Source organism: Cetorhinus maximus, chromosome 9, assembly GCF_964194155.1.
Source record: "Cetorhinus maximus chromosome 9, sCetMax3.hap1.1, whole genome shotgun sequence".
NCBI classification, from domain to species: Eukaryota; Metazoa; Chordata; class Chondrichthyes; order Lamniformes; family Cetorhinidae; genus Cetorhinus; species Cetorhinus maximus.
In genome coordinates this window covers 138,064,632-138,136,720 of record NC_135887.1, presented here as the reverse complement: position 1 = coordinate 138,136,720, position 72,089 = coordinate 138,064,632, and positions in this window count along the sequence as shown.

Sequence of the window (72,089 nt, the reverse complement as noted above, 5' to 3'; positions counted from 1 at the left end):
TGACCATCTCTATCAATCAGAAATCTTACCTAACAATTATAGCTGCAGCTCACCCTCACACAATCAGTACAATTTCAAGTCTCACACCCATACCTCACAGCACGCACACACTGCCACCTATTCAAACATAATAGCAGTGTCACCCAAACTGATTGCACCACACTCAGGATGCACTTCCCCTCTCTTGCAGGGCAAGGTGGTGCATAACAAGAGGCAGCAGTGGTTTACTGGCAGGGGAAAGATATGGCTACATGTCCTCACTTGGATGGAGAATGAGTACCCCATTCCCCTCATTACAACCTTATCGTTGTCCCTTCCTCCTTTCAGATACCCAATAACTGAAACCTGGTCAGACAGAGGTAAAAGAGCGACAGAAAAACATCAAGAAAATGACAATGAAGAAACAGCCCTTTGATGTGACACTTGCAGCTACAAGATCAGATACTGACATTGCATGTCATTTAGAGGATAGTATAGCATCAATTTGCATACACAGGGATATTCAGGGATATACAGGATTGGATACAGAGAAAAGGAGAGGTTTATGGCAGATACCGAGGGCTCAAAACAGCGGAAGCCCTAGAGGAATATAGAATGTGTAGGAGGAAACTTAAAAAGGAAATTAGGAGAGCAAAAAGGGGCATGAAAAATGTTGGCAGGTAAAATAAAGGAAAATCCAAAGTTATTTTACAAGTACATTAAGAGTAAGAGGATAACTAAGGAAAGAGTAGAGCCCATTAAGGACCATAGTGGTAATTTGTGTGTTGAGCCGGAAGACGTAGGTAGGGTTCTAAATGAATACTTTGTGTTGGTGTTCACAAGTGAGAGCGATGATGTGGGTATGGAAATCAGGCAGGAGGACTGTGATATAATTAAAGAAAATAGCATAGAAAGGGTGGAGGTTCTAAGTGGCCTGGCAGGCTTAAAAGTAGATAGATCTCCAGGCCCGGGTGAAATGTATCCCAGGCTGTTGAGTGAGACAAGGGAGGAGATAGCAGGGGCGCTGGCAATAATTTTCAATATCTCTCTGGCCACAGGAGAGGTGCCAGAGGACTGGAGGACAGCCAATGTGGTACCGTTATTCAAGAAGGGAGGAAGGGATAAACCAGGGAATTACAGGCCAGTCAGTCTAGCCTCAGTGGTGGGGAAACTATTGGAAACAATTCTGAGAGACAGAATTAATCTGCATTTGGAGAGACAGGACTGTCAAGGACAGTCAGCATGGTTTCATTAAGGGGAGGTAATGTCTGACCAATTTGATTGAATTTTTCGAAGAGGTGACCAGGTGTGTAGATGAGAGCAATGCATTTGAAATAGTCTACTTAGACATTAGCAAGGGTTTTGATAAGGTCCTGCATGGAAGACTGATAACAAAGGTAAGAGCCCATGGGATCCAAGGCAGTTTGACAAATTGGAACCAGAATTGGCTGAGTGGCAGGAAGCAGAGGGTGATGGTCGAGGGGTGTTTTTGTGACTGGATGCCTGTGTCCAGTGGGGTTCCACAGGGATCAGTGTTGGGTCCCTTGCTGTTTGTGGTATATATAAACAATTTAGACTTGAAGGTAGGAGGGTTGACCAGTAAGTTCGCGGATGACACGAAAATTGGTGGGGTGGTAAATAGTCAGGAGGATAGCCTTAGATTACAGGAGGATATAGACAGGCTGATAAGATGGGCTGATCAGTGACAAAAGGAATTTAATCCAGATAAGCGTGAGGTGATGCACTTGGGCAGGACAAACAAGGCATGGGAATACACAATGAATGGTAGGACCCTGGGAAGTACCGAGGATCAGAGGGACCTTGGTGTGCATGTCCACCAGTCCCTTAAGGTAGCGGGACAGGTAGATAAGGTGGATAAGAAGGCATATGGGATACTTGCCTTTATTAGCTGAGGCATAGATTATAACAGCAGGGAGGTCATGCTGGAACTGTATAAAACGCTGGTTAGGCCACAGCTAGAGTATTACGTGCAGTTCTGGAATCCGCATTATCGGAAGGATGTGATTGCACTAGAGAGAGTGCAGGGGAAGTTTAGCAGGATGTTGCCTGGGCTGGAGAGTTTTAGTTATGAGGAGAGATTGGATAGACTGGGGTTATTTTCCCTGGGAGCAGAGGAGATTGAGGGGGGTCATGATTGTGGTGCATAAAATTATGAGGGGCATAGATAGGGTAGACAGGAAGGAACTTTTCCCCTTGGTGGAGAGTTCAATAACCAGAGGGCATAGATTTAAGGTAAGGGGCAGGAGGGTTAGAGGGGATGTGAGGGGGAATTTTTTCAGCCAGAGGGTGGTGGGAATCTGGAACTCACTGCCTGAATGGAAGGTAGAGGCAGAAACCCTCATAACATTTAAGAAGTGTTTGGATGTGCACTTGCGATGCCATGGCATACAAGGCAATGGGTCTGGTGCTGGAAAATGGGATTAGAATAGTTAGGAACTTGTTTGACCGGCACAGACTCGATGGGCTGATGGGCTTTTTTCTGTTCTGTAGACCTCTATGACTCTATAGTTAAATATTGGTCACAAGTGGCCTGCAGCCAAGACAAAGGACAAGAGTAGTGCAAGGGACAGCTCACTAGATTGGCAATGTCAGAATCAAGTACTGTCACAGAGGATTCAATTGATTCACTAATTCACCATCTGGTTCACTAATGTCCTTTAGGGAAGGAAATCTGCTGTCCTGACCTGGTCTGGCCTACATGTGACTCCAGACCCACAGCAATGTGTTGACTCTTAAAAAAAAATGCCCTCTGAACAAGAGCAATTAGGGGTGGGCAATAAATGCTGGCCTAGTCAGCGATGCCCACAGTCCATGAATGAATAAATAAAAAGACTTTGATGGGGCAGGTTACTGAAAGAGTCTAATGGGTATGAACAACAAATTGTCAGGCCTGCCAGGAATGTCAAGGAACACGGAGGAGTCCAGCAATAACCTTGCACAGGGCTTTGTGCAGATCTTGGAGCTCATCCTTTGCAGTGTGGAAGCTATGGCCAACACCATTAGCACAACGGTGGACCTACTGAGATGCAGTGTCGGATGCCCAATTTCTACAGCTTCCTTTGCAGCACAAGCAGAAACCACCCAGCATGTCTTCTGTCATGCACACTGTTATGATCCTGTTAGGAATTGTTAACATTTAAAGAGGAAATCCAAACACCTTACGATTAACCAGTAGGATTACACCGCAGGATTTCACGTTTTTAAGCAAAAACAAACATTATTGTATATCATAAAGAATTGAACAAAGTAAGCACTATTAACTTAATACTATAGTTTATAATTACTGATGCCATAATCGTTGTTCTACTTTTTACTTCCCATCCCCACACCCCAAGAGTTCCCTTATCTTATAAAATCTGATAAGTTCATTCACTTTTCTTGAGGCCAACCCAAAGGACTGCCACAGCCCTCTGGAATTTACTTCAATTCTCCTAAACATTCCAGTTATTCCTCGAGATACAAATTACATGGGAATCATTCCATTAGCTCCTGAATAAGCGATCCTTCAATTTTCCTTCACAGACCTTATGACTGTGGACTCTTCAGCTCCTTGTCCTGGCTTTGGACACACAGAGACTTTTTTTTTTCATTCTGGTCCCACAGCTTCTGTACAGCTCGTTACAAGCTCACTATTCAAATTGACTGCTTTCTGTCACAAGGCTTTGTGAGGACTACTGTAGATATCCTCCACTAGCCACAAGCTAAAGCTAATCTTCCAGCTGTTTTTCCCTCATGAAGCCAAAACTGAACTGCCTACTTCTGTCAGCAAACACACACAGATAAATTAAACAAAAGAAGCTTCTAACCAAGGCTCCACCCTGAATCACAATCTCTAAGACAATGTGTCATTCTTTGGAATGATTCAAACAGAAACGCAAATAAATTATTTTATCTTCAAAGCTACTCTTTCATTCTGCAACCCATATAGATCATTTATATTGCTAATGGAGTTTTATAACCCTCTCTGCCAACTCCCTGACTCCAGTAAAAGCATAGAGATGGATTATTCATTGTTCAAGTTTTTTTCACTATCAGCTCTGACCTTGCAAGATAAACACAGGCTACTTTTTTTTTAAGTGTAATAAACTCTGAGCTTTGTTGAATTGCATTTCCTCCAGAGTTCCTTATCAGCTTCTCAATCAGATGCCCCCATTTTTCTACAGTAAAAACTTTGATTCCTAAAGCTAAAAGTTATATTCTAAAACATAAAAAATTCTGAAAATAAAAAATTATGAACTAGATATTTATAACAAAGCTGAGCTTGCTGCCATGCAAACTCAATCTGTGACCTTCACTGTTGTAGATATCAGTGTTCAAGGAGATGCCAGAGCAGTCCAGCAATCAATTCTGCAAAGGGTAACTGAGGTGCCACCCCGGGGGGAATCTGATGTCTTCTCTCAGGATGACAACATTTGTCCTTCCTTCTCATCACCCAGCCTTACAGATGCCAATCAGTTAAAAAGCCCAGACCGATGCTGCCCAAGCTGAGGTGATGTAGACTGAAGCTGGGCCCGGTGCTGGTTGAGATCTTTTTCCAGGGCTATGTGCAGTCTCCTCCCTGAAAGTCAGCAGCCTTCAACCGGCCATGCTGCAACCACTGGGACAGCACTGTGTGGGAGCACTAGGACAGCCAAAGTCACAAGACAGACGCACACTAAGGGAATACAAAAGAGTGATTAGTTTGCAGTTGTATGTACTGATATGCTTATATTTGTGAATTTGGTTGGGAATGCTTATTTCGTGGCAGCTTTTATTTTTTGCACAGTGACCATGGGGCAGTGACAGAGGGAAAATCGGGTGTGAGAATATTGGTGAATTGTGTTTATTGGTATTGTACCAGCATGAGTTCTTCACAAGGCAACTTGTCTGAAAAGATGTTATCCATTTTTTTCCCTCCTTTTTCTCCCTCTTCCTCCTCCACCCTCTCCTCTTTCTGCTTCCTCACCTGCTCCTTGGCTGCTCTACATGTGGCCAATGGCAATGCCTGTGACCTTGTCATAGTGATGTTGCAGAGCATGAAGCAGACCACCAGAAACCTTGACATCTGCTCTCCCACGTGCTGCTGGGCTCCTACAAAGTGGCCCAAGCAGCAGAAGTGTTGCTTTAGCATGCCAATGGCCTGCTCTATCATATTTTGTGTGGCAACATGGCTTTCAATGTATACATGCTGCCCAAATGCTCGTGGAATGTGCATTAGAGTCAGTAGCCGTGTCATCAGAAGATAACCCATTTTGGCCAGTAACCACCCTTTGCTTTCCAGTGGAGGTTCAGATGCAGTTGGCACAGCAGACAGCTGTGAAAATGAAGGGAACATGATGGCTTGCAGTATTTTGTGGCAGCTGGGTATTAGCTGCATGATTCTTGGTGAATAGTCCCATAGCAGCAATGTATTGAGGCAGCTGAATCCCTTTTGATTGTGGCACATCTCAGAGTTAATGTGCGACTCTGGAAAAGTGAGGTGTGTGTAGTCACTGACACTCTACAACATGGGGAAATCTGTAATTCTAGCAAAGCCCATGTGTTCATTTTATCTGCTACTCTCTGACAAGGGAGGGTGAAATGGTGTCAGCTCACTTTGAATATGCAACATTGAACAGCAAATATTTTGAACGCTGCTATAAAAGTTCACATCTGTGGTCACCTTCACAGCCACTGGCGATATGGTCCTTGCCCTGCTCTGTGGTTACAGTTATGTCTGCAGCAGGTGGAAGAGGACATCTCTGAGTATCAGGTAGGAGAATCGCCACCTGGACATCCTGGGCAGGTATGGCCTTTGCCTGAGAGCCCTCCTCCCCTGTCTTCTAGCAGCTGGTCCTGCTCTGCATGGCCTCAGTTTAAGGGGGAATGCCTATTACTGCCACCCATTTGTGGGAGCAACTGGTTTGTGCAAAGCCTAAAGTCATAAGAAAGTCCTTCAGCAGCTGCCCTAATATTCCCTGTAGATTTTAGCAACGTTAAATAACTCTAGAAAGTATGAAATGCTTATACAGTTATAACAGCCTGCAAAGATCAATCAACAACTAACAACAATTAATCTGCAGGCAGTTGGTGATCAATTTTAATAAGGTAGCTTGAGAGGAAGGGGGGTCTTTTCAGCTGCTGATTAAGAGGACATTAGTTGGACCATGGATCTGCAAAATGTCAGTTCCTGCATCAAATCAGTGGTATATGTTGATTAACATCATTATCTGCCTAGCTGCATACTTTAGGCACATGTTGATTGTGCACAAAGCACCCTTCATCAATATGGCACCTGAAGTGACTGCAACAGAAGCATGCACACATGACACTGAACTCATTTTGAACCTCCAAGTGCTCCTGTAGAACCCAAAACATATCAGGCTTTCCTTAAATATATTTAAACCTTTGAAAGATAAGTGAGGAAGACTTTATGGAGGTTACAATGAGATTGGAAATGGGTTAGCAGTTACACAACAGGGTTAATAATGAGGTTCCAATGCAGAGGAGCAAGTGGCTGCACCACTGAACCACAATGAGGTTCTCCTCATTGATTCTTCCTTTTCCTGATCTACTCATGATCGTGGTTGACTTCATGAAATGTAAAGCTACGAATTTCACACAATTATCCTTTCTCCCTTATGCCGTAGCTCACATCTTCTCAATTTCTCTCATAAGCAACAGTGGCTCGATCTACATTATAACTGACTAGTCCTCTTTTCAACATCATCCTACATCCCATCTAGCACTTTATCAAAAGCAGTTTTCCCTCCTTTCACATAGCAAGAATTGGAAGCGAAAGCCACTCTTGAACATAAGATAATTCCTGAAAACTTCTTTCCCTTCATTTTCACCTGACTATCCTCCTTCCGCCATTGTGGTTCTGTGAGTAGCACTCTAACCCAGGTTCTGAGTTCAAGTCCCACTCCAAGACTTGAGTGCAAAAATCAAGGCTGACACTCCAGTGCAGTACTGAGGGAGTGCTGCACCATCAGAGGTGCTGTCTTTCAGATAGGACATGAAACAGAGTCTCCCTCTGCCCTCTCAGGTGGATGCAAAGATCCCATGGCACTATTCCAAATAAGACCAGGGAAGTTATCTCTTCTGTCCTGTCAATATTTGTCCCTCAATCAATATCATAGAAAGAGATGACTGATCATTATCACATTGCTGTTTGTGGGAGCTTACTGTATGCAAATTAGCAGAAGTATTTCCTGTTTTGCAATGGTAATATTGCAAGTCCCCAGGAGCTGATGGCCTACATTCTAGGGTCTTAAAGGAAGTGGCAGCAGAGATAGTGGAAGCATTGGCTGTAATATTTCAAAATTCCCTGGATTCTGGAAAGGTTCCAGTGGATTGGAAAAATGCTAATATAACACCCTTATTCAAAAAGCGGGGGGAGGCAGAAAGTAGGAAACTATAGACCAGTTAGTTTAACGTCTGTCATTGGGAACTGGTTGGAATCCATTATTAAGGAAGTAGTAATGGAGCATTTGGAAAGTCAAAATGCAATCCATCAGAGTCAGCATGGTTTTATGAAGAGTAAATCATTTTTGACTAATTTGCTAGAGTTCTTTGAAGATGTGACAAGCAAAGTGGATAATGGGTATCCTGTAGATGTAGTATATCTGGACTTCCAGAAGGCCTTTGATAAGGTGTCACACAAAAGATTAATACACAAGATAAGATCACACAGAGTTAGGGGTAATATATTAGCTTGGATAGAGGATTGGCTAACCAACAGAAAGCAGGGAGTCGGGATAAATGGGTCTTTTCTCTGGATGGCAAGCTGTAACTAGTGGGGTGCCACAGGGTTTGGTCCTTGGGCCCCAACTATTTACAATCTATATTAGTGACTTGGATTCAGGGATAGAAGGTACTATCGCTAAATTTGCAGATGACACCAAAATAGGTGAGAAAGTAAGTCACAATGAAGAAATAGGAAATTTACAAATAGATATGGACAGGTTAGGTGAATGGGCCAAAAGGGAGTTTAATGTGGATACGTGTGAGGTTATCCATTTCGGTCAGAAGAATAAAAGGCAACTTATTATTTAAATGGAGAGAAACTTCAGAATGCTTCAGTGCAGAGGGATCTGGGTGTCCTCGTGCATGAATCACTGAAAGCTAGTATGCAGGTACAGCAGGTAATAAGGAAGGCAAATGGAATTTTGGCATTTTTTGCTAAAGGAATAGAGTATAAAAATAGGAAAGTGTGGTTATAACTGTACAAGGCATTGGTGAGACTGCACCTAGAGTACTGTGCACAGTTTTGGTCCCCTTGAGGAAAGATGTAGTTGCATTGGAGGCGGTTCAGAGGAAGTTCACTAGATTGATTCCTGAGATGCGAGGCTTGTCTTATGCGGAGACATTGGGCAGTTTAGACCTATATTCACTAGAGTTTAGAAGGATGAGAGGAGAACTAATTGAGGTGTATAAGATGCTAAAGGGGATAGACAAAGTAGACGGGGAGCAGATGTTTCCCCTTGTGGGGCATTCTAGAATGAGAGGCCATAGTTTTAGGCTAAGGGGCAGTAGATTTAAATCAGAGATGAGGAGGAATTACTTTTCTCAAAGGGTCGTGAATCTGTGGGATTCACTACCTCAGAGTACAGTGGATGCCGGGGCGCTGAATAAATTCAAGGAGGAGATAGACAGATTTTTAATTAGTAATGGGTTGAAAGGTTATGGGGAGAGGGCGGGAAATTGGAGTTGAGGCCAAAATGAGATCAGCCATGATCGTAATGAATGGCAGGGTAGGCTCAAGGGGCTGAATTGCCTACTCCTGCTCCTAGTTCTTATGTTCTTATGTAATTACATTTCTAAAGTATCTTGTTGGCTGTAAAGTGCTTTGAGGTATCTGGTGGTCGTGAAAAGTGATACATAACTGCAAGTCTTCTATGATTTTTGCTCTTTGTCTAATTGTTACTGACAGGGTGAGAGAGGACTGATAAAATCCCTGTTTCGTCCCTAACTGTTCTCAATCAATAAGCTTTTGAGAGGAAGGTGTGTGTGCTTTTTAAATCCTGAGAATGAGGACAATTTGAATAATCAGCAGCAACCTTCCCATGGGCTTAAATGAAGAGGATTGTTTATTTACGCACCCATCCCTAAATGAAACGCTACAGCACTCACTCACCCAGTCACACGTGCATACAGGCATACTGAAGGAAAGTGCAGTTAAAGAGAATAGTGCACTTTTACAGGTAGGTAGCAAAAGAATAGTTCATAAGTCATGTGTTTGTCTTGTTCTGGAAAACATGCGTTGTAGACCTGATGAAGAATATGCCTTCACTCCCGAAGGGTAGTTTCGGTGAATTCAACAGCCAAATTCATGTGCCGACGTCCTTTCGGGATTTTCTGAAAGGGATGGGTCTTCTGCAGATCAGAAAGTTAGCTGCTTGTAGCCTCCTTACCAGGGAGTGAGTTTGCTGGACTGGTGGACCCAGAACGGGTCAGGCTTGGAGACCTTACGATGTTACAGTCTGGGTTCTTTTAAGGCATAGATTTTATTGCCCTTCCTGCTCCAGCTGTATTTAATGTTCTACAGTCAGCATTTAAAGATTGCAAAGGGGTAAACATGGCTGCCTTAATTACACGTGACCCCTCACAATTGCAGTCCCTTTTCCAAATATGGTGGTGGTCTTAGGTTGATTCGCTAGTTTATTGCTTCAAGACATTCATCTTGAGATGGGTTAAGACAATCACCTTCTTTGTTTCAAAAAAGGCTTTGTAGTGATTGAAGGTGTAGCTTTTCCTACTGCCTATTAGGGGGTCACATGATTGTTTTTGACGAATGAGCCCTAAGCGCAGGTAATCCTGGAAGTGGGGGCTTTCTTGTTGTGGACCTGGTTCCAGCATGTAGCGTCTAAAAGAGCTTTCTGTAATAAAGTTATCTGTTTCAAGTAGAAACCTGTCCGCTACGTCAGGCCATCACGTTTGCCGACGAGGGTAAAATAGCTCCGACACTGCACCTCGCCTTGTGAATGTGAGTACATCAGTTCTTAAGGAAAAGAAAAGAAGAGTATACTCACCAGTCGGGCCACTCTTCGGAAGGATCGACCCTTATGACGTGTCCACGGGAGACTGGAGCCAGTGTGTAGAGTGCCCCGGTTTTTATGTCATGGTGAAGGAAATTACTGCGGAGGAGAAGCAGAAAGCAACCCTTTTGAGTGTCTGTGGTAGCAAGGCACATAACCTCATCCGCAGTCTGATGGCCCAGAACACGCCCAATTCTAAATCTTTTAACAAATTGGTAGACTGCGAGAAGACGCATTTTCAGCCGAAGCCACATGTAAAAATGCAGAGATTTGAGTTTAGCTCTGGAGTCAGGGCCCGGGGAGAGTCCATTGTAACCTATATAGTGAAGTTGAAGCAGTTGACTGAGCACTGCGACCTCAGAGACGCACTGAGTGGTACGCTGCAGGATAGATTCGTTAGTGGAGTTCACGACGACGCCATTCAGTACTGTTTACTTGCAGAAGTCAATATCAATTTGAAGCACGCCATGGAAATAGCGCCAGCCATGGAATGTGTTGTGAGAGACCCACAGGCATTACAGAATGGGCAACATGGCACCGCTCTTCAGGTGGGGCAGGAACCCACTGCCCACCATGGTGCGTAAACCAGAGACACAGCAGCGAAGCAGAATGCAGTCTCTGCTGCTCGAGAAACAGAAAAGGCCTAATGGGAGCATTTCAGCCGCGGCCCCGAAGTTAATCTGTTACAGATGTGGGGGTAACCACGTACCAGATACTTGCAGATTCAAGGAGGCAGAATGCCATTACTGCCATAAGAAAGGACATGTAATAAAGCAATGCAGGGCAAAATCAAGACAGCCCATAAGCCAGCGGACCAAAAGGATTGAAGTGAGGGATATAACAGAACCTGAAGCTGCCGATACCGATATCTATTCCCTGCACAATGTCAAAGCAGTAAAAACTGAACCTATAACCAGCACAATTCAAGTGAATGGGAAGCCACTAGTAATGGAAGTCGATACAGGAGCCTCAACCACAGTGGTGGGAGAACACACATTTAAATACTTAAATGAGGGTACCCAGCCCCTGAATCCGGAGCAAACCACAGCTCAGCTGAAGACATACACTGGAGAGTCAATACAAGTAAAGGGCAGCACCACAGTACCTGTATCCTATAGGCAACATACAGCCCAGCTTCCAGTTATCATAGTGACAGGTGAAGGACCGAGTCTTCTGGGCCATGACTGGTTACAAAAAATTACCTCAACTGGAGTGAAATATTTCAAGTGAGAACAGGGAGACTTCCTGAGTTGCTAAGGGAATATGACTGTGTGTGTTTCGGAATGAGTTAGGAGAATTGAAGGGCCTTCACATGATGCATGGATCCCTCAGGTCCGAGTTGGATCCACTGGAAAATCATGAAAAGGAACAAAACGAATTTAGTGCCACTCTGGGGTAAACTGAAGAAACAGTTGGCAGAGAAGACTCAACATTATTCAATGTTCCAGGAGAAAGACAGGAGATACAAGAAGGAGACAGAAGAGCTGAAGAATCAGCTGATTGAAACAAAAGAGGCATTAGAAGGAAAACTTGTGAAACTTTCCAAGGTGTGGGTGGGTAATGAAGCCAGGGGCAGCTCAACCACAGAACTGAACCAAGTTAAGATTTCACCAGAGAGAACTTTGGCCGATTGCGCAGCCAAAATGAAGGATGAGACAAAACTCAGCGGCAAGCAGAAGAAGAAAAGACAGAGGTCAGCTCAGAGGGGCTAACTGGCTATGTCTGCGGAACCCTCTCTGCAGCTGAGAAGGGTTATTCACTACTTGAAAAGGAAGGTTTATCAATGATATTTGGAGTGAAGAAATTCCACCAGTATCTGCATGGATGACATTTCACCATTGTGTCAGACTACCAACCATTACTGGGTTTATTCAGGGACGATAAGGCCATTCCGCCAACAGCATCAGCAAGAATTCAATGTTGGGCTTTGATATTATCGGTGTATCAGCATACCTTTAAGTGCCATCCCGGCTTACACATTGCAACTGCGGATGCACTCAGCCAAAATCCCATTACCAAATAGCGTTGTGCGTGCTCCAGTCCCACAAGAAGTTGCGCTTGTGCTGAATTTCTTGGGCTGTTTGCCTGTGTGTGCGAAGGAAATAAGGAATTGGATGATCAGAGATCCAATTTGGTCAAAAGTCCAAAACCTTGTGTTGCAAGGATGGTCGAATTCACCAGTGTCTGAAGAGATGAGACCATTCCAAGCCCAGAAAACAGGGTTAAGCTGTCAAGATGGAATCTTGTGGGGATCAAGAGTCATTGTCCCTTCACAAGGAAGAGAACCACTCTTGACAGAGCTTCACATTGCACATCCAGGCATATCGAAGATGAAGATGCTTGTGTGAAGCTATGTCTGGTGGCCAGGCATAGATAGTGACATTAAAAGCATAGTCAAGCACTGTCTCCAGTGTCAGCAACAACAGGAGTTGCCCGTTTCAGCTCCACTGCATCCGTGGGAGTGGCCTGTTCGACCTGGGTTAGACTACATATTGATTGTGTAGGAGTATTCTTAGGTCCTATGTTTTTATTGGTTGTAGATGTGCATTCTAAGTTGAAAGATGTGTATGAAGTTAGATCACTGACATCGAGTGTAACTATTGAAAAACTACACCAATGTTTTAGTATACATGGCCTACCAGAAGTCATTGTTTCTAATAACGGTACAGTCTTTATTAGTACAGAATTTCAGAGATTCATGAGTTTAAATGGAGTCAAACATGTTAAAACAGCACCATATCACCCCCTCATCAAATGGTTTCGCTGAAACAGCTGTGCAAACTTTCAAATCAGGAATGAAGAAGTTATCCGAAGGTACTCTAGAAACTCGACTTTCCCATTTTCTTCTGAATTATCGTACATCTCCTCACTCAACTACGAGTTCAACACCGCCTGAAGTATTGATGAAACACCACCCACGTCCAAGATTAGGTCTGGCATTTCCAAACACAGAGGGGAAGATAAAGAAGAATCAGAGTAATGAAAAATTGAATCATGGTATGCATAGCAAAGCTCGAAGATTTACTGTCGGAGACATGATTTTTGTGCAGAATTTTGGTCTTAGTTGGGTTCTTGGTACAATTGTCTCAGAAAGTGGTCCCTTGTCCTTCCAAGTGGAAATGGAAAGCTGAATTGTTCGAAAACATGTGGATCATTTTAGGAGTAGAGAGACATTCCACCAACCAGCTATTCCGCCTGTGATTAACTTCGCACCATTAAAACCTGAGGTGTCAGATCGACCTAGGATAGACATGCCTGATGTCTCTGTAGTGTTGCCAAGCCCTGAACTGCAACTTTCTAATGACGTACCTGAGGCTGCAGTTCCTGATCATGTCGATCCTGTGGGAGAACCTCAATTGGTAGAGCTACGCCGCTCTAACCGAATAAGGAAACCACCTCAGAGACTTAATCTTGAATCACCTGACCTGTATATATGTATATGTCGTGGATTAAAATTTTCTTTGTAAATAGGAAATGATAAAAAAAAACCTTTCCTACTGCCTATTAGGAGCCACGTGATTGTTCTTGATGAATGACCCCTAAGTGTGGATAATCCACGGGGCGTGGCTTTCTAGTTGTGGACCTGGTTCAAGTGTGTAGCTTCTAAAAGAGTTTTGGAATAAAGCTATGTGTTTCAAGTAGAAACCTGTCCGGTGTGTCATTACAGGCCGATTCAATCTGGGGAGGTCTTTTAATGGTTTCAGTGTATGTGAACTTAATATCTTTTCATCTGGGGTGTGCTTATTTCTCTCTGTTACCACAGTGAGTCCATTTTGAATACACAGGGTGGTTCGCCTGACCTTCGGGGACCATCTCTGGAGCACATTGTCCACCTTTTACAGGAAAAGTCAATTTCAAAGAGTTCACATTGAATAATGCTCATTTCTTAAAAGTTCCGATTAGGACATGCCATGACTGAGCATGAAACTAATGTTCAAAATCTGCTCTGACATGTTCTTTCTGACTCTGTGCAATCCACTTTTTGCATAATCTTCAGCTTTATTGCCTATAACTTCACCTCAAAACGTGTTACCCTCACCTCCAAGTCTTCTGTTTCAGCCAAGAGACATGCAATCGTGATTTTGACCCTTTCGCCTGTTTGACACCTTCTCAGTCCTTCTAGACCCCTCCATCTGACCGCTTTCCTTTCCTTGGTTGTTTCTTTGAAAGCTGCTGGTATCACATCAGCCATGTCAGTTCCCCACTTTTCTTATACACGTTGCAATCATCCTGTGAACTTGCAGTGTTTCTGTTCTCTCAGTTCCAGCCCCAACACCTTCAGCAATCTGCTGACATTGGGGCAATTCTTGGTGTTGGCTGGCGTGAAGTTTGTGTTTAACGTTTATGATTTCTTGTAAAAGGGCATTGTAGTTAAGGAGAATTGTTATATAAAACTTGCCAGTAGGGTGTGCCAAGTCCCGGATATATTGCCCTCTGGTGCAGAATAACTAATAAAGGAACCTTCTGCTTTTCATACAGGAAGTTGGAGTTCAGAAGCAGATAGCTGTGTGTGTGTCTGCGTGTATTCTTAATTGTTAAGCAGTGACAAAACACTTCAAATGGCAACAAGCTTGGGATCACCATTATTAGTGACTTTTGATCCAGTTACTATGGACTTTGTAGTTTAAGTCAAGTAAATGGAATAGTTTTTCATTGTGAATGAGATTGAAGAGGAAAAACAGGCCTCAGAGGTTCTTACAGTCATCAAAATGAAAAAATTCACTTTACTGAGAAACCTCATTGCTCCTGACAAACCAGCAGGTAAAAGTTTTAAAGAACTTGTGGATGTTTTGAAAAAGCACAGATCCCAGACTGACAATTATTGCCAAGGGATTCAAGTTTCACCGAAGAAAACAGTTTGAGAGTGAGTCAGTTTCCCTGTTCCTGGCTGAGTTGAGAAAATTAGCTGAATATTGTGACTTTAAAGGTTGCCTGGAAGAAGTGTTGGTGTGATCGCTTGATTTGTGGACTAAGAAATGAAAGAATTCAGAGTAGATTGTTAGCAGAGCAAGAGTTGACATTGAAGAAAGCATTCGAGATTGGGCAAAGCATAGAAATGGCAGGGAAACAAGCTGAAGATTTGAAAGCACATTCTAACAATGCCAAAGTTAAAATAGTAAAGTCAGGATATACTCGCTTTCAAACATGTTACCGCTGTAATGGAATAGGGCATAATGCAGGGGCCTATAAGTGGAAAACCACTGGTTGTCCTTACTGTGGGAAAAAAGGACATATACAGCATGCATGTAGGTCAAAGGCTGATCACAGTAAAGCAGTACTGTCAAGAAAAAGGCACCATGAGAAACACAGACATCACAGTTGGGTGGAGGTCCAATTGTAAGAGTCTAAGTACCAGGTTAACTGATGACTGTCTTATCTCCCCAGGGACCATCACTTTCCTATTGACCAATAGCCATTATTGACCAAACTATTAATAAACTAATCTCTTCTCAAGATCTCCCCCCAATGCTACTCCCTTCAGGTTCATTGTTCCCCAACTCTGCTCAGCCCATTTCTACCTCTGTCCTAAGGTACACCAGCAAAACATTCCCAGTTAAACCATTTGTCTCAGTCTTCTCCTGTACTACCAAATTCATTCGCTCTTAACTTGACTCGCATTTTTTGTTCGCTATTTTGAACATTTATATGTTTTAAAATGTGCTCTTATATTTAAGTTTACTCTCAAAGGGTTAAGTTCACAAGACAGCTGGGTTGGGAAGTAATGTATTTCAGACAGAACATTTGAAGGCAACTTCTTGGAGACGATGACGGTAATTGATTGATTTGAACCCAGCAGAGCTCATTACCATGTTCCAAAGTAGACTCATCCTGGATTCGAAACATTAACTATTTTCTCTTTCCACGGATGCTGCCTGAACTGCTGAGCTTTTCCAGCATTTTCTGTTTTTATTTCCAGCATCTGCAGTACTTAGCTTTGGTCATTACAAAGTTAGGCTGGTTGTGAACTCCACTTTTGCAGACTGATCGACAGTTTTGACTTGAAGTTGCCACTGGAGTTCAGGAGGTAGATTTTAATCTTCACTAACTGGGCAGTAATCTAGCAGAGTGGATCATTCATCCTCTATAGAACTCACTTGACTTTCATACCACTGAATAAGGATTGTGTGGATTATTTCGACTATAGGCAATTCATCTTACAGATTACTGCCTGGAGTCAAACATCTGCCTCAAGCATTTTTTTAAAAATGATAGCAAAAGGCAGTTAGATAGTGAAATGTAACCAGAAGGTTAAAGACACAGGAGACTTCAGCAAGAAAAGTTCTTCCCCAGGCTATAGGCCTGGATGCAGAGAGATGACTCTGTTTAAGCTAAGTAAATGCCTTACTGAAGTGGGTATGGCATTGCATGGTCATTTTCGTGTATCATTGCGTGAACATAAACTGTACCGATGGAAACAAATAACTGATCATATCTACACCCATTTCAGAATAAAGCTACATTTTAATTAATTCACTACTCGTTCTGTGCTGTATCATTCTATGCCCCTAAGATGTGAGTAATAATTGTTCATTCTGTTATAATCGGTTTGGGTCTTAGCTTAGGATGTCCTTGGTTAAGATTGATAGAGCCTTTGGAAGCAAGGCTGTTAGCAAACTCTACTTTTTATTAAACATTCTTCTAACTGTATACAGAACAAGGCTTAGCACCAGGCTTCATAGAAACATCTTTCAGTAGACTATGGGCAGAATTTTCCCATTGGCCATCCCCGCACGCCAGTGTGTAAAATGATGCGCGGTGACATCGGGCGAGCGTCACGATGTCGTTGTGCGCCATCGCGATATTTCGTTGGACAGGCGCGCGATGATCTCCGATATGCGCCCGTCATTAATTAACGCGCCACTTAAAGTCCTTGAGGCGCCAATCGACAGTGATTTTTCGGCGCCTGTGCGATCTTCGGGTTGACGCAACGGGCAGGCGGGTAGGACACATTTGTATAAACCTCACCCATGGGCGGGATAAGAGGGCTCAGTGGGGTCGTGAGTGTGCTCTGTTAAATATTGTTTTTTCAAAGTTACTGATACTTGCCTGTGTGATCTACAATACTTCAAAACACATACCAGCTGCTTGGTCTGGACTCACAACCTTCAGGTCAGCACTCTGCAGTGAGGAATCTTTTTTGGGCCTGCAAGTTTCAGGAAGCCTTACCTCAGCCTTGGAATGGGAGTTGAACTCTTCACTAGAGGCAGCTCCTCTGAGGAGGAAGGGAGGGCTAGTAGGAGGAGGAGGCCAGGAGTGGACATTCAGCCTCCAGGGGAGCCACCTTTGGGAGGACAGGTGCAGGCACAAGGGGCATGGGGCAAGAGGTAGATCAAGGCGGAAGAGGCCGCAGAAGATGCCACTATCCTGCTACCAGTGTATAAATGCAGCGAAGAAGATATCTCAATATGTCTGAGATGCAGTGCCGAAGGAGGCTCCGTCTCTCAAGGGAGACAGTCAACTATATCTGTCAGATGATTGGCCCTGAGATCTGCGCCAACTGTGTGGGCGGATATCATGTTCCAGTGGCTCTGAAGGTCACAGCTGCCCTCAACTTCTATGCCTCTGGCTCTTTCCAGGGCTCAGTGGGTGATCTTTGATGTGTCTCCCAATCAGCTGTCCACACTTGTGTCAAGCAAGTGACAGACGCTCTATTCAGGCCTGCATTGACCTTCATCCACTACAGTTGGGACCAGGCAAGCCAGGCACAGTGAGCCAGAGGCTTCACGGCCATTGCTGTCTTCCCCCGTGTCCAGGGTGCTATAGACTGTACACATGTGGCCATCAAGGCACCAGCAGGTGAGCCCGGTGCCTTCATCAACAGGAAGGGCTTCCACTCCATGAACGTGCAGATAGTGTGTGATCACAGGATGCAGATTCTACAAGTCTGTGCAAGGTACCCAGGCAGCTCCCACGACGCCTACATCCTCAGACACTCCCAGGTGCTGGGGCTCTTCAGTGCTCCAGCCCAGCTGGATGGATGGCTGCTGGGTGACAAGGGCTATCCCCTCAGAAGGTGGCTCATGACGCCTCTCCACCATCCAAGAACAGAAGCTGAGCAGCGGTATAATAGGAGCCACGGCTCCACAAGGGCTGTGGTGGAGAGAGCCATCGGTCTTCTCAAGATGCGCTTCCGATGCCTGGACAGTTCAGAGGGTGCACTCCAGTACCCCCCAGATCGTGTGTCGCAGATAGTGGTTGCATGCTGCGCTCTCCACAATCTTGCGCTGGAAAGGGGAGACACAGTGGACGATGAAGATGTAGACGCAGTGGCTCCGGCTGCACACGATGAGTCCAGCAGTGAGTCCGAGGATGAACAGGCACAGGGAAATGCTGAGGGGGTAGACGCTGACCCGGGCATACCCCAGGGAGGTAGGGACACCAGGGAGGCTTTAATCCAATGAACCTTCAGCTAGCACAACACAAATGGACCTCCAGGACAAGCCTGAGCTGCAGACTCCATACCTGAGTGCTAAATCTGCCTGGATAGGAACATTAACGAAAGTCCTTGTTAATAAAGCTGAATGTTCCACAAATCACTCATCACATTATTGATAACCATCCACCTGCAGAAGAAAAGAGGCTCCCTCAGCCATGGTGACACGTCTGAATTTAATGGTATAACAAAAGGAAGTTAATGAACCAAAATAACTAAGGTGTTAAAAATCACACCAACTCACAAGGACCTCATCTCGGGCCAACACAAAAGCACCAGTGATAAACCTGTGGTGCGCCTAAGGTGCCTTATGTTTACGTTTACGGGTGCTACGTCTTGGTGCTGACCCCTTGCTGGGAGTGGTATCTGAGCCAGCTGCTCACTCTGCCGTTCTCTTGGCCTCGATGATCTTGGCAGTTATCCTCTGGCCCGTGGAGCCTGTGCTGGCCCCGCCTGGGACGGAGCTGCCAGTTCCACAGCTGGCACCTCCCCAGTCATCGCAGCCTCACCGGATGCAACGGTCACTGGTAGAGGGGCAGAGGAGCTGCCACCCTCATCTGGAGCGCCCTGAGAGGAGCCCACAGAGACGCCAGGCAGCTGCTGCGCCGACATGAGGTCGCTTCGGACCTCCCTGCTCACCGTGGATGGATGGGCACCGAGCTGGGAAACTTGGTGCCAGATTATCTTCCACACTGGCACTGACCAGCTGAGGTCAATGCTGGTGTGAGGGCTTGCTGGTCTGAGCACATCCTCAGGAAGTCCTGATTGGTCTCCTGGAGGAGCCTCTCCACGAGAGTCACCACTGTCTCCATGGAGGAAGCATGGCGCTTGGCCATGAGGCTCATTGCATCGGCAATAGTCCACATGGAATCCTCCACCACGGACACCAAGCCAAGCATAGACTCATGTACCTTCCCCAGATACTCCTGCACACCCGGCCACATTTCCTGCACCTGCTGCATTACGGACGACTCCAGAGACACATCATCAGCCACCGACTGAACATGTGCCTGATCCCCTGCAGTTCTTCGACGCTAGCGCCATGGGCACTCTCTGTCTCCGCCAACTCCTCCAGCGACTGTGAAGTGCCCTCACCGCTGTGCCCTGGGACACTAGCCATTGTTCGAATTCCCACCGAGGTGCTAGTATCTGGTACCTGCCCGGCAGAGATGGTGTGACATTACTGAGTCCGAGACTTCAGGGCCCTCAGGTGTGAGAGGGGGCCTCTGCTGCTCCTCCTCCCGGCGCTGCTCCACTGATGCTGAAAGGAAGAACAAGGACATTGGATCAGTTAACATGGAGACAATGTCAATGTGTATCCCTGTCCCCCGGATCATTATGCCCTCATCCTTCCATAAGCAATGGTCAAGCCATGTTGCAAACTTCAATCACTGAACATTCAGCACTACCATGGCTGTTGGGAGAACAATGGTGACCTCAGTGCTGGGCAAACATACCTGCCCGTGGCACCCCAGCCTCACCGACACCGGTGGACCTGGGCACATGGCACCTCTCCAAACCTAGGGCCTCCGGTTCGAAGCGGCTGAGAATCGCTAACTGGGCTGGCCCTGTGCCAGTCCTCACCCGCTCGGCGGCATTATGTGCATCCTTCTCCTGAAAAGGAATGAAGAGCATTGATTAGTGCAACTTGTACCTGGACTCTCTTCGCGCACGGCCCACCCCAACCAGAGTGGGACATTGCAGGGCTCCAGTGCCTCCTCACCCCGCTGCTGCTGAACACTCACACAGAGATGCTAGGCCTGTCGTCGTCGCCCCCCCCCCCTCCCTCCCCCTCCACCCCCCCCAACCTCCTTGGCCCAAATGCTGCCTACATCACATTAGGCACCACACGGTCTAACCTTCCATAACAAGGAGGCGCAAACACGTGGAGCACAGAGGACAGCAGATCGATTGGTGCCAACGCCACCTTGAAGCACCCCTCCCAGCATCTCATCACCCTGACTTGGACATGTCCTGGAGTTCCAGCCCTGCGCCCAGGTGCAGCTCCTCCAGGTTGCCCCCAAAACATTAATGTGGGTCTCAGTGTACCACATGCTGCGGGGGCAGAACCCATCTCTTCACCACCCTCTCAGGGTGACCTCAGCATGGGCAATATCTGCTGGCCCACCCAGCGAAGGACACATGTCGTCAATGATTCAATGCAGTCACAACACTCAGACTTGGGGGGAGGGGGGGCAGCAGGGGGGAAAGCCGACCTGCCGGGTTAAGTGACCAATGCCAACATTGTCCTCACTGTTCCTGAGCGTAACGGCTTGCTGAAGCACTTATGACACTGGATCCAGGTGCGCCGCACCACTTCGCGGGAGCTCAGCACCTCCACCACCTCCTCCCAGGCACGTTTGGTCATATGGGGAGGGCCTCTTCCCATCCTGGGGTACGAGAACCTCCCCCCGTGCTGCCACCTCCTCAAGGAGCAATTGTCTGAGAAATGAGGGGCACAGTGCCCTCCTGCCCTACCCTCCTGCCTGGCCTGCTGACCAGCAGCGCTCTGGCGAGCCCTTCCACTGGCCGTGATTCACAGCCTTCGAAAGGCTGCAGCAACTTTTAAAATCAGGCCCCTGGGTCACCATTGGGCCCGGTGGTCATAGCAGTCCCACCACCGCCCGCCCACTCCCGCTGTCCTCGGGAGCCGCGATTCACGCTGGGCAAGCCTGAATTGGCCTGCCAGCGAAAGATGGCAGCGCAGACCCAATCGCGGGCCTTACGTGATGATGTACACAGCCTATTTACATACTTAACATTAACCCTTTACACCATAACTCCCCCAAGTCTTTGGCTTTGTTCAATACATTATTTATATGAACCTACATTCATCTCTAGTTACAATGAGAGAGCAGTTGTTAGAGGCTTTGATAGAACTGAATAGTTTACTAGGTGACTTCAGAAAACCACATTAGTGTTTTACTGAAATCATATATCGGCCAGACACAGCAAGGATTCCAAGTATCTTTCCTGAAAGTACATTAGTGAACCAATTGGCTTCTGCAACAAATCCACAGCTCAACGGTCACTTTATTGTGTTACCTTACTTTTCTAAGAAATGATTCAAATTCTTATGTTGTTATGGTGGGATTTGAACTAACAAACCCTGAATCATTAATCCATGCTCTGGATTATTAGCACGTTAATATAACTACTACATTACCATACTCAGTTATGAATCCAACCAAGCTTTACCTGGTCTGACTTAGTCTACCATCGAAAAGACAAAACGAATATACATGTGAAAAGGTCGAATAACTGGTTCAGGTTGCATGGAGTTGCTATTATTATGTTCTCAGGATATAGTGGAAGTAGACAAAGGACAGTTTTATTATTCATTCATGGGATGTGGGCATCATGGCCTAGACCAGTATTTATTGCCCATCCCTAATTGTCCTTGAGAAGATGGTGGTGAGTTGCCTCCTTGAGCCAATTGCGGTCCATGTGGTGTAGGTACACCCACAGTGCCGTTAGGGAGGGAGTACCAGGATTTTGACCCAGTGACAGTGAAGGAACCAAGTCCTCACTGAGTCAGAATTGTGACTGCCTTGGAGGGGAACTTTCAGATGGTGGTGTTCCCATGTATCTGCTGCCCTTGTCCTTCTAGATGGATGTGTTAATGGGTTTGGAAGGTGCTGCCTAAGGAGGTTTGGTGAGTTCCTGCAGTGCATCTTGTAGATAGTACACACTGCTGTCATGGTGTGTCAGTGGTGGAGGGAGTGAATGTTTGTGGATGAGGTGCCAATCAAGTGGGCTCCTTTGTCCTGGATGGTGTCAAGCTTCTCGAGTGTTGTTGGAGCTGCACATGTCTAGGCAAGTGGAGAGTATTGCTTCAAACTCCTGACTTGTGCCTTGTAGATAGTGGACAGGCTTTGAGAAGTCAGGAGGTTAGAGTTACTCATCGCAGGATTCCTAGCCTCTGACCTGCTCTTGTAGTCATAGCATTCATATGGCCAGTCCAGTTCAGCTTCTGGTCAATGATAACCTCCAGGATGTTGATGTTGGGAAATTCTTTGATGGTAATGCCATTGAATGCCAAGGAGCGATGGTTAGATTCTCTCTTGTTGGAGATGGTCATTGCCTGGCACTTGCCACTTGCCAGCCCAAGCCTGGATATTGTCCAGGTCTTGCTGCATTTGGACATAGGCTGCTTCAGTATCTGAGGAGCCACGAATGGTGCTGGACATTGTGCAATCATCAGCGAACATCCCCAATTCTGACCTTATGATAGAAGGGAGGTCATTGATGAAGCAGCTGAAGATGGTGGAGCCAAGGACACTACCCTGAGGAACTCCTGCAGTGATGTCCTAGAACTGAGATGATTGACCTCCAAAAGCCACAACCAGCTTCCTTTGTGCTAGGCATGATTCCAACCAGCAGGGAGTTTTACCCTGATTCCCATTGACTCCAGTTTTGCTCGAGCTCTGTGATGCTACACTCGGTCAAATGCTGCCTTCATGTCAAGGGCAGTCGCTCACCTCTGGAGTTCAACTCTTTTATTCATGTTTGAATCAAAGCGGTAATGAGGTCAGGAACTGAGTGGCCCTGGCAGAACCCAAACTGAGTGTCACTGAGCAGGTTATGGCTAAGTAAGTGCCGCTTGATAGCACTGTTGATGACCCTTTCCATCACTTTACTGATGATCGACAGTAGACTGATGGGACGGTGATTGGCCGGGTTGGATTTGTCGTGCTTTTTGTGTACAGGACATACCTGGGCAATTTTCCACATGTCCGGGTAGATGCCAGTGTTGTAGCTGTACTGGAACAGCTTGGCTAGGGGCGCGGCAAGTTCTGGAGCACAAGTCTTCAGTAATATTGTTGGAATATTGTCAGGGCACATAGCCTTTGCAGTGTCCAATACTTGCAGCTGTTTTTTGATATCACGTGGAGTGAATCGAATTGGCTGAAGACTGGCATCTGTGATGCTGGGGACCTCCGGAGGAGGCCGAGATGGATCATCCACTCGGCACTTCTGGCTGAAGATTGTAGCAAATGATTCAGCCTTATCTTTTGTGCTGGGCTCCTCCATCATTGTGGATGGAGATATTTGTAGAGCCTCCACCTTCAGCATTTTGTTTAATTGTCCACCACCATTCACAACTGGATGTGACAGGACTGCAGAGCTTAGATCTAATCCATTGGTTGTGGAATCACTTAGCTCTGTCTATCACTTGCTGCTTATGCTGTTTGGCACGCAAGTAGTCCTGTGTTGTAGCTTCACCAGGTTGACACCTCATTTTTATGTCTGCCTGGTGCTGCTCCTGGCATGCCCTCCTGCACTCTTCATTGAACCAGGGTCAATCCCCTGCCTTGATGGTAATGGTAGAGTGCGGGATATGCCGGGCCATGAGGTTACAGGTTGTGGTTGAGTACAATTCTGCTACTGCTGATGGCCCACAGCGCCTCATGTTTGCCCAGTCTTGAGTTGGGAGATCTGTTCGAAATCTATCCCCTTGGCACGGTGGTAGTGGCATACAACATGATGAAAGATATCCTCATGTGAAAAACAACTAACATAAAAGTAAGACTACTTGAGGGAGTGACTAACACCACCATGTTACCTTTTGGGCTCCCTCTACAACCTTTTAATGCTGTTCACCAGAGCCTAATATTCAACTCTACCATTTCAAGCAGGGAAAAATGGCAGATAACACGACGGACGTTACGGTTCCTCCATTTGCATGTAATCTTCATGCGCCCGACCACACATTTAAGAAGGATGTCAACCAATGTTCTTCATGCAAATGACAACTGAGGCAGGAATTATTCATTGTCACGCAGAATGGGAAATGAGGGCAAAAATAGTCAATTTCGCAGTGTAAAGAAAATAATACATTTAATGCAGGGAATAGAAGAGTTAATGAGAATTAAGAAGCAAAAATTAAAGAATACTACTCAGCATAAGCAAAAAAAGTAAACTCTGCTACAGTATTTGAATTATTGCTAAATCCGGTTACTGTAGAGAGCTTGGAAATTCAGAAGCCCTTGGCAGCCAGCCAGCCAACAGCCACATGTATTTTCTAAACGCGAGCAGCATAGTCCTCAAGGTCCTTAAATTTGATAAAGAATTAAAAAATACGCTGTTTTTCTCAAGAACAATGCATAATTGAAGCTTGTTTCCACTTCAGCTGAAATTCCTATTGAACACACGTCATAGCTGAAGAGACATTAGTCAGCCATCTTTCGAGACATAGGTTGAGTTCTGGCCTTTGCCAGAATTCCCTCTGGCTGAGACAAACTCTTCAAAACCTTAAGAAGTTATACTGGATTATAAGAGTAATTGTCTTTAATCAGTATTTGTTTGCATATCTAGAACTGTTTATTCTGGTGGATTTAAATTTTGTATGTTATTGGCATGTTATGAATAGCTTTGGTTGCCATCTATGCTATTATATAATCCTCATTTATAAACCAAAACCCATAATTGGTTTTACCAATAAACATTTATGATCTAAGTATAAAGAGTTGTAGTCTCACATCTATAATCTCACAAATCCACATACAATAACAGTATCCTAGAATTATAACTGAGAATTCTAAGAGCTGATACTGGGAAACTTAACAATAGTTAATTCTGCTACGATATATTTCTATATTCTATCCTACGATAGCTTTGCTAGGTTGGTAACCCCTGGGAGGAAGGCTTTTTATTCCAGGACCCAGTCTATAGCTGATCAAGCAGTCTATGTTCCTTTAATGATTGGAAATTTCTTTTGGTTGAGGTTCTAAGCTAATGATAAGTTTGAGGGGCAATGTGTTTGATATAGATAGTAAAACCATTGACAGCAGGGCTATTCGCTGCATGTGAGGACAGCTAAGATTTTTTTTTTAATTCTTTCATGGGATGTGGGCACCACTGACCAGCATTTATTGCCCATCCCTAGTTGCCGCCTGAGAAGGTGGTGGTGAGCTGCCTTTTTTAACCGTTGCAGTCCATGTGGTGTAGGTACACCCACAGTGCTGTTAGGGAGGGAGTTCCAGGATTTTGACCCAGCGACAGTGAAAGAACACTGATATAGTTCTAAGTCAGGATGGTGGATGGCTTGGGCGGGGTGGGGGAGGAACTTGGAGGCGGTGGTGTTCCCGTGTGCCTGCTGTCCTTGTCTTCTAGATGGTGGTGGTCGTGAGTTTAGAAGGTGCTGTCAAAGGAGCCTTGAGGTGAGTTGCTACAGTGCATCTTGTATGTGGTACACATTGCTGCCACTGTACATTGGTAGCAGCGGAGGTGAATGTTAAAGGTGGTGGATGGGGTGCCAATCAAGCGGGCTGCTTTGTCCTGGGTGGTGTCAAGCCTCTTGAGTGTTGTGGGAGCTGCACTCATCAGGCAAGTGGGGAGTATTCCATCACACTCCTGACTTGTGCCTTGTAGATAGTGGACAGGCTTTGGGGAGTCAGGAGGCGAGTTACTCACCACAGGATTCCTAGCCTCTGACCTGCTCTTGTAGCCACAATATTTATATGGCTAGTCCAATTCAGTTTCTGGAAATGTCCAGTTCTATAGTAGATACGAGTGATTTTCAGGTATCCAGCACGCAACCCAAGCCAGGTGCAATGCCTCTTATTCTTGCTAACAAGGAGTCGAATGCTGCTTTTTAGATCCAATTGAGAATTGGGTTGCTGAGCTGTATCGGCCCTTTCTGCTCAGCTTTCCCTGTCTTGGATACATCCTAGGAATCAGTGATCATTTAAATGGAAAGTTATTTTTTGTAGATCCACACGTTCCCCCGCTGCCGGGTTTTTAGGCAGGGGGTTGTGTGAAATAGAACAAAAGGGCTTCCGGCTGGGTTCCTGCCCCCCACCCCCCCGACCTCTCAGCTGGGACAGGCAAGGCCTCGGACCAGCAGTCCACCCTTGCCCCAGTTGAGGTCCTTAAGTGGCCAATTGTTGGCCACTTAAGGGCCATTTCACACCCGGCCTCAATTTTTAGTCTGGAAGGAGGATATCCCGGACATCCCGAAAATGATTGGCCACTATCCACGACACCACCCCCCTCCCCCACAACTTACCTTTCCATCCAGTCCAGGGACTTAGGCTCTGACATCTTCAGGAAGTTCCTCGTCTGTCCGCTGCAGCCTCTGTCACTGCAGGGATTGGCCAGCAGCTCTCTAAGGTAGGACTTTGACCTGAGTGAGGGGCAGAAGTCCCGCCTGCAGCCAACCGGTGCTCATTTGAACGTGAAATGGCTGTGGGGCAGGCAGAGTCGGCGGGACTGTGTTCCCACCGACTCTTTGGATAGCAGGATGGGCAACCCCGTCATCCAAAATATCCTGGCCCTGGAGCCAAGACGAGGGTCATTGCTGCTGATTGTGTTCAGCATCCTCCTCCTCCTCCCCTCACCTCCTCCTGCTAAGAATCTGACAGCCACTGCCGGCAGGATAGGCAGCCTGAAATCCTGCATTCTAGCCTGACTAGCTATAACGGGCGAGTTGCTAATGGAGGCGACAGGCGTTGGCGACTTTCCTAAGGTGTCGAAATGAGGCCTGGTGCCTACTTTCAGGCCAGCCTTGGGCTTCTGACTGAGACCATGTCCTGCCTAGACCAATTTCTATCACGTCATCATAGGGAATAAATTCCTAATAGTAACGGAGGCAAGAAAAGCCTGGAAAAGAAACAAACAGAAGTCAAAATGAGGTGAGGTTGGAATTTCTTTTGATAGATAAATCAAGAGAGGCAAAATGGCTTTCCTCTCATTACCTTCTGACGCTGTGAGTCAACTATAAAGAAAATGCCACTTTGCGAATCACTGGCCGATGGAAATGTATTTTATCCCCAATTGCAAACTATGTCATCCTGCTCTATCAGTGTCCCATTCTTTTCCGTGAGGAAGTAACTGGGTGGATGTTATACATTAGCTTGATTTTACTAACGTTAAATTGACTTTATACTGATTGGAATTCTGTTATTTAAAAAAAAAAGCTAAAAGTGAATACTTAAATAATTTCTACCAATTGAAGTCTATGCAAGAGGTATGCTTGGCAGATTTGTCCTTTGAAAATACATTAGGTGATGATATAAAAAATATAAGGTGTAACATTTAAATCATTTTTATTGCTGGTGCTCTCCACTACACCAAAAGTGCATTCTTCTCCATTGACAGCAGTGAGCACTGGTGCTCATGGAGTTCAGAATATAATTTAGAGATTTATAAATTGACGCTATCAATGCTGTAGCATAAAATTGAATAGTGCACAGACAGAGTGTCCATTACAAAGTCTTTAATGTATACGAATAGCTTTTGCGCATACCATGATCAACTTAAATCAAATTACTGAATGGTACAAATCTTATTCTGACTAATGCATGCCTTTTACCGACACATCCAAGTGTGGTGTTCAAATGGAATCTCAAAGGACAGCTATCATATCATTCATCTAAGTGAAGGGAAGAATTGTCCTCTGGAGCTCTTAAAAAGCCAAAAGTGCCGTCTCAATTCAGACTTTAAAATTCTGACCGTGGTGTTTGTAAAGCATCTAGGGAGCTGTTGGCAGCTTTTATCACTACAGGACTAAATGGGTTTCTGAAAAAAAAAAAATTATAAGTAGAACTCTTTGATAACCTTGAAGAAGATACCAGCTCCGATAATGATCCTTGATAGCTGAATGGGCTACCAAAATGACCTTGCCGGTTATAATGGAAGCTCTGGTAGCATTTTGAATTGCAGTTTTTGAAATGAACAGAATTACTGACTAACATGCAAACATTAAAAATGGCATTTTGGTCGAGGAGGGTAATTTTAGCAAAACCACCACCAAGCTATTAATTTCAATAAGGTATAGAACTGCACAAATAGATTACTTACCATTAACTAAGGCACTGCTCAAGCTAATTGTTTAGTGTGGACCTCATTAGCATTAGCCAATCTACCATTTTCGAATCACTGAAACCCTTTACTCCAACATGGCTGTAAATTTGCGACCAGCATGCGTTACTATTGCCAACAGCTTTAATCCAGAATCTCTTCAATTTATTTTCTTTGATTTGACACCCTATCAACATAAAATAATTCTTTAAACTTCAGTTATACATTATGGCCTGAAAATTACTTCTGACATTAACTGTAATAGTTGTGCTACTCGAGGGTTACAGATCATTAATTTCGGGAATGTGATGTAGCACATTGCACCAAACCTATTCATTGCAAGCTGCCAAATTTCTGCTCACAGGTAGTGATTTCAGTGCACCATTATGCTGAAGATGCATGTTAGGGTAGTTAACATTATTGCACGTATAATAGGTACTTCAGTGAAAAGTGCAACATATTGCAATTCTCTGACTTCATGCAAAGGGTTGCTCACCTTCATTCTGTTTACCGTTTACAGGCTGGTAGCCAGCTATATATTCTGAGCTGGATATTATTGGATTTGACTTCACTCGCGTTACAACTGGCAACCAAAGCCGACAAGAGCAGGTAAAGGGCTGTGTGCGGTATTGGGTACCAGGCAAATCATACCATCAGGTGCTGGCTGTCAGTCCACAATCTAAATCCAAAGCCCTCAGCATGGCTATCTGTTTACAGCACAAGTCATGCACCAAAGGAGGCTAAGGCATATCAAGGAGGTAGTGGCAGAACTGTATCATCTCCTTCAGGAAGAGTGGCATAGCACAGCACTGGTGTTAGTGGTTAAAGTTGCCATGTCCCTTAATTTACAAGAGTTTAACTCCCGGTAGGCTAGCACTAGGGATCTACAAAGTGCCTGCCAGTTTTCTGTCCACATATATCTTGAGAAAATCACAGGTGTGTTATTTAGGGGAGGCAGTAGCGTAGTGGTATTGTCAATGGACTAGTAATCCAGAGGCCCAAGGTAATGGGGAACCTGGAGACCCAGGTTAGAATTCAATAAAAATCTGGAATTAAAAGTCTAATAATGCCCATGGAACCATTGTCGTTTTTTTTAAAAGCCCATCTGGTTCACGTAATGCCCTTTAGGGAAGGAAATCTACTGTCCTTACCCGGTCTGGCCTACATGTGACTCCTGATCCACAGCAATATGGTTGACTCTTAAACACCCACTGAAATGGCTTGGCCAGCGACGCCTCCATCCCAGGAATGAATTTTTTTAAAAATAAACACACAGTATATAATCATACAAGCACCATTTCAGGAGGAGTGGCTATTGTTAGGAAATTTAAAGAATTTTTTTTTAAAAATCATAGTATATGTCAAGAAAGTCACAGATGTGTTATTGAGGGAAGGTGGTGGGATAGTGGTATTGGCACTGGACTAGCATCCCAGAGACCCAGAGTAATGCTCACCACAGCAGTTGGTGAAATTTGAATTCAACAAAAAAATCTGATGACCATGAACCCATTGTCGATTGTTGTAAAAATCCACCTGGTTCACTAGCTTTAGGGAAGCAAATCTGCCTACGAGTGACTTCACGCCTGCAATATGCTACAATGACCTAGCAAGCCACGCAGTTGCATCAAACTGCTGCAAAGTCTAAGACTGGAAGACTATGGCAAGAAGGCCAAAAATCAGTTTCACACCAGCGTGCAAGCACAACGGGATCATCATTGAACGCCAATCCCATGGAGGATGCCTAATTTGCATCCCAGTAACAGGGTCAAAGTGAGGCCTGACCAAGATCATCCCCCAACACCAGGTTTGCCATTACGTCGGGGGGAAGACACACCAGCTCAGAACACGTCTGGACAAGGGTGTCGTACAGAATTCGAGACTTACCATTAGAGCTTTGCTCAGATCACGGATATCCGAGGAGCAAGAGATGCTGGAGCCCCACAGCTACCAGACCCGGGGGGAACACGTGCATCACATGATGGGTGGATTCTCATGGACATGGCTCCACCGCACAGCTCTCAGAAGGTGAGAGGTCATGAGTCTGCTTCGGAACACCACAATTTTAGCCATGGGCTACTACGGTTGGTCGGCGAGGGTGGGGAGAGGAAGATCCAGCTGTGAGTGGGAGAGGAAGGTGAAGGTGTGACTGGGAGAAGAAAGTGTACTGGGGGAGGTGTGGTTGGCAGTGGGGGGATGAAGATCTCAGGGGGGTGGTGAGGGGGGAGGAGGGAGTAAGGGAGGGAGTTCGGACAGGGAAAGCAATTCAGAGCAGGGAAGGTGTGTGGAGAGAGGAAGGTGTCCGGGGGGATGATGGAGTTCTGAGTGGGGGGGGAAGGTGTCCGGCAGAGGAAGGAGGGAGTAAGGGTGGGGGGTGGTGTGGATGTCCAGGTGAAAGTGTGAGCTCTGTGGAGTCAATGAATGCCTCCTGGAAACCAAACGGAGGGTGGATGTGGTAAGAGGGAATGGTGAGTATGAGAAGGGCCTGGAAGGGTGGAAGAGTGAGGGTACAAGGGATGGTGAAGATGGTTGGTGGGAATTCAGAGGCTGACATGTACCCTGCGGGTGGGAAGGAGGAGGTCAGGGAGGTCAATATGGATTGGGGTTGGATTCTCAGGAAGGTAGAGAACAGACACATTCACTTGGATATCCTGGAAAAGACAAGGGTTCAGGTTGGTGGGGAGGTGGAAGTTGATGCCGGGAGGTCAACAATGATGGGGGAAAAGACATGGGTGACTAGGGGAGGGAAAAGGATGGGGGAGCTGATGAAAAACCTGACTATGGCCACCTTTGTCGAAATCAAAAGTGAGCGGAGCCTCGTGTTGGACAGGTACAAGTGCTGCATGGGAGTGTGATCAGTGGGTGGGCGGAGATGGAGGTCGGCTCAGATGGACAACTGAAAGAGAACCCCAGCAGGAAGCATTGAAAACACTCAGGACAGTGAGATGAATGTGACAGAGGAGGGCTCTGCATGCATGGGAGAATGCTTGCATGATACTCCATGTTACGGAAGTATAATAATTTTCATAATATTGTTGTGATTTATTCTAAAAGTAGGTTAATAGTAGGGTTTGGATAGTGTGTGTGTGTGTTTGTGAGACTTAATTAAATTAGAGATAGAGATAGCTGGTCTGGAGGCTTTGGAAGTATCAAAAGAAATTAGGTAGAGAGGGGTTTGAAATGCTAAATACATAAACAAGGCTGAAATCTTAGAATGTAAGGTGTGAAGAGAATTTGCATTTTTAGATAAATCACGGCAGTTTGAATTTGAAAGAGAGAGTAGGATGTTTACACCTAGCCAGATAAGCTAGGCCAAGCAGTGTGTTTATTTTTCCCAAAGGTTACTGACAATATTAGCAGCATGAAAAGTTTTATATTATGGGAAAGTACATTTTCAAAGACATATGGGACAATGGAATTTACAGATTAAAAAGAGAGAAGATATATATAAGGGAGAATGAAAGGCTATGTTGGGAATGGCCCTGTGACATCTAGCAGAAGTTTGCGAAACAGCCTCCAGCCATGTTTGCATGAGTCTGCTACATCCATCCCTTAAAGGTGATAACTGTGCTGGCCTGTCCTTCTAACTTTAAAATCTATTTTGGACTGTTGCCTTACAAGGGGGTGTATTTGGGAGTCAGGTTAGGTAGGAATTTTAGTATTTATTGTAGTATTAAGTAACTGGAATCTCATGTATGTGTTTGACATATTTTCTTTTGTTAATAAATATTTTAATTTAAAACTTTAAAACTCTAAAGGTCTTAGTGGACTCATTACTTCTTGTTTCAGCGCTCCTTCTTCTCATAATAAAAACAAATTGCAAAGCCGCTGTGACCACGGGACCAAGTTTCCCTCGTGGATTCGTGTTTGTCTGCCACGTCATAACATTCGAAAAGGCCCTGACACACACCCACTTCTCCCTCCAGAATTACTCATGGTCCAGCTGCATGCAGCTGAACTGCTGGGGCGGGGGTTGCGGGCAGTTGGTGGTGGTGGGGTTGGGGGTGGGGGGGTGGTGGATGCAGTGGGATGACCCGTGTAGCCTGTAAAGGAAGCCGAAAGACAACATTAAATGTTATTCAGTGATAGTGAATATATTTTCAGATTATAAAGTGACAAAATATGTTCACCCGGGCAACCACTAGTGATCAGAATTTCTTCTTCTAGGTGCTTAGGTGCTGCCCTGACACCCGCAGCAGGGGTGGAAACAGCCTGTGCAGTGGTTGGGCCCTGTTCCTCTGATGGCTTCAGCGCGCGTCCTCTGGAGAGCTGAGGCCTTGAGGGCCCCAGCTTGCTTTGGCCGTCCTGCTGTGGGCCAGCTGCTCCCTCTGTGGTGACAGAGGACGAGGTTGAGGAGGTCACAGGTAATGGGGACTCAGAGGGAATGAACAGCCTCTGAGATTCCTGAATGGATGACCCAGGGATATCCAGCTGGTGCTCCTCCTCCCTTCGGGTGCCCGAGAGCCCTGGCCTGACTCTTTGATGGGAAGGAGCAGCTGAAGGGGCATGGAGGTGGCAAACTCAGCCCTATTGACCCTGAAAGACTTCCTTACTAACATCTGGGGGCTTGTGCCAAAATTGGGAGAGCTGATTCACAGACTGGTCATGAACAGCCTGACATAGCCATCCTCATGGGATCATGCCTTACAGATCATGTCCCAGACCCCACCATCACCATCCCTGGGTATGTCCTGTCCCGCCGGAGGGCAGACCCAGCAGAGTGGTATACATCCGTGAGGGAGTTGCCCTGGGAGTCTTCAACATTAACTCCAGACCCCATAAAGTCCCATGGCACCAGGAGTATCCAGCTGATGCTTCTCCTCCCTTCAGGTGTCCAAAGGCCATGGCCTGACTCCTTGAGGGGAAGAGCAGCTGGAGGGACAATGAGGTGCCAAATGATAATGGCAAACTCAGGCCTATAGACCCAGCAAAGTCCTCTTTACTAACATCTGGGGGCTTGTGCCAAAATTGGGAGAGCTGTCTCACAGACTGGTCAATCATGGGTAAAGAAATCTCGTGCTGATTACCACTCAGCTGAATGAATCAGCACTTCTCCATGTTGAACACCACTTAGAGGAAGCACTGAGAGTGGCAAGGGTTAAGAACATTATCTGGGTGGAGGACTTCAATGTCCATCACCAAGAGTGGCTCGGTGGTACCACTACACTCCAAACTGGCCAAGTCCTAAAGTATATAGCTGTTAGACTGGGTCTGTGGCAGGTGGTAAGGGAACCAACAAGAGGGAGAAACATACTTGGCCTCATCCTCACCAACCTGCCTGCTGCAGATGCATCCGTCCATGACAGTGTCGGTAGGAGTGACCACCGATCAGTCCTTGCGGAAACAAAGTCCTATCTTCTCATTAAGGACACCCTCCATTGTGTTGTGTGGCTGTAGTAATTTAATATGTGATATACCTTTAAGACGAATGTTGTATAGAAGATCACATGATCTTGGTATCCAATAGCAGAGTAGCGTGGGCTACCTCTGTAGTCAGTAGTCTTGAGTTAGAGTGTGAAGTGTAAAGACAGAGTTTTGAGTTGTAAGTACACAAGTGTAGCTGCTGAGTTCCTTTTGTAAATAAACAGAATGTGTTTCTTCTAAGAACGGTTTCCTGATCTTTTCTGTTTTTGGTACCAGCTCGGTCACCCCAAAACAAGTGTGGAACCCAGATCCTTAAGTCCCAACAAACCAGGGAACAGGGTCCAACAGTGGCACTACCACCATGCTAAACGAAATAGTATTTGAAGAGATCTAGCAACCCAAGACTGGGCAAGTGTGAGGTGCTGTGGACCATCAGCAGCAGCAGAATTGTACTCAACCACAATCTGTAACCTCATGGCCCAGCATATCCCCCAGAGCGTGGGTAGAGGGCACCGCAGCAGGCTTCCACACATCCAAAAGGCATTCCAGTGACGCGTTGCTAAGCCCGGGGGCTGCAGTCTTTTTTGCCTTTTGTGGTCATCTTCCCTGCAGTAGCCGTGGGCTGAAAGCATTGAGATGTGTGCGTGCGGCTGGATTTTAAATATGGCGCCCGGCGTGGTGAGGCGATGGGTGAATGAGAGCCCACCTGCCATGGAAATGGCAAGTTTCCCTGGAATGCGTAAACAATGTGGCGGGATTGGGACAATACGGTGTGAAAGCCAGGCACTGCGGCTGCTACTGCACTTAATGCAAACCTGGGACCGTTTCACCCATCCTCACCTCTGAGTATATTTTGCATGGACATCGTGTTGGGCTATTACAAGTATGTAGAGCAAAGACAAGTAACTACTGGGATTTCAAGAGTGTCCTCTTACTGCTGAGATTCAGCTTCCTTGTAAGACCTCTTTCAGAAAGTGAGTTTTACACGCAGATTGCCATAGACACTTCGGCAATATAAATGGCTCCATAAACATTGGAAACTGAGGAAGAGACAATGCTACTGGAAGAAATAAAGGGATGGAATTGGGTTTGGAATGTTCTAGCAAAGAGTTAGCACAGATGATGGATCAAATCGCTTCTTTCTGTTTTTCAAATTTCAATGGATTTATAAAACACACACCTTGCGTATTGCCATTATAATCAAGGATTATTCAACTCTGATCTAATATGAATTTTTTTTGCAATTTTTCAATGTCTTATTCCTTAAACTTCTTCCAATATGGAAGGAATACAATGTTAGTTGGGATGAGTTACTTGTCTGTATATTTTTGGGAGATGCTTATCATGCGTAACTGTTTTGTAGGTTTCCCTTTGAGTGGGATGTCCATTCGCTATCATCCATTTTGCGCTAACGCCCAAGACGTGTGCTTTACCTCGCGTTGAACGGGTTCCGGCAAGTACAACGTTTATTTTTTTTGAATACCGCCTTTTCTATTCCTGCCACGCCAGGCATTTCTCCAGGGAATGGGGCAGGCAGATGGGATGTGGAAGTGGCCAACTACACCCACACCGTCAATCTCTCCGCTCCTGTGCTTGGGCAATAAGCCCAGCTTTTCTTCGGCTGGATGACATTATTCTTTGGGAAAATTGCTAAATTGATAACTTTCCTCCACTCCACTGCATTGCTTCAGTGTCACAGTTGCACTTCACAGCTGATCGCCTGGATTATTGATTGTGTTGCCGCGTTGCTTGGCTTGATGTGCGCGCGTGTGTTAAGGTGCATGCTTCAGCTCCAGAGCAGGAAGCTGTAAACTGGATGCCGGGGGATTATGGAGGGAGTTAAATAGCGCGCTTCATAACTCTCAGAAATATTAAGTAACACTCAATCAACTCCTTCAAAAAGCTGAAACAAGAATTCCTAGATCAATAATTCATTCTGATGCAGTCTGGATAGTACTTTGTAATATTTCTGCATCCGGTAGTTATCAAAAATCAACTGCTGTTATGTTAGAAGAATGTCTTATTCCCAATGAATAGTGTACACTTTGCATTTTGCACAAAATCTATAAAGGTACATTAGTATTTCAAATGGCACTCAAATCATTAACTTGATTAATATTTTAATGAGAGAAGGACCCATAGGATAAAAGCAATATCGTAATAAAGGGAAAGCCACAATCGATGCATAAAATTGAAGACAAATAAATGTTTACAGTAAGTTGCTTTCTCATCTTAAAATATTAGTGTATTTTTTTACAAAATAAATAACCTGAGGTTTTATTCTATTATTTTATTTTATTGGAGAACAGTGGCAGAATCGTACAGAGTCAGCGTGGATTTACGAAAGGGAAATCATGCTTGACAAATCTACTGGAATTTTTCGAGGATGTAACTAGTAGAGCTGATGAGGAGGAGCCAGTGGATGTGATTTATTTGGACTTTCAGAAGGCTTTCGACAAAGTCCCACATAAGAGATTGGCGTGTTAAAGTAAAGCGCATGGGATTGGGGGTAGTGTATTGAGATGGATAGAAAACTGGTTGGCAGACAGGAAACAAAGAGTAGGAATAAATGGGTCTTTTTCCGAATGGCAGGCAGTGACTAGTGGGGTACCGCAGGTTTCGGTGCTGGGAACCCAGTTATTCACAATATATATTGATTTAGATGAGGGAACTAAATGTAATGTCTCCAAATTTGCTGATGACACAAAGCTGGGTGGGAGGGTGAGCTGTGAGGAAGATGCAGAGGTGCTTCAGTGTGATTTGGACAAGCTGAGTGAGTGGGCAAATGCATGGCAGATGCAGTATAATGTGGATAAATGTGAGGCTATCCACTTGGTAGCAAAAACAGGAAGGCAGATTATTATCTGAATGGCTATAAATTGAGAGAGGGGAATGTGCAACAAGACCTGAGTGTCCTCGTACACCAGTCGCTGAAGGTAAGCATGCAGGTGCAGCAGGCGGTAAAGAAGGCAAATGGTGTGTTGGCCTTCATAGCGAGAGGATTGGAGTACAGGAACAGGGATGTCTTGCTGCAATTACACAGGGCCTTGGTGAGACCACACCTGGAATATTGTGTGCAGTTTTGGTCTCCTTATCTGAGGAAGGATGTACTTGCTATAGAGGGAGTGCAGCGAAGGTTTACCAGACTGATTCCTGGGATAGCGGGACTGATATATGAGGAGAGATTGAGTCGGTTAGGATTATATTCGCTGGAGTTCAGAAGAATGAGAGGGGTTCTCATAGAAACCTATAAAATTCTAACAGGACTAGACAGGGTAGATGCAGGAAGGATGTTTCTGATGGTGGGGGATTCCAGAACCAGGGGTCACAGTCTGAGGATACAGGGTAGACCATTTAGGACTGAGATGAGGAGAAATGTCTTCACCCAGAGAGTGGTGAGCCTGTGAAATTCGTTACCACAGAAAGTAGTTGAGGCCAAAACATTGCATTTGTACAATGCAATACAAAACATTGTAAAAGGAGTTAGATATAGCCCTTCAGGCAAAAGGGATCAGAGGATATGGGGAGAAAGTGGGAGCAGGCTATTGAGTTGGATGATCAGCCATGATCATAATGAATGGCGGAGCAGGCTCGAAGGGCCGAATGGCCTATTCCTGCTCCTAGTTTGTATGTTTCTATGTTTCTTTTCCTTTTAGCAAATAAGTTGCAGTTATGTTTACTGCTAAATGTTGAACATCTAACAGCCAGTTGGCGAAGGAGGAGGAGACCAGATCTTTACTTGGTTTTAGATTTATTCACAAAGTGAGACATTACAAATGTAATTCGACAACCCACTATCAATGTCAATAAGAGTTTCTTTATACTTTTTTGAGTACCAACAAAATAAACAAAAGCAGTCCATGTCCAAACGCAGCAAGACCTGGACAATATCCAGGCTTGGGCTGACAAGTTGGAAGTAACATTGATGCCACACATGTGCCAGGCAATGACCATCTCTAACAGGAGAGAATCTAACCATTGCCCCTTGACGTTCAATGGCTTTACCATTACTGAATCCTCCACAATCAATATCCTGGTGGTTACCGTTGACCAGAAACTGAAGTGGACTAGCCATATAAATACTGTGGTTACAAGAGCAGGTTAGAGGCTGGGAATCCTGTGACAAGTAACTCACCTCCTGGCTCCCCAAAGCCTGTCCATCATCTACAAGGCACAAGTCAGGAGTGTGATGGAATACTCTCCACTTGCCTGGATGAGTGCAGCTCCCACAACACTCAAGAAGCTTCACACTGCCCAAGACAAAGCAGCCCACTTGATTGGAACCACATCCACAAACATTCACTCCCTCCACCACCATTGCTCAGTGACAGCAGTGTGTACCATCTACAAGGTACACTGCAGGAATTCACCAAGGCTCTTTAGACAGCACCTTCCAAGCCCACAACCACTACCATCTAGAAGGACAGTGGCTGCAGATAGATGGGAACACTGCCACCTGGGCGTTTCCCTCCAAGTCACTCACCATCCTGACTTGGAAATATATCGCCGTTCCTTCACTGTTGCTGAGTAAAAATCCTGAAACTCCCTCCCTAACAGCACTGTGGGTGTATCTACACCACATGGACTGCAGCGGTTCAAGAAGGCAGCTCACCAACACCTTCTCAAGGGCAACCAAGGACGGGCAATAAATGCTGGCCCAACCAGCGAAGCCCTCATCCCGAGAATGTGTATGAAAAAAGTGATAAACCCCTTAAAAGGGACACCATCAGGTTATTGTAAGGGAAATCAAACAAAAAAACTCAAAGGAAACTTATTAAATTAATATTTCATTACCAGGAGTGATGATGCACTCAAGCCCCTGTGGACACCTCTGGTCACAGAAGCCCTCAAGCATACAGGTGGACACCATGTACTCTCACAGCAGGGATACCCAGGTACGTATGTAACCATGGAAGAGAGACAAGAAGTTGGATGGAATGAGCTCCTCAACCATCTGCTGCCTGGTAGAGCTGTTGCCATGGAGAATGGACACCACTGAAGGCATTGCACCTACCAATCAGAGTCCACTTCCCAACCAATCAGCACCCTCTTCTAATGCAGCATAAAGTGTTGTGCCCTCTGAGATTTGGTACTCTTGTGAATCTGTCCTGATGAGTGCAAGACAAAAAGTTTTAACAGCATGTCTCTTTTCCACCAATACTAAAGTTCTGTACTACTAGGCAACTAACGATTTGAAAATCTCCAGCTCAATTTACACCTTTCAGTTTGGCACAAGTAGCATCTAACCCTTAATCTCCCTAGTTATAAAAATTATTTTTAAGAACTTGCTGGATTTGCACTTAAATTGCTTAGTCAGCTCACCACAGTAAGTTACGTCTGATAATTAACAACCTCAGTACGGTTTGAACAAGGCTATATATGTTAATGCAAAATAAATCAGCTCTCTAACCCAGAAACTGAACAACTGAAACTGTGCAGGCTCATTCCTTCAGAAGGTAAATTTATTTTTGAGGTTTTAAAAACGTTTTGTTTCCCTTCTGTTCCTTTGTTCTGGCTTTCTTAATCCAATCTGTAGGACAGCAAAGTTAATTTTAAACAAATTTATGACAGAAACCTGAACAATTTAACCAGCATGCATTGAAAACTGTGAACAGTGCAAAGGGGAAAAATGCTTCTTCTCAGCCTGATTAAAAATACTGAACTTGCTGAATTGTGAAACTAAAAATGCTATCGATAGTGTGGGCAAAACGTGACACTTGGATTTACGGGGAACAAACTTTGGAGACTACAACTTAGATAAGATGAGGCCTAGTGGTCCTAATCGCCACTTCTACAAACATCTTAATCTGTAAGAATGACTGCAAGGGGCTTCACTTGATGGAAAATTACCAAAAGAAAGCTAAAGAAAGATGGACAACTTTTGAGTGGGTTAAGACCCCATGGTTTAAACAAAGAACTCAGCAAATCATTTGATATTGTATCTTACAGTGAAGGTTCATAGGACAGCATGGCCCTGTCCATACAGTAACCGAGATCCATTCTCTGAAAAGGAGTATAAAATATTGAAAATATTGGGGACCTTCGCTGGAGTTAACAATCCTGACAAGTGCCGGAAGAAGAATTTGCAAAAAAGAGCTGGTCAATTTGGGATGCCTATATGAATAATTACTGCTAAGGTATTTGAATATTCTGATGCTAGTTATTGTTGAAGTATTTATTTACTGGGGAGTAGAATAGCAAAGCCTTTTTTATTATTATTATCTCTTCTCTTCTTTCTCAACCTGTTAAATCTGTAATCATTTCCTGTAATTACTTTAGATCTGTGCCTGTTTTAAATGTGTAATCATAGACACAAATAAACTAACCATATTAAGCATAAAAGCTTTTTGAGAGGAGATGAGCAGGTTGTCATGATGAGGAGAGGCACTGTTGGTCCCACTTTACACACAGATCCTTGATGCCCTGTTGCCCACACCACACTATTATCAGTTCACATTCCCAGCAATTGGCAGCGCCAAAAAACGAATTGAACCTAAGGGTTCAGTGGAAAGTCTAACAGAGTATCTCACATTATGGACTGAATATGCAAGACCCAACCCAAAACTTTTCATATGCCCTCAGTTATTATGACAATGCTCTAAAGGTGAAAGTTTTTTTCTTGTGAAGTTGTATTCTCAATGGTAAATGTGCATAAATGGGTCTTTTTTCTGATTGGAAGGATGTGATGAGTGGATTCTTGCAGGGGGTCTGTGCTGGGGCCTCAACTTTTTACAATTTACATCAATGACTTAGATGAGGGGAGTGAAGGCATGGTAGCTAAATTTTCAGATGGCACAAATATATGTAGGAAAGTATGTTGTCAAGGGGACATAAGGAGGTTGCAGACTGATATAGATAGGTTGAATGTATGGGCAAAAATCCAGCAGATGGAGTAAATTGTAGGGAAATGTGAAGTTGTTCACTTTGGCAGGAAGAATAAAAAAGCAGAGTATTACTTAGACAGACAACGGCTACAGAATTCCGAGCTGCAGAGGGATCTGGGTGTCCTAGTGCAGGAGTCACAAAACATTAGTGCACAAGTACAGCAAGTAATTAAGAATGCTGCTGCAATGCTATCCTTTATTATGAGAGGAATTGATCATAAAAGTAAGGATGTTATGCTTCAGCTATACAGGGCATTGGTGAGACCACATCTCGAATGCTATGTGCAGTTTTGGTCTCCTTATTTAAGGAAGGATGTAAATGCTTTGGAGGTTGTCCAGAGGTGTTTTGCTGGATTGATATCTGGAATGAGCAGGTTGCCTGTTGAGGAAAGGTTAGACAGGCTGGGCTTGTTTCCACTGGAATTTAGAAGAGTGAGGGGTGACTTGACTGAAGTATATAAGATCTTGAAAAGTATTTTAAAAGGTGGATGCGGAAAGGATGTTTCCTCTGGTGGGTGAGTCTGGAACTGGGGGCACTGTTTTAAAAGTATGGTTCACCCTTTTAGGACAGAGATGAGGAGAAATGTTTTCTCTCATAGGATTGTGCGACTTTGGAATTCTCTGCCTCAGAAGGCGGTGGAGGTGGGGGTCACTGAATATTTTTAAGGCAGAGGTAGATAGATTCTTGTGAGGCAAGGGAGTCAAAGGTTATTGGGGGCAGATGGGAATGTGGAAATTGAAACACAAACAGATCAGCCACGATCTTATCGAATGGCGGAGCAGGCTCGAGGGGCCAAATGGCCTACTCCTGCTCCTATTTCATATCTTCATTGGAGGTTTTTTTTGCTGTGACCCCACACAATCTAATATGTTACAGCATTCAAAAATAAATTCCTACAATGGCCTTATATGGTATATGAACGTTGTGGAATGATAGCAGCTTTGATTGGCAGGTCAACAAGCATGGTAGCTTTTTCCAAATGATGAATCTAAGGCTTTTTAATTACAAAATTTACAGATGTCTGAGAGCACTGCTGGGCGATCAGAAAGTGTACCAAAAATAGTAATAGCTTACCCCTCCATCCAAGCTTATTAGTAGCTGTCGTGTTTTTATAATGATATAAAAGCACCAATCCCTCACAAGGGATTGCGGGTACACTTATTAACTCAAGGCACATGTGAACAGTTATACATGGAAAGAAAGCTTGAAGACATCAGAACTGCAGAGCTGCATGTGTGTGTTCTGTTGAAAGCAAAAGTGAAACTAAAATGGTTTGCATGACACACCTCATTTCAAGTGATGTCATGCTGCAATCCCTGACAGTGGCTATACTGGTAGTGTCGGATGTGGATGGGGAAGCTGGAGCACATTACAAGGATCCAGGTTACATATGCCTCACCCTACAACCAGCACATATTTCTAAATTATAAACAGGTGTTGCAAGGGTATCAATTCCAATCAATCTCGTTAAAGCTCATTCATTTCTCTTTTGCTGTTGAAAATAAATTAAGACAACATTGTTTACTAAAGTTTCTCATCTAAATATCATTGGGGTCTATTTTTATTTTTAATGTGTCGGAATTTCAAACCTTTGAGTTAAACTTTGAACGGTGTTTTAAAGTTGTCACTGTCCAATCAATCAATCAGGATTCGAGTGCAACCAATATGGTGGGGATGTTGAGTTTTAATCAGCGTCTAAGATGGGATGTAATACATCAGTTATACAGCAAAAACATACAACTGTGACAAGTAGGTAGTATCGGTCTAGATAGAGCAGGAAGGCTGGTATGTACAGCCAGTTTTCTTTCTTATTCCGCTTCTCTTCTCAGTGTCCAGGTTTTTTTGACTTCAAGAATCCATCAGGAGTGTTTGACTTAACCCTTCTTCCCAGGAATCAGCCTAGTGAACCCTCTCTAAACTGCTTCCAATGCAAGTATATCCCCCTTAAGTAAGGAGGACAAAACTGTACACGGTACTCCAGGTGCAGTCTCATCATTACCCTGCACAGCTGTAGCAAGACTTCCCCACTATTCAACTCCATTGCCCTCGCAATAAAGCCCAACTTTCCACTTCCTTGCTGAAGCTGCATGTTAACTTTTTGCGATTCATGTCCAAGTACACCCAGATCTCTCTGTACTGTGCCATTGTTCAGTCTCTCACCATTTAAATAACATTATGCTTTTCTATCCTTCCTGCCAAAGTGGACAACCTCACACTTTCACACATTACACTATGTCTGCTAAATTTTTGCCCACTCACTTAACCTAACTACATCCCTTTGCAAGTTATTTGAATCCTCCTCACATAGGAGGTATTTAAGGAAGGTACTGCAATAATCACGGATGTTTGTTCTATCTAGATTGAGATTGGTTAAATCAGATTAGCAAAGGTAGCCTGGAAGACGAGTTCATAGAATGTTTTCGGGGCAATTCCTTAGATTAGCACATTCTAGAATCAAATTAAGAGTGGCTATCTTAGGCCTGGTGGTGTACAATGAGGCAAGATTAATTAATTACTTAATAGAAAATGAATCGCTCGGTGGCAGTGATCTTAACGTGACTGAATTTCACATTCAGTTTGAGGAGGAGAAGACTGGGTCTAAGACTAGTGTTTTAAACTCAAATAAAGACAAATACAAGGGCATGTAGGCAGAACTGGCTAAAATGGACTGAACATTATGTTAAATGGTAGATCAGTAGAGCTGCAGTGACAGATTTTTAAGGAGGCATTTCATATCACTCAGCAAAGATACATTCCAGTGAGAAAGAAAGACTCTAAGAGAAGGCTGCACAATCCATGGCTAACAAAGGAAGTTAATGATAATATCAAATCTAAAGTAAAAACATACAATTCTGTGAAGATTAGTGACAGGTCAGAAGATTAGACAGAATTAAAAAACAGCAAAAAATTACTTAAAAAAGTAATAATGAGTGAAAAATTAGACTATAAGAGAAAGCCAGCTAGAAATATAAAAACAGATAGTAAGAGTTTCGACAAGTATGCAAAAAGGAAAATAAAAAAGCGTGTCCTCAAGAGAGTGAGTTTGGGGAATTAATAATGGGAAATTAGGAATTAGTGGAAGCATTGAACAGATGTTTTGTGTCTATCTTCACTGCAGAGGATACAAATAACATCCCAGAAATAATTGTGAATCAGGAGGTGAAAGGGAGAGAGGAACTTAAAACAATTACAATCACCAGGGAAAGGATACTGAGAAAATTATTGGAACTAAAGGCTGACAAGAGTCCTCAGGGCTTGATGGACTTAATACTGCAGAGCTAGTAGATGCATTGGTTGGAATTTTCCAAAATGCCCAAGATTCTGGAAAGGTCCCATCCAATTGGAAAATAGCAAATGTAACTCTATTCAAGAAAGGGGGTGGGGGAGACAGAAAGCAGGAAACTGTAAGTTCAACACCTGTCACAGGGAAAACACTAGAATCCATTATTAAGGAGATTATAGCAGGGAACTTAGAAAATCTAGCCACAATCAACATGGTTTTGTGAAAGGGAAGTCATGTTTGATTAATTTATTAGAGTTATTTAAGGTAGGAATAAGTAATGTGGATAAAGAGGAACCTGTAGCTGTGGTGCACTTGTATTTCCAATAAGCTTTTGATAAGATGCTACATCAAAGGTTATGACATAAAATAAGAGCTCCTGATGCAGGGGGTATCATATTATCAAGAATAGAGGATTGTTCAGCTAACAGGAAGCAGGGAGTAAAGGTGAATGGGCCATTTTTGGATTGGGAAGCAGTAACCAGTGGAGTGCCACAGAGATCAGTTCTGGGGCCTCAACAATTTACAATCTACGTCAATGATTTGGATGAAGGGGCCAAATGTAAGGTTGCTAAATCTGTTGATGACACAAATGTAGGTAGAAACATAACTTGTGAAGAGGACATAAAGAGCTTGAAAAGGGATATAGAAACATAGAAACAGAAACTAGGAGCAGGAGTAGGCCATTCAGCCCTTCGAGCCTGCTCCGCCATTCATCATGATCGTGGCTGATCATCCAACTCAATAGCCTGCTCCCGCTTTCTCCACATATCCTTTGATCCCTTTTGCACCAAGAGCTATATCTAACTCCTTCTTGGAAGCATACAATGTTTTGGTCTCAACTACTTTCTGTGTTAACGAATTCCACAGGTTCACCACTCTCTGGGTGAAGACATTTCTCCTCATCTCAGTCCTAAATGGTCTATCCCGTATCCTCAGACTCTGACCCCTGGTTCTGGGATCCCCCACCATCAGGAACATCCTTCCTGCATTTACCCTGTCTAGTCCTGTTAGAATTTTATAGGTTTCTATGACACCCCCCCTCATTCTTCTGAACTCCAGCGAATATAATCCTAACCGACTCAATCTCTCCTCATATGCCAGTCCCGTCATCCCAGGAATCAGTCTGGTAAACCTTCGCTGCACTCCCTCTATAGCAAGAACATCCTTCCTCAGATAAGGAGACCAAAACTGCATACAATATTCCAGGTGTAGTCTCACCAAAGCCCTGTACAATTTCAGCAAGACATCCCTGCTCCTGTACTCGAATCCTCTCGCTATGAAGGCCAACACACTATTTGCCTTCTTTACCGCCTGCTGCACCTGCATGCTTACCTTCAGCGACTGGTGTGCAAGGACACCCAGGTCTCGTTGCACATTCTCTCAATTTATAGCCAGTCAGAACATAATCTGCCTTCCTGTTTTTGCTACCAAAGTAGATAACCTCACATTTATCCACATTATACTGCATCTGCCATGCATTTTCCCACTCACTCAGCTTGTCCAAATCACACTGAAGTATCTCCGCGTCCTCCTCACAGCTCACCCTCCCATCCAGCTTTGTGTCATCTGAAAATTTGGACCTATTACATTTAATTCCCTCATCTAAATCATTAATATATATTGTGAATAACTGGGGTCCCAGCACCGATCCCTACGGTACCCCACTAGTTACTGCCTGCCATTCGGAAAAAGACCTGTTTATTCCTACTCTTTGTTTCCTGTATGCCAACCAGTTTTCTATCCATCTCAATACACTACCCCCAATCCCATGCGCTTTAATTTTACACGCCAATCTCTTATGTGGGACTTTGTGAAAGCCTTCTGAAAGTCCAAATAAATCATATCCACTGGCTCCCCCTCATCATCTCTACTCGTTGCATCCTTGAAAAATTCCAGTAGATTTGTCAAGCATGATTTCCCTTTCATAAATCCACGCTGACTCTGTCCGATTCTGCCACTGTTTTCCACGTGCTCAGCTACTAAATCTTTTATAATGGACTCTAGAATTTTCTCCACTACCAATGTCAGGCTAATTGGTCTATAATTCCCTGTTTTCTCTCTGCCTCCCTTTTTAAATAGTGGGGTTACATTAACTACCCTCCAATCTGTCAGAACTATTCCAGAGTCTATAGAATCTCGGATGATGACCACCAATGCATCCACTATTTCTACGGGTACTTTCTTAAGTACACTGGGATGTAGATTATCAGGCCCTGGGGATTTATCGGCCTTCAATCCCATTAATTTCCCCAACACCATTTCCCTACTAATGCTGATTTCTTTCAGTTCCTCCCTCTCACTAAACCCTGTGCTCCCCAACATTTCTGGTATGTTATTAGTGTCCTCCTTTGTGAAGACAGAACCAAAGTATGTATTTATTTGGTCAGCCATTTCTTTGTTCCCCATTATAAATTCCCCAGTTTCTGACTGTAAGGGACCTACATTTGTCTTCATCAATCTTTTTCTTTTCACATACCTATAGAAACTTTTACAATCAGTTTTTATGTTCCCTGCAAGCTTACTCTCGTACTCTATTTTCCCATTCTTAGTCAATCCCTTGGTTCTCCTTTGCTGAATTCTAATCTGCTCCCGATCTTCAGGTCTGTTGTTTTTTCTGGCCAATTTGTATGCCTCTTCCTTGCATCTAATACTATCTCTAATTTCCCTTGTAAGCCATGCTTTGGCCACCTTTCCTGTTTTACTTTTGCGCCAGACAGAAATAAAGAATTGTTCCAGTTCATCCATGTGTTCTTTGAATGTTTGCCATTGCCTATCCACCGTCATCCTTTTAAGTAACGTTTCCCAATCCATCATAGCCAACTCGCGCCTCATACCATCGTAGTTTCCTTTATTAAGATTCAGGACCCAAGTCTCAGAATCAACTACGTCACTCTCCATCTTGATGAAGAATTCTATCATATTAAGGTCGCTCATCCCCAAGGGGCCTCGCACAACTAGATTGCCAATTATCCCTTTCTCATTACACAATACCCAGTCTAGGATGGCCTGTTCTCTCGTTGGTTCCTCAATGTAGTTGTCCAGAAAAACATCCCGTATACACTCCAGGAATTCCTCCTCTACGGTATTGTTACTAATTTGATTTGCCCAATCTATATGCAGATTAAAGTCACCCATAATTACAGATGTTCCTTTATTACATGTGTCTCTAATTTCCTGTTTAATGCCATTCCCACATCACCACTACACTTTGGAGGTCGATATACAACCCCCACTAATGTTTTTTGCCCCTTAGTGTTTCTCAGCTCTACCCATACAGATTCCACATCGTCAGAGCTAATATCTTTCCTCACTATTGCGTTAATTTCCACTTTAACCAGCAATGCAACTCCACCGCCTTTTCCTTTTTGTCTGTCCTTCCTAAATACTGAATACCCCTGGATGTTCAGTTCCCATCCCTGGTCACCCTGCAGCCATGTCTCTGTAATCCCGACTATATCATACCTGTTTACATCTATTTGCGCAGTTAATTCATCCACTTTATTGCGAATGCTCCTCGCACTAAGGCACAAAGCCTTAAGACTTGTCTTTTTAACATTACTTGTCCCGTTCCCATTATTTTTCACTGAGGCCCTGTTTGATTCTTGCCCTTGATTTCTCTGACTATCACTTTTCTTATTCCGCTTTCTATCTTTTGTTCTTGTCTTTGATTCCTCTTCCTCTGACTCCTTCCATAGGTTCCCATCCCGCTGTCATTTTAGTTTAAACCCTCCCCAATATAGATGGGTTAAGTGAATGGGCAAAAACTTGTCAGATGGGGGAAGTGTGAAATGGTCCACTTTGACAGGAAGATCTGATTGGAACATATGAGATCCTGAGGGGACTTGACAGGGTGGATGCTGAGAGGATGTTTCCCCTTACGAGACTAGAACTGGGGGACACATAAAGGGATCTCCCATTTAAGACGGATTTGAGGAGAATTGCTTTCCCTCAAAGAGTCATTAGTATTTGGAATTCTCTTTCCCAGAGAGCAGCGAAGGCTGGGTCAGTTAAGGATGAGTTAGATAAATTCCTGATTGACAAGGTAGTCAAAGGTTACAGGGGGTAGACAGGAAAGTAGAGTTGAGGACACAATCAGATCAACCATGCTTTAATCAAATGGTAGAGAAGGCTCGAGGGGCCGAATGGCCTAGTCCAATCTTAATTCGTATGTCAGTCTGCACAACCAGTCCATGTGGTGCTTATGTTCTACGTGAACCTTCTTCCACCCTTCCTCATTTAAATCTACCATTGTAACCATCTATTCACTTCTCACTCAAATGCTTGTCTGATTTCCCCTTAAATGCACCTATATTATTCACTTTAACCACTCCCAGCGGTGGTGTGTTCAACAATCTTACACCCTTTAGGTAAAGAAGTTGTTTTTGAATTCTCTAATGGATTCCTCGGTGATTATCTTGTATAGGTGGTCTCTCGTCATGCTCTTCACCACAAGAAAGATTCTCTCTGTATCCAGTCTCTCAAAAACTTTCATAATTTTACAGACCTCGATTAGATCACCCTTCAGCATCCTTTTTTCAAGAGAAAAGAGACCCAGCCTGTCGATCCTTTCCCAATTTGTAAACACATTCTAGTATCATCCTGGTGAAGCTTCTCTGCACTCTCTCAGTGTTTCCATATATTTTTTATATAACGTGATGACCAGAACAGCACACAGTACTCCTAGTGTAGTCTAACCAAGGTTCAGTATAGGTTTAGCATAAAGAAAACATGAATGAGAAGGTGAGCGGAGACAAGGGCGAAGTTGAGTGATGCTATGGAGGTGGAAATAGGCAGTCTTAGTAACAGCATGAATATGACATCAGAAGCTCACCTCAGCATCATATGAGACACCAAGGTGGTGAAAAGACAGGTTTATTCTCAATTTCCAAGGAGAGGGACGGGGTCAATAGCAAGGGAACAGAGTTTGGAGCTTTATTTTTCATTACTATTTCTGTAAATCTATTGACTTTCATAAGAATCTCTTTCTCATGAAGATATCAAGGCCAAACAGTCTGTCTGTAGTTTTAGATCCCACTGTTTTGTCTCACTACCAATCTTAGCTTTGATGTGCTGCTAATGGTTCGAGGCTAATGGTGGAATCCTGGGAGGGAATAGAATTGAGAAAAATCTTCTTAAATGATCTATTCTAAATAAAACACCAGGGAGTTAACTGGCTGACCTGCTTTGGGTGAACTAAGGAACCTCCATATCTGTTGATTGTCACGGGATACTAAAACCTTGGTACTCTTATCATCTAAAGTTCTTTATGAGGAATGAACTCTGAGGGAAGCTTTTCTTTAAAATCCTATTGTAATTTTTCTTGGATTAAGTTCTGGAATTGAGCAATTACGATGGACTGTAGAAAACAACCACTATTACATTCACGGAGTAAAATGCAATTGCATTGTAAAATACTTTGGCACAAATCTGCTGTATCAAATAGTCTTCATCTGTGCAGTGATTCCTATGGTTATATGAAAATAATTGAATCATTCTCGCTTGTAGTGGAATTAAGGGCTACCACTTATACAGAAATAATGTCAAGAAAACATAAAAATGTAATATTTTTCTTCTGGTAATAACCCTGGAAGTCAGGCTGTAATTGGATTAAGAACTGGAGTGATGGCAAGAGTCTAAAGTCAAAAGTAAGAAGTGGTTTTGATATGTTAATGAACCAAGAGGAACTTCAAACAGAGTTTTATATAAAGCAATAACAGGAACAGTTTGAATTGAGTTGTTTTAGTTCCAAGGGGGATATATGCAGGTTGCAAAAAGGTGTAAGGAAGCGAGGTAAAGATAGGGTAAGTTTGTTTTTACAGGTCTAAGAGCTAAAGTAAAGAATTATTTAATTAATTCAGGAGAAGAAAGCATATCTGAAGAGACTGGTTGAAACAATAGCGAGATCAAAGGGAAGGAATGCATTTAAGGAAATACTGAAGTTGATGTTTTTTTTTATTCATTCAAGACATGTGGGCTTCATCGGCTGGGCCAGCATTTATTGCCCATCCCTAGTTGCCCTTGATAAGGTGGTGGTGACCTGCCTTCTTGAACCGCTGCAGTCCCTGTGGTGTGGGTACATCCACAGTGCTGTTAGGAAGGGAATTCCAGAATTTTGACCCAGTGACAGTGAAGGAACGCCGATATATTTCCAAGTCAGGATGGTGAGTGGCTTGGAGGGGAGCTTTCAGGTGGTGGTGTTCCCATCTATCTGCTCCCCTTGTCCTTCTAGATGGTAGTGGTCATGGGTTTGGAAGGTGCTGTCTAAGGAGCCTTGGTGAATTCCTGCAGTGCATCTTGCAGATGGTACACACTGCTGCCACTATGTGTCAGTGGTGGAGGGAGTAAATGTTTGTGGATGTGGTGCCAAGCAAGTGGGCTGCTTTGTCCTGGATGGTGTCAAGCTTTGAGTGTTGTGAGAGCTGCACTCATCCAGGCAAGTGAGGAGTATTCCATCACACTCCTGACTTGTGCCTTGTAGATGGTGAACAGGCTTTGGGGAGTCAGGAGACAAGTTACTCGCCACAAGATTCCTAGCCTCTGACTTGCTGTTGTAGCCACAGTATTTATGTGGCTAGTCCAGTTCAGTTTCTGGCCAGTGGTAACCCCCAGAATGTTGATAGTGGGGGAATGATGGTCATGCCATTGAATATCAAGGGGTGATGGTTAGATTCTCTCTTATTGGAGATGGTCATTGCCTGGCACTTCTGTGACACAAATGTTACTTGCCACTTGTCAATCCAAACCTGGATATTGTCCAGGTCTTGCTGCATTTTGATATGGACTGTTTCAGTATCTGAGGAGTCATGAATGATGCTGAACATTGTGAAATCATCAGCGAACATCCCCACTTCTGACCTTATGATGGAAAGAAGGTCATTGATGAAGCAGCTGAAGATGGTTGGGCTGCGGACACTGCCCTGAGGAATAGTGATGTCCTGGAGCTGAGATGACTGACCTCCAACAACTACAACCATCTTCCTTTGTGCTAGGTATGACTCCAACCAGTGGAGAGTTTCCCACCTGATTCCCAGTGACTCCAGTTTTGCCAGGGCTCCTTGATGTCAGGCTCTGTCAAAAGTTGCTTTGATGTCGAGGGCAGTCACTCTCACATCTCGGGAGTTCAGCTCTTTTGCCCATGTTTGAACCAAGGCTGTAATGGGGTCAGGAGCTGAGTGACCTTGGCGGAACCCAAACTGGGCGTCAGTGAGCAGGTTATTGCTAAGCAAGTGCTGCTTGATAGCACTGTTGATGACCCCTTCCATTACTTTACTGATGATCGAGAGTAGATTGATGAGGCAGTAATTGGTTTGGTTAGATTTGTCCTGCTTTATGTGTACAGGACCATACCCAGGCAATTTTCCACATTGTCGGGTAGATGCCAGTTTTGTCGCTGTACTGGAACAGCTTGGCTAGGGGTGGGGCAAGTTCTGAAGCACAAGACTTTGGTACTACTGCTGGAATAATGTCAGGACCCATAGCCTTTGCACTATCCAGTCAATTCAGCCATTAATTTATCACGTGGGGTGAACTGAATTGGCTGAAGACTGGCATCTGTGATGCTGGGGACCTCCAGAGGAGGCCGAGATGGATCATCCACTCGGCACCTCTGGCTGAAGATCGTAGCAAATGCTTCAGCCAGTTTGGTGAGGATGAGGTCAAGTATGTTTCTCCCTCTTTTTGATCCCCTCACCACCTGCCGCAAATCCGGTTTAACAGCTATGCCCTTTAGGACTTAGCCAGCTTGGTCAGTAGTGGTGCTACCGAGCCAGTCTTGGTGATGGACATTGAAGTCCCCCACCCAGAGTACATTCTGGGCCCTTGCCACCCTCAGAGCTTCCTCCAAGTGGTTTTCAACATGGAGGAGCACTGATTCATCAGCTGAGGGGGTGTGGTACATAGTAATCAGCAGGAGGTTTCCTTGTCCATGTTTGACCTGAAGTCATGAGACATTATGGGATCTGGAGTTGATATTGAGGACTCCCAGGGGAACGCCCTCCTTACTGTATACCACTGTGCCGCCACCTCTGCTGGGTCTGTCCTAGGGATGGTGATGGTGGTGCCTGGGACATTACCTGTAACATATGATTCCATGAGAAGGACTATGTCAGGTGGCTGACTGACTAGTCTGAGAGACAACGTTCCCCTGGAGGAGGACTTTGCAGGGTCAACAAGGCTGAGTTTGCCATTGTCATTTCCGGTTCCTAGGTCAATGCCAGGTGGTCCGTCTGGTTTCATTCTTTTTTTGAGATGTTGTAGCGGTTTGATACAACTGAGTGGCTTGCTAGGCCATTTCAAGCGGCAGTTAAGAGTCATTAGTGAAGCAGATGCGTTTGTACAACAAACGACAATGATAATGATAGATTTTAAAATCTATAGGGATAGTTGCTGAACAGAAAAGGGAAAGGTTAGCTCTGAAGGTTGTTAAGTTAAAAATATGTGGCACTGTTTTAAAGTACTGTTTACAGTGTGAAGCCATTCTTGCTTTCAAATCTTTTTTTATCATTTGTTCTTTTAATAAATGTTTACTTTACGATAAAATCATCACAAATAGTTGGGGAAATCATTTCCTGATATCAGAACCACTCCTCATACTCTACAAATTGCAAAAACTGTTTTGGCAGCTGTTTCGAGATTCCCTCTGGGATTTGAGCAGCTCAGCATTTACCATCTGCTGTGCCATAACACTTATCACACTGCCAGGCTTCACAAAATGCAGACACTATTGTAATGCAGGAAAAACTTCAGCCAATGAACAGCAAATTGATCATTATCTGATAATATTTTTTTTGGTGATGTTGATTGAGGGATTAAATACTGGCCAGCACACTGGGGATAACTCCCCTGTCCTTCTTCAACACAGTGCCATGGGGTGTCTTACATCCCCTAAGCATGTAGATGCAGTTTCGCTTTAACATTTCATCTAACAGGCAGCACCTCTGACAGTAGAGCAGTGTAGCACTCCCTCATTATTGTACAGGAGTGTCAGCTTTGATTTCTTTTTGCTTAAGCCTAAGGAACTTGATTCCCAGAGCCTTGCGATTCAGGGGTGACAGTGCTACCAACTGAGCTGAATTGACATTGATATGTTGCCATAGCCTAAGAGTAACCTTAGCTTGTGAAAAACATGTAATCTCCAACACTAAAAAGGCTTCATGTATATCATGATAGATAATCTGCAGTTGGATTTCATTTGCTGTTATTTTTAATCAAAATAGGGATACTGCATAGAGAAGCATTAATCAAAGGTTTCCCCAGTTTGAGATGTCCACTTGCTCTTAAATAAATCAAGCATTTCCCTATAGGAGCTGCAGCTATTTTAAAATAACTAATGAAAGCAGGTTCCAAAAGCAATTGACAAACTTCTTTTTTCTGGGAATAGCAGCGAGTGTATGAAGCAATTTTTGCCTTTCATAGAAACATAGAAAATTCAAAACAGTTGGGTGAGTTATCCAGTCCTAATCCCATTTTCCAGATCTAGGTCCGCAGTCTGTGGGATATAGAACGACAAATGAATATTGAATTATCTTTTAAATTTGGTTCTTATTCTTTCATGCGATGAGGGCATCACAGGCAAGGCCAACATTTGTTGCCCATCCCTAATTGCCCTTGAACATGAGCGGCTTGCGAGGCCATTTCAGAGGGCAGTCAAACGTCAACACATTGCTGTGGGTATGGAGTCACGTGTAGGTCAGGCGGGGTAAGGATGGCAGATTTCCTTCCCACCATTACTGAGAGCAAATTTCAATTCCAGGTTTATCAAATTTAAATTCCACTATTTGCCATGGTGTGTTTTGGACCCATGTCCCCAGAGCATTAGCCTGGGCCTCTGGATTACTAGTCCAATGTTATTACCACAACACCATCGTCTCTCCAGTGTGATTAGAGTTTCTGCCTCTACTACCTTTCCTAGATCATTAAAAGACTAAAAATAATGTTGTGGAATATTTTAATTAAAAGATCTTTTATTGTTTGAAGAAGAAAGCAAAATATATAAATTAAAATATAGGACAAAACATGAGCGTGGCCTTTCGGTCGTACTGTGAAAACAATGGCAAAGCTTTATCCCTGCAGGTATAACAGGGCTGGGAGGACTTCTGTCTGCCTGGCAACAAGGGCACTGCTGACCTGGAACATTTTCACTTTACCAGCCTAATTAAAATATCTTTGTCACCTGCAGCAGCTGAAAGAGGCAGTGTTAGTCTAGGCTGGGTGACAGATTAGATAGAAAATCTATCGCTGAAAAGGGAGGCATGATGCTGAATATTTTCATCTTCCATTCACCAGGATAAACACAAGAACGCCAAATTTGCCCTGATGAGTTTTTTTTAATTCGTTCATGGGATGTGAGCATCATTGGCTAGGCCAGCATTTATTGTCCATCCCTAATTGCCCTCATTCAACCATATTGCTGTGGGTCTGGAGTCATGTGTAGACCAGAGTTCCTTCCCCAAAGGGCATTAATTTTTTATTCATTCACGGGATGTGGGCTTCACTGGCTGGGCCAGCATTTATTGCCCATCCCTAATTGCCCTTGAGAAGGTGGTGGTGAGCTGTCTTCTTGAACCGCTGCAGTCCATGTCGTGTAGATACACCCACAGTGCTGTTAGGGAGTGAGTTCCAGGATTTTGGCCCAGCGACAGTGAAGGAACGGCGATATATTTCCAAGTCAGTATGGTGAGTGACTTGGAGGGGAGCTTCCAGGCGATGGTGTTCCCGTATATCTGTTGCCCTTGTCCTTCTAGATGGTAGTGGTTAAGGGTTTTGAAGGTGCTTTCGAAGGAGCCTTGGTGAATTCCTGCAGTGTACCTTGTAGGTCGTACACACTGCTGCTACTGTGTGTCGGTGGCGGAGGGAGTGAATGTTTGTGGATGTGGTGCCAATCAAGCGGGCTGCTTCGTGCTGGACAGCGTCAAGTTTCTTGAGTGTTGTTGGAGCTGTACTCATCCAGGCAAGTGGGGAGTATTCCATCACACTCCTGACTTGTGCCTTGTGGATGGTGGACAGGCTTTGGGGAGTCAGGAGGTGGGTTACTTGTTGCTGGATTCCTAGCATCTGACCTGCTGTTGTAGCCGAAATATTTATATTTACATGGCTAATCCAGTTGAGTTTCTGAACCAGATAGTTTTGACAACATTCGGCAATGATTTTGTGGTCATCCTCAGGCTTTTAGTTCTAGGTTTTTATTGAATTCAAATGTCACCAACTGCCATGGTGAGATTCAAACCCAGATCCCCAGAGCATTACCCTGAGTCTCTGGAATATTAGCCCAGTGACAATACCACTATGACACCACCTCCCCAGTGCCAGATGAAAAGCCACCGCAACATGTCACTCTTTACAGAAACAGAAAACTGGAAAAAATTGTCAACTTAACCTTTCTGAGGATGTATAATGAAAAAGGCAGCATTACTTTAATCTTTCACAGGATGTGGGCTTCACTGGCTGGGCCAGCATTTATTGCCCATCCTTAATTGCCCTTGAGAAGGTGGTGGTGAGCTGCCTTCTTGAACCGCTGCAGTCCATATGTTGTAGGTGCACCCACACTGCTGTTAGGAAGGGAGTTCCAGGATTTTGACCCAGTGACAGTGAAGGAACAGTGATATATTTCCAGGTCAGGATGGTGAGTGGCTTGGAGGGGAACTTCCTGGTGGTGGTGTTCCCATCTATCTGCTGCCCTTGTCCCTCTAGGTGGTAGTGATCATGAGTTTGGGAGGTTCTTCGTGTATATTTTGTATTCTGGTAAAATTCACACATGCCTTAAAATAAACCACACGCCTGAATATGAATTGGTTACTTGACAGTTACAGAACTGTATAGGGTGCAAATTTCTCCAGAATAGCTTCAGTCAATGCTGCTAAACAGTGAAATCCTTGTTACAAAGAAAAAGAAACAGGGGCAAAAATTCAAATAACCATTAGGAAACAAGATGGATCAAACACCACAACTACCACAAAGAAGGGAGAGAAACGTTGACCAAGCTACCTGCAAAAAAAAGTACGTACCCCAGGAATCTGCACCATTAATGCACTGGGACTCAGTCATAGGCCTTTTGCCTGGATCCTCCTGCTGGAGGGGGTGGGGTGGTTGGGGGTTGGGGAGTTCCTACCCCCCCAGTTATAAATTTCGTGAAAATCAAGGGAAACCCTTCAGAAATTATGCAAATTGTGTAACTTCAGCAGAGGATCAGCAGAAACTCCAGAGAAACCATTGCCCAAGGGTTTCTCTAATCTTCTACTTATGTCCGAGTGGGAGATATGAAAATACTACACCAGGTTGTCAATAAAGAAGCCTTTGGCTGCAACAACTAACATTAAGCCATCGAAATGCAGCAACATTGATATATATGGAAAAGCTCCTCTGCAACTAAAATATTTAGATATTAAGAAGGTTGATGTGAATTCAAGATAGCAGGTCACAATTTATTATTGAAATTAACCTTAAACAGTACCTAAGACAAGAAGTACTTTGCAAACATATTTATCACACTGTGGCTTAAGTGAAAATGCAACTCTGAGACAAATGGAAAATCTATAAAATATGATTTACTCTCTTCTGAAAGCAGGGATTAAACAGCACAGCATGTTGCAGATGAAGGTTTGATACTTCAAGGGCTGCATGAAGTTGTTTTGGCTTTAAAGGTAGAGTATTGTCTTATGTTTAGTAGAAATAGGTTTTTGTTGAAGTAGGAATTTTTTAAAAAATGCAAACCAGCTTTTAAAGTCTAAGAACAAGTCCACAGGGGATGATTAACCCATTGGAAAACTCCAAATAAATGTTCAGATACAAGAGACATGTCTAAGCTTTTCATCTTGCACTCATCAGGATACTCACAAGAATACCAATATAAGGGGGCAAACAACAATTTATACTGTATGTGAAGAGAGCGCTAATTGTTTGGCAAGTGAAGTTGCTCTGAAGAATGTACCACTGATGATGAGTGGCAGTTAACTGCCAAGCATTTTGAAATTTAAACCAGGCAGCTTGGCCCTGATTGGTCAAGGCATTGTCCTGAAGAATGAGTCAGCGAATGGCTGCCACTTATTTTGTTTAGCTAAAACAGGCAGAAAATAAGTGACAGCCATTCGCCGGTTTATTCCTCAGGTCAATGCCTTGACCAATCAGGGTCAAACTGCCTGATTTAAATTTCAAACAATGCTTGGCAGTTAACTGTCAGTCGCTATCAGTGGTCCATTCTCCAGGGCAACACCACTTGCCAACCAATCAGCACTCTCTTCACATACAGCATAAATTGTTGTTTTCCCCCTTATATTGGTATTCTTGTGAGCGTATTGATGAGTGCAAGACAAAAAGCTTGGACAAGTCTCTTTTATCATCAGTATTCAAGTTCTGTGCTACTAAACAACTACTCAGATACAACACTGTGAAATATAAGGCAACTTCTGTATTTTTCTTTTAATTAGCCTTTACCAGTGCCAAAACTGTGCCTAAAAGCTTTGATTCCACAGACAGAGAAGATGGAAAAGCAGCCAGCAGGTTGTTAACACATTAGACATTTCTTGATACCAGTTACATAGTTAACAGATGCAATGAAACCTGGATTACTGAATAACTGAGAGAACGGAATAGCTCATTGTTAAGCAGGTGGGTTATTTAAAGCCAAGAGGGAAAGTTCCGTAGCTAAAGCGATCTTAAAAACAATTAAAATATAGCAGCAAATTCCTTTACCCTAACACCAGAGCAAAATAGCAAATTTCTATGCAGAGATCTTTCTAGGACAAGAAGACTTAACTAGCAAAACACCAGCATCCCTAAGTGTAGAACAAATGAAAACCGTAGCTAAGCTTTGGGTGCAAAGCATTTCCCTTATCTTGCCTTAACCATAAATAATTTTTATGCATCAACTGTCATACAAAAATAAACCAGGAACAAGCTGCATGGAATCAAGAATGTAGACATTAGGAGAGGATTCTCCACATGAAGCAATTAAATGTTTTGGGTATTAATAAAGATCTGGTAAGCAACTTTAGAAATATATACTTTACAGTAGGGAAAGGTAAAAAAAAAAAAATGCCTTAAGAGAATTGACAATTATCCAGTCCCAATATAAGATACATTCTTGAATGGGGGAGATGGTGGCACAGTGGTAATGTTGCTAAACTAGTAATCCAGGTGCCCAGGCTAATGCATGAGTTCAAAGCCCACCATGGAATTATGAGAGCATCACTGATTGTTATAAAAATCTATCTCATTCACTACTTTAGGGAAGGAAATTTGCCATCCTTACCTGGTCTGGCCTACATGTGACTAGACCTACAACAATGTAGTTGACTCTGAAATGGCCTCACAAGCCATGCAGTTGTACAAACTGCTACTTGCACTAAATGTAATGAAGCATTTCAAGAGGTCGCTCACTTTCTCAAGGGCAATTAGGAATGGGTAACAAATGCTGACCTTGCCAGTGATGCCTGCATCCCATTAAAGAATAAAATAAATACACCATTTTGATTGACAAGGGAGTTAAGAGTTACAGAAGAAAGATAGGAAAGTGGAGTTAAGGCCATTATCAGATCAGTGCCTTGTCCCTAAGACATGAAAAAGATCATAAACTGTTTAAATCAGACTTTTCCTTTTTTGTTTATTTAAAAAATGGACCTTGCTAAACCAAAAGATGGCTGCTACACGTCACATGATTCACAAGTTGGCTACAGTGTCTGGAAATTTCTAAAAGCAGTTAGAGGACAAAACTCAATCCTCATCCTTGAGAATCTCACACTTCTCATTGTGAGATCAATCAACAAAACCAAGTATTAGCAGACAACTTGTCTCCCCAGCCTGGATTATAACAAAGGGAGAGCCATGAAAACTCGTTATACCCACAGGGGCATGAAAAGCTATGATCTGTCTCCTCAGGTGAACACTGGATTTTGACCAGAGGCATAGTTAGCCTGCAGCTAACTCATTAATGGGCAACACCGCATGACCTAAGCTTTTGGTCTTTGGAAAGTATTAATATTACATTTCTGAACTCACAACTGAGTCTGCTGTTTATACTCCAGCCTGCGAACATCAGAGCAAGGCTCTAGACTGACCATTAGTGTGCATCAAGCCTGAACCTCCTCAAAGCCTGTTCTCTCTGGAAGATTCCTGCCGAGCAGACCAAGTCTCTCTATACGAACCTCATCTTGCTGTGTCACCATCAACTTTAAAGGAGTTATGCAAACTCCTGTTTCAGCTTGCTGAACCCATCTGAACTGTAGCTCCTCCATGAAGTAACACTGACTGGACTCTGACTTTCTGGATTCTGACAATCACATGAACTGATATCCATATCTATGGTGCTTTTTTAAAAGTTATTAGTAGTTGTAAAAACTCCTCCCTCCTATCTTCTTATTCCGTGTGTGTGTATATGAGTATGAAAGTGTGACCATTCCCTGGGTTTAAATGTGTGAATAAACTATACTTCTGGTTTAACTCTAAAGGAGATTTGCTGCGAGTCACTTTAAAAATTGACCCCACAGACATAAGTTGGGGAGTCGAGCCACAGCCTATTTCAAAACATTAAAATGCCTCTGCTTAGAGACAGAATGCGAGAAAGGAAAGGAGTTCAGTTTTGCCTCTCTCCGCTGTCCGTAACAGAAATTGGAGTCTCAAGTCCGGGATCAAATCCATTACAAATGGGCCAAAATTCGACCAAAATTTGACCAAAGTCCAGATTTAAGAAACAAACTGAATCTGATACAAAAAGGAGCCAACTGGAAGCCAAGAGGGAAAGTTCTGTAGCTAAAGCGATCTTTAAAACAATTTAACTACAGCAGCAAATTCCCTTACACTAACACCAGAGCAAAATGGCAAATTTCCATGCACAGATCTTTCTAGGTCAAGAAGACTTAACTAGCAAAACACTAGCATCCCTAAGTGTAGAACAATTAAAAGCTGTAGCTAGGGAGGTACAATTAAAACTCTCCAGTAAGATAAAAAGAATTGAGTTACTCCAGTCCTCCTTCTTCCTTAACCGAGGTTTTCCACCCACGGTCGTTGACAGGGCCCTCAACCGTGTCCGGCCCATCTCCTGCGCATCCGCCCTCATACCTTCCTCTCCCTCCCAGAAACATGATAGGGTCCCTCTTGTCCTCACTTATCACCCCGCCATCCTCCACATTCAGAGGATCATCCTCCGCCATTTCCGCCAACTCCAGCATGATGCCACCACCAAACACATCTTCCCTTCACCCCCCCTGGCAGCATTCCGTAAGGATCGTTCCCTCCGGGACACCCTGGTCCACTCCTCCATCACCCCCTACTCCTCAACCCCCACCTATGGCACCTCCCCATGCCCACGCAGAAGATGCAACACCTGCCCCTTCACTTCCTCTCTCCTCACCGTCCAAGGGCCCAAACACTCCTTTTAAGTGAAGCAGCATTTCACTTGCATTTCCCCTAACTTAGTCTACTGCATTCGTTGCTTCCAATGCGGTCTCCTCTACATTGGAGAGACCAAACGCAAACTGGGCGACCGTTTTGCAGAACACCTGCGGTCTGTCCGCAAGAAAGACCCAAACCTCCCTGTCACTTGCCATTTTAACACTCCACCCTGCTCTCTTGCCCACATGTCTGTCCTTGGCTTGCTGCATTGTTCCAGTGAAGCCCAACGCAAACTGGAGGAACAGCACATCATCTTCCGACTAGGCACTTTACAGCCTTCCGGACTGAATATTGAATTCAACAACTTTAGATCTTAAACTCCCTCCCCCCATCCCCACCCCGTTTCTTCCCCCTCCCTTTTGTTTTTTTCAATAATTTATATAGATTTTTCTTTTCCCACCTATTTCCATTATTTTTAAATCTACAACTAATACCTTGTCAGTCTTTCCACCCCACCCCCACTAGAGCTGTACCTTGAGTGTCCTGCCATCCATTCTTAATTAGCACTTTTCTTAGATAATATCACCACCTTCAACACCTCTTTGATCCTTTTGTCTGACATCTTTTGATTATCTGCTCCTATCACTGCTTGCTTGTCCCTACAACCACCCCGCCCCCCCCTCAACTTCTCTCTCCCCCCGCCCACCTTAAACCAGCTTATATTTCACCCCTCTCCTAACTATACTCAGTTCTGTTGAAGGGTCATGTGGACTCGAAACGTCAACTCTTTTCTTCTCCACCAATGCTGCCAGACCTGCTGAGTTTTTCCAGGTAATTCTGTTTTTGTTTTGAGTTACTCCAGATGCTGGTTGAGAATTTGGGCCTCAGTCCTCAACCAGAACAAGTAGATGAGGAGTTAGACCCTGAAACTGATCAACTTCCTGTGGCCAAAATAGAGCTGGAAAAGCTTAAAATAAAACTAGAGTTTCAGGAGAAAGAAAGGGAAGCTCAAGAGAGAGTAAGTGAGAGAGAAAGGGAGAGAGAAAACGAGAGAGAAAATGGGAGAGAAAACGAGAGAGAAAGGGAGAAAGAAAGAGAGGAAATTAAGGGCTTTCCAGCTCCGAAAATTGGAAATGGAGTTACAGGCTCAGAAAAAGACAGATCAGACAGATGGAAACTGCTAAGGAAAACCTCTCGCTACCTGATAACTGTCCAAATCTCCCTACCTCAGAACCAAGCTTTGAAGACCTTAAATATGCTAAGTTTGTTCCCAAATTTGAAGAGAGTGATGTGGAATCCTTTTTCACCTCTTTAGAGAAGGTAGCTGGACAGCTAAAATGACCACCAGAGTCATGGGTCTTTATGATCCCAAGTCAGTTGACAGGGGAGGCCCAAGAGGTGTATTCTATGCTGACTCCTGAAATGTTCGCTATTTATGAACAAACTGAAGTTGCCTTCCTTAATGCTGATGAGTTAGTCCTGGAGGCATCTCACCCGCAATTCTGGAACACGCATAAGAAACCCACACCGAACTTCCTATGTGAAGGAAATACACAAATAAATCGGGAGAATTCATCTAGGTTTAAGACACTGTACTTTAGAATTGAGAAAATGGATACAGATTTCTGGATAGCCATTTTTGACCTAGAAGCCCTCAAACATATACATGGGCAGCACTATCCTCACAGCTCTGCTTCCAACTAGAAACAGATGTTACCTCATCCATACCATCCACCAGGTATCACGGGGCCGCTTTCCTTTTTTGGAAATAGAGATACGCTTAATTGCCTCACTCACTAGCAAAAGAATTTCAGGGAAGATTAATGATGGCACAGATGAAAGGTCAAATGGACTCGAAACATCAGCTCCGGTTCTCTCTCCACAGATGCTGTTAGACCTGCTGAGGTTTTCCAGCATTTTCTGTGTGTGTTAATGATGGCATTGCCTTGTACTATCCCCATTATCTATTAAGAAGACAACACCAAAACTTAGCTTAGCAAATCATAATTGGGCATGTTTGGACACCTGATACAAAAATAAATCTGATAGGGATGCTGCTCGATCCAAGCTGGAGAGCAGAAAGCAATTTTTAAAAATCTTTGCTTCTCTATTAAAAGTTTAAGGTCACTTTATGAAGAAATAGAAGCGATGTGGTTGACTTTTAAATGCCCTCTGAACAAGGACAATTAAGGATGGGCAATTAATACTAGCCTAGCCAGCGACGCCTACATCCCATGAACAAATAAAAATAAAAAATAAAATTGGAGGTAATAAAACCATTTTAACAATTAAATAATAGTGAATTTTAATGGCTAATCAAGAAGGAGCAGTTTAATCAAGGAGGCAGCACCCATAGCTGCTAAGGATGAGGTAACCTGGTTTGAGAAGGGTATAAATGTTCAAGTTTCCCTTCTGCTATGGCACGGCAGATGGTAATGCTGAGCTGCCCAAATCCCAGAGGGGAACTTGAAACAGCTGCCAAAATGGTTTTTTGCAATTTATGTAGTATGAGGAGAGGTTCTGAAATCAGGAAATGATGTCCCTGACTACTTGTGATGATTTTATAGTAGAGTAAATGTTTATTAAATAAAACAGAGAAAAGAAACACAATTAGACTTAAATGCAAGAATGGCTTCACACACTAAACATTACTTTAAAATAGTTCCACAAGATCTTAACTTAACTATCCCCAGAGCTAACCGTCCCTGTTTCTGTTCAGCAGCCATCCTTATAGATTTCAAAATCTATAGAGTTCCAGTAATTTTTACCACACCGTGCTTTTTCTTTCTTGGGATGTCCTCTGAGGCTGACAGCACCTGGTTCTCCTGGTCTGCCTTGTTCACACTGTCTTCTGGGAGTTCTAAATAGCTACCCTGCGGTCTTCTGGGAGATCTGACCAGCTACCCTCTCACATAGGCTTCAGTATTTCCTTAAATGCATTCCTTCCCATTGATCTCTCTATTGTACCAACCAGTCCATTCAGAAATGTTTTCTTCCCAGGATTAATTGGATGCTTCTTTATTTTAGGTCTTAAGCTTTTTTTAAAAAAAAAATAAACTTACCTTATCTTTACCTTATTTATAAACACCTTTTTACAATCTGCATATTTCTCCCTTCGAACTGAAACAATTCAAGTCAAAACCACTCCTGTTATTGTTTTATGTAAAACTCTGATTGAAGTTCCTCTTGATTCATTAACATATCAAAATCACATCTTTCTATTGGTTTTAGACTCTTGCAGTCACTCTGGCTCTTACTCCAATTACCATATTTACAGACCCCAACAACCTTCCAGTGCATAAGAAATATGACAGTGGTATTACCAGACAAACAAAAATTAACATTTCTTGTTTTCTTGACACTTCAGAAAATCAGACATTGCTGAAGGGTATTGAGAACCCTTCAATATTTCTCTGCTTGTTGAAGGGTAGAATGTCTTAAAGCGGGCAGCTTTTGTGTCCGACTGCCCATCAACTGAACCACTTGAAGATTTAAGGGAACACATTACTTTGAAAATTTGCTGGATATCCATAACTAATTTTAACTATAGGATTGTATTTTAAAGTCTTTTTCACTGGATTCTCTATTAGAACTAAGACTATGTTTTTTATCTTTCTATAGCCATATAGTTTGTATTTATTTCAGATGTACAGCATCTGTTGTATTTGACTTTTATTTTAGTGCAGTTAATTATGTGCTCTTTGGTAAATAGGTAGCATTTTCAGCTTAAATCACTGCCATTATCATTCACTGAATGAATGCAGCTTCAATACCACTCAAGAAGCTCAACACCATCCAGGACAAGGCAGACTGCTTAATTGGCACCCCATCCACCACTGTAAACATTTACTCCCTCCACCCACAACCTCCACCAACCAGTGGGTGCTTGGGAACACCACCACAAGCAAGTTCGCCTTCAAGCCACACACCATCCTGACTTGGAACTATGGACTTGGAACTTGGAACAGTTCCTTCACTGTCGCTGGGTCAAACTCCTGGAACTTCGTTACAGCACTGTGGATAGGCCTGGCTCACACAGACTGCAACAGTTCAAGAAGGTGGCTCACCACCAATTTCTCAATGGCAATTAGGGATTGGCATAAATGCTGGCCTAGGCAATGACACCCATATCCCATGAAAGAATAAATGTAAATTAAGTGAAGAACATTAGTTCTGCACATTGTATTTCTTTGATGTTACATCTGTTTTACTGGTTCAAAACATTCAGGAGCCAACGCTAACTCTTAGCAGGCAGTAAATGGGTTAAAATCAAGGTTGTCAACTTATCAACACCTTCACTTTGCTGATATTTAACCTCAGGGCTTCTACAAGCAGCCGAGGTTTCTGCTTGAGCCAGGTGACAGTCATGTCAAGCTATGCAAATTGGCATCTTCTGATGTACAAAAGGACCCGAATGTAATTGAGTGGACTAACTGGATGGCCTGTGAGCTGTGGATAAGCCACTCAGTAAAACCAGGCAGTCAGGAGAGAGAGGTTCTCCGAACGTAAGCCAAAAATTATTCTTGTTCTGTCAGCCAGGACATAGCAAAAGTTTGTTTGACCAGCAGAAGCTTGTCCAGGTTCTAGAAGGATAAAATGGACCACAGCCACCCCAGGGACCCTCTCCAACGTTTCTCCCCCTGCACCCTCAACCCAGCTCTACCTTTCTCCCACTCAATATTGCACTAGCCTGGAGTGACAGTGACAGCAGGACATCCAATCAGCATGATAACGAGACCATGTACTCAAAATAGTCAAGACCACCGCTGCGTTCCACTGATTGGCCACTCTAATAGTTAAAATTGATCATTAAGCACTCTGTGCTGGAATATGTACAAAAAAATATTTCCAATAAACATTTAAATGTTAAATTACAGGAATAAATGACTTCAAATCAACAAGTAAAGAAAATATTGCAAATGAATTTTGTGAAAGTAAAGAAGCCATGAGCGATATTTAATAGATCAATGTAGGGAAAAGAAAAAGTATTTTGCCATATGATCTATCATATTCCTTCTAAAAAATGAGTGTTTCATTCCACCTCACTCTGCTCAACAGAAAAAATGTATTATTGAAAAAAACGTTAATACTTAACAAAGCTATAATCCATGAAATGCCAATTTTTACTAAACTAATTCATTTTACTTCTCAACAGGTGAATGAGAGGGTGAGTACACAGACACATGGGGCAGAATTTTGCCGTCGGTGAGCAGGGGGTGGGGCCCGCTTGCTGACGCGTAAAATGACGCGGGATGACATCAGGCAGAACCCGCGACGTCACCCCGCCCCATTTAAATTTTCAGGAAGGCGGGGGCGCAGCCAAATCAGCTGCTCACCCGCCGACCTGTCAGTGGCCAATTGAGGCCATCGACAGGATCATTAAAACAATTAAAGGACCTGCCCGTCCAACCTTAAGGTTGGCGGGTCGGCCAGGAGCCCCGGCAGACAATAGATTAAACATGAAACCTCATCCACTGGCGGGAAGAGGTTTCAAGTAGGGATTTAAACATTTTAATAAAGCTATTAAGTTAATTATGAACATGCCCCATCTCATGTGACATTGTCACATTGAGTGGGACATGTTAGGGAATTTTTTTTTCCTATTTTTAATATTTTTTAAAGTGTCAGCGATCTCCCTGAGGCTGCACTGAGCCTCAAGGAGATGTGCGCTCTTTCGTGCACATGTGCGAAAGAGCGCACTCTCACTTTTGGGGAATCCCCCGGCCCGCACAGGGAGTGCATAGCGCTTCCCGCCGGGCGTCACGCTGGGTGGGCCTTAATTGGCCCGCCCACTGAAAATGGTGGCAGGGCCCGCTTCTCCGGTGGGGATCAGCTCCCCGCCCGCCAGAGATTGGGTCGGGCCCGCCCGCCCGACAGGCAGAAAATTCTGCCCCATGATACTGAGAGATTACAAATTTGTTAAACTTGGAGGATTTCGGGGTGGGCAGGGGGGATCTGGTGGTCAAAACCTTTGCACAGATAATTTATTCTCTTAAGCATGTGTTAAGCTCACGTTAGTAATAATGACAATATGCAGCCAGTTGCATTATTAAATTCGTTTTCAATACACCATCACATTTTTATTTGTTTTCCATGGAACGTATTGTATTTCTGGCTGGAACTGCAATAAACACATATTGCTCTTTGATTGCGATCACACAGTCATGGGCTGTGATGCATTCTCTTCCAGCTGGGATTTATTATTCTGTGCTTTTAGGCACATTGTGCCCATGTCTCACTGCATTTCCATGTCACTCTTTATGGCCCTGCGCAGTTTTGCAAATCAAACACCTTGGGATAAAAATTGAATGACTCACATTTTCGGGCATGGGGTGGGGGGGGGTCACAATTCATGATTAGCCTGTGCCTGCTCCCATCCAGACAGGCAGAATGCAAGCTTTTATGTGACCACCTCATTCAAAGGGTTGTAGGTACTCAGCAACATGCATGACTGGCATAGGTTTCAGCTAGCCTCCAAATCGTAGGGCAGAATTTTCAGGGCGTGGTCAGCGGGCCTGGGATTGTCCAAGGAAACCGGCCGCCCCATGCGATCGGCCCCCCCAACAGCGATTTCATGCTGACGTACCAATTACGACCCGCCCAGCGTGAAACACAGCTCCCCACTAGTCGGGAAGGGCCGGGTGGAGGTGGGGGGGTTTGTCGGCCACTGGGTCCAATGGTGACCCCCCCCCAACCCGGCCGGTTTAAAAACGCCACAGGCAGCCCCGGACGAACATCTCCCCTGTGTTGTCAAAATACAAGTTATTGAGTTGAGTGTGGCTGGACACAGCAGGCGGGAGGACAGGTCAAGTGGGCACTTGGCCTCCCCGCCCCCCAGCTTTTCAAAAGAATGCATCACGGTCCTCCTGGAGGAGGTGACTCCCAGGAGGGACACCCTTGTCCCCAGAGACGGGAGGAGGAGGCCACCGCACCTCACACCATGGGAGAAGGTGGCAGCGCTGGTGAGCAGCAATGAGCTAGTGCGGTGCACATGGGTGCATTTCAGGAGGAGGTTCAATGACCTGCTGCACTCAGGAACCGTCCCCCTGTGGAACTCAAGGGTGCTAGAGTCTGAATACCAACCATCAGTCACACTGGAGCTGGCCAAGGGGGTGAGCCCTGGCTGCTGGGACTGAGTGCCTTGCGGCTCGAGGGCCCATGACTCAGATGTGCCCTGGGAGGTGTTCCTCAGCTGGGGTTGGCCAGGCTGCAATGGCGCTGCAGGTAGAGAGTGGGCTAATCAATGCTCCCCTGTCCTTTCAGGAGAAGACAAGCCATAACCAGGCAGAGAGGGCACGTACAGGCGGAGGGCAGCCCAACCTCCTGCTGCTCACCAGGTTCAAGCAGGGCGCCCTTGAGCTGGAGAGTCGGCACGCTCCCTATGCAACCGGGCATGGAGAGGCGGGGGTGCCAGACGAAGTTAAGAGTGCAGTGCACAGAGATCAGTGTTTCGGATTGTACAAGCATTCTAGTGTAGTCTCTTCACTGATGGGAGCCTCGAACCTGGAGTCCCCATTGCTCATTGAAAGATGAGGCACCATGATGCCGATCTCCATTGTCTCACCAGGGTGCCTGGCATGCACAGTGACAGTGTGATGACTTTAACTAATGACATGTCCTTCTTCTCTCTTTTAGATTCACCAGCAGGCGTTCAGTCTGCGGACCCCGAAGAGCCACCCCCGACACCGGTGGACCACCGAGCTTCAATTGCACCTGCGTCACACCCGCCCTCTGAACCTGGCACCAGTACAGATACCAGTGCCTCGGTGGGCATTAGATTGGCAAGCAGACTGTTGGTGAACATTGTTGAGGGCACTTCACACTCGCTTGAGGTGCAGGCAGCAGCAGAGAGTGCCCAGGGTACCGGCATTCGGAGGACTGCTGGAGACCAGGAAGATGCTCAGTCGAAGGCAGTTAATAAGGTTTTGGAGTTGTCCGTTAGACGGCAGATGCTGGACATCCAGCGAGATATGCAGGAGGATCTGGCGGAGATCCAAGAGGGTGTGCGTGTCATGGTCTCTGTTGTGGAGGAGTCCATGTGGAGCATGAGCACTGCGTTGACCCTCATGGCCGAGCGCACTGCCTGCTCCATTGAGAGAGCGGCGACTCTCATGAAGAGTCATCTCTAGGGACAGAATCAGCGGTTCCTGGGGTTGTGCTTGGACATGCAAACCCTCACAAAGGCACTGACTTCAGGTGGTCAGTGCCAATATGAGAGATGGATGAGACGCCCAGTATCCCAGTGAGGTACCCGTCCATCAATGGAGAGCAGGGGAGTCCAGAGCGACCTCACTTTGATGCACGAGCTGCTTGTCGTCTCTGCGGGCTCCTCTCAGGGCGCTCTGGATAATGGCAGCAGTTCCTCCGCCCCTCTGCCAGTGACCATCGCATCTGATGAGGCTGCGGCGACTGGGGGGATGCCAGCCATGGCACTGGGAACTCCCTCCCAGGCAGGGCCAGCACAGGCTCCACTGGCCAGAGGATGACCACCAAGGTCATCAAGGCCAACAGGACAGCAGAGTCAGTAGCCAGTCTCCAATGCCGATGCCAGCGAGTGTGTGCACCAAGACATAGCACTTGGAAATGTAAGTTAAAGGCACCATGAGCATAAGGGGGACAGCTCACGGGTGATTTTCTGTTCATTTATGTTTGGCTTACATGTCTGCTGATGTGGACATCAACACCAGTAATGGTATTGTTCATATGCATCCAATGTGGCAATAACATTACATTTGCTTTGGTTCTGATGGCCTGAGTATGCTTCATATTTTTCCTTTCTGGTGTAGGGTACCCCAGTATGTAATGCTGGATGTGAGTAGCTGTATACTTTATTGTACAGGCATTGAGTGGAATTTAGGTTCAAATGGAAGGGTCATTTCAGACATCGGTATGGAGGTGGCTGTCCTGGCATAAGGTGGAAGCAGATCTTTGGCAGCCAGGCTGAAGGAGCATTGGATTAGGGTGTCTCTGTTGTCCCTGCCTCCCTGGAGGTTCCCGAGGTCTGTCTCCACGCCCTCAGTGTTCTCCTCACCGTGCTTCTCTTCTGACTCACTACTGGACTCATCCTCTGTGGCCTGTGGAGCTGCGTCAAGATCCTCTTCCTCCAGTGGGTCCCCCCTTGCCAGTGCCAGATTGTGGAGAGCAGAGCATGCAACCACTATCAGTGACATCTGCTCTGTGGGGTATTATAGTGCACCCACTGAAGGGTCCAGGCATCAGAAGCACATCTTGAAAAGACCTATGGTCCTTTCTACCACCGCCCTTGTGGAGGTGTGACTCCTATTATAACGCTGCTCTGCGTCTGTTTTTGGGTGGTGGAGAGGCTTCATGAGCCACCTTTTCAATGGATAGCTCTTGTCACCCAGCAGCCATCCATCCAGTAGGGCTGGGGCACTGAATAGCCTTGGCACCCGCGAGTGTCTCAGGATATACACGTCATGGGAGCTGCCTGGGTACCTTGCACAGACTTGTAGAATCAGCATCCTGTGGTCACACACTATCTGCACGTTCATGGAGTGGAAGCCTTCCTGTTGACGAAGGCACCGGGCTCACCTGCTGGCGCCTTGATGGCCACATGTGTACAGTCTATAGCACCCTGGACACGGGGGACCCCAGAAATCACGGAAAACCCTCTGGCTCACTCAGTCTGGCTGGGCTCATCGTACAGTAAAGAATAAATGTCATTACCCGCCTGAACAGAGCTTCTGTCACCAGCTTGACACAACTGTGGACAGCTGATTGGGATACTCCACACAGATCCCCCACTGAGCCCTGGAAAGAGCCAGAGGCATAGAAGTTGAGGGCCACTGTGACCTTTAGAGCCACTGGCATGGGGTGTCCACCCACACAGTCGGAGCTGATCTCAGGCCTGATCTTCTGACAGATGGAGGTCACAGTCTCCCTTGAGAGGTGGAGCCTCCTTTGGCATTGCACCTCAGACATATTGAGGTAGCTGCATCGCCGCCTGTATACCCTGGCAGCAGGATAGTGGCGTCTTCTGTGTCCCCTTCCACCTTGGACTTCCTGCTGGCCCTGTGCCCCTTGTGCCTGCGCCTCTCCTCCCACGGGTCCCTCCCCTGGAGGCTGCATTGGGACACCCGGCCTCCTCTCCCTTCTGCCCCTCTCTTCCTCCTCAGAGAAGGTGCCACCAGTGGAGACCACAATCCCCATTACCAGGATTATGGAAGGCTGTCTGACACCTGGAAGGGTCCACATGGTCTGAATCCTCCGGGGACCTGGCAGACAGCAATGAGTCCTGAAGTGAAGCCTGGAAATGCTAAGAATGAAGCCCTGAACAGAGATGAAGCTGCCAAGCACCAATAAAAAACCAGCAGCAAACTATGTACCAAACACCTCACTACTCACACTGGCAATGCCGCTGACCCTCTGTATCCTGCCCGTGGATGAGCTTTAGCAAATTGTCAGCTGCCTGCCTGTTTGCACGTGTGACAAGTGTGAAATTGCACGGGCAACGTAAGTTCCAGCTTCATTATCTTTTAAATTAATTGTCTTTTTAATGGCCTCAATTGGCCTCGTAATTGATGGCGGGCGCAGCTCAGACTCCCGCGCGTGCCTGAAATATCGCACGCGTGCGCCATGATATCGGGGCGCTCACCCAACATCATCACGTGCTATTTTACACTCGAGCGGGTTGGGCGTGAGACCCCACACCACCCCCCACGTTCCCTCTCTCTCTCTCTCTCTCTCCCCCACGCACCCCCCCCCCACCGCATCCCAACCACTCAGTGAAAAATTCTGCCCTTAACGAGAAGCTACACTCACAGCGCAGCTCGTGCTGTCTGCCTGCAGTGCAAGTGGCCGTAAGGAGAATGGCACCAAATGGAGCTACAGGTAAAAGGGATGATCCCCTAGTTTCTCGGTTGCAGCACTTGAAGCCCTAGTCCAAGAGATTGACGGGAGGGAGGTGATGTTTCTGAGGGGGGCAGGAGGGCCTCAAGGAACATCCCGAGAAGGGAATGGGAGTAGTTGCCCTGGTTAGGTCAATTCCTGGAATCTGCCCCCAAGGACCTGGCAGCAGTGCTGGAAGTAGTCTAATAACCCCACACGCGTTCAAGGGCAGTGAACACATCTCCGAATGACATCTCTCAATGACTGCACCACCAGAATCCAATACTGCTGAATACACATCACCATCACTCTGCCGTCAGCAGGCAGGGCTCAGCCCTAACATCCAGGCACTCCACCTCATCCTCACACACCTATCAATGATGCCAGCCTCACACCCACCCCTCCTAGCCTCCACATCCAGATATTCACTCTCCTCCATTATCCAGCTCCTTGAGAAGGTCCTCGCATGGTTCTGCTCCTCCCTGTGAATTATAGTTGGCACAAAGAAAAATAAATTGGACATTGTCGTGTTATTATAATGGTATAATGCCCTGGGCTTATTTACCGTACAAGGCACCAATCGCTCATAAAGGGTTGAGTAAACGCATCTTGGGTTAATTTATTAAGACTGGGCACATGAGAAGTTATATATGGATATAAAGCTTGAAGACATCAGAGCTGTGTGTGTGTGTGCTCTGCTCAAAGCACAAGTGAAACTAAGACTGGGTCACATGACACATTTCCCTTCTAGTAATGTCATGCTGATATCCCTTAAAGGCTTATTCCAACAGACATTGCTATCCCAGTTCACTTCACCTTCTTCCTGTAATCCCTCACCCTATGTGCCAGCCATGCGTATCAGGTACCAGCTCAGGTAAGTGACAAATTTATCATTAAGCATCCTTCATTATAATCAAGGCATTACAATCTTAGGCAGCACCTTCCAAACACATGACCACTACCATCTAGAAGGACAAGGGCAGCAGATACATGGGAATACCACCACTTGGATGTTCCCCTCCAAGCCATTCACTATCCTGACTTGGAAATACATCGCTGTTCCTTCACTGTCGCTGGGTCAAAATCCTGGAAGTCCCTCCCTAACAGCACTGTGGGTGTACCCCTACACTACAGGGACTGCAGTGGTTTAAGA